The 72,089-nt window shown below is 41.7% G+C and overlaps 1 protein-coding gene across 8 annotated transcripts; it reads right to left on the minus strand.

Moving 5' to 3' along the window:
* Positions 1 to 861: 861 nt before the first annotated feature.
* Positions 862 to 46,606, minus strand: LOC121626231 (multiple PDZ domain protein). 8 transcript variants are annotated; one of them, XM_041964587.1, is made up of 48 exons: positions 46,548 to 46,606; positions 44,044 to 44,127; positions 42,131 to 42,297; positions 38,778 to 38,939; positions 38,231 to 38,370; positions 37,462 to 37,675; positions 37,112 to 37,234; positions 36,633 to 36,833; positions 35,863 to 35,965; positions 34,914 to 35,002; positions 34,005 to 34,239; positions 32,012 to 32,098; positions 31,647 to 31,726; positions 31,326 to 31,472; positions 30,338 to 30,508; positions 29,464 to 29,649; positions 28,869 to 29,078; positions 27,645 to 27,803; positions 27,126 to 27,278; positions 24,990 to 25,334; positions 24,586 to 24,697; positions 23,469 to 23,667; positions 22,565 to 22,606; positions 21,159 to 21,266; positions 20,614 to 20,694; positions 20,263 to 20,440; positions 19,903 to 20,013; positions 15,966 to 16,028; positions 14,760 to 14,928; positions 13,598 to 13,794; positions 13,322 to 13,413; positions 12,368 to 12,446; positions 11,931 to 11,999; positions 10,880 to 10,975; positions 10,723 to 10,797; positions 10,326 to 10,521; positions 9,994 to 10,139; positions 9,206 to 9,289; positions 7,932 to 8,125; positions 7,517 to 7,531; positions 5,514 to 5,661; positions 5,327 to 5,413; positions 5,135 to 5,231; positions 4,866 to 5,029; positions 3,518 to 3,622; positions 3,140 to 3,234; positions 2,495 to 2,618; positions 862 to 2,396 (listed from the first exon to the last, which is right to left on the minus strand). In XM_041964587.1, exons 2-48 carry the CDS (start codon positions 44,057 to 44,059, stop codon positions 2,250 to 2,252), a joined length of 6,261 nt encoding a protein of 2,086 aa, XP_041820521.1. In that variant the 5' UTR covers positions 44,060 to 44,127; positions 46,548 to 46,606; the 3' UTR covers positions 862 to 2,249. The 8 variants fall into 8 exon arrangements, with proteins under 8 accessions (XP_041820521.1, XP_041820522.1, XP_041820525.1 ...); XM_041964588.1 differs by having other exon boundaries at positions 11,937 to 11,999; positions 15,966 to 16,031; XM_041964591.1 differs by having other exon boundaries at positions 10,326 to 10,434; positions 15,966 to 16,031.
* Between the last annotated feature and the right edge of the window lie 25,483 nt (positions 46,607 to 72,089).

Below are 72,089 nucleotides of genomic sequence, written 5' to 3' on the forward strand. Positions count from 1 at the left end.
CAGGTGACTGTGTCGGGTCTCGACCCCGGGGTCAACAGTTGAGGGTTTGTACTTCCACTCTAAAAGTACGACAGAGTTCGTCTCTGTTGGCCCACTGAATCTGAACAATCCCCAGACCTCATTAGGCGAAGGGCTTCAAAGGCCTGCCGTGCCTTGTGTGATTAATTGGGGGCCCCCGTGTTTGGTGTAAACCGACTTAAGAAATGGACTTCATGCGAAGGACTCCACACAAACCATGTGACAGGCTGTGAAGCAGCTGCGCTCATCAGCGGACAGACAGATGGAACGCCACATTTTAATGGAGAGCTCTGCCTCTCTCTATCCAGGCTTTATTAAGTCTCAAGTGACAACAGAGAGTCTATTCAACAGACCACATGGCCGCATTATCCTTTATCTATAAATCTTTGCTCGTGTTCATTTCGTTTCGACTTGTTTTAGCTTCTGATTTAGATCCATTTCCCGCCCGTTTAAATGCGACCTCCAGCGACAATAAATTGCTTTTATCTCCTGGACAGAAAATGTATTTCGGCGATGTATGACAGATGTGATGTACGCCGTACAATAAGCCGAGCGCTCGGGAAGGAGCAGTTAGATTGACGAACAGCTGATGCACTTGGAACGTTGCCCCGCATTTCCCAATGCTCTGCTGCCGTGATTCATTTAAGAACATTTATTCTCATACGTAAGTTTACAGTCAATCTGCCGAGGTTTGACGAGCTTGTTTCCTCCGTGGATTTAATGACGAGCTTTCACTCATATTTTTGACTTATTCTAAGAGACGGGGGACGCTGACATGAGAATGAGGTCTGTGCTAGCCGTGCAAGGAACAGTGAAGTACGATACACACTGACTGAATCCAAAGGTCACTTTTATTTAGTTCAGTGTGAATAAATTCAATACCGTCACAGTGACAGTACTAGAGCCACGTAGTATTTAAGGTGATAAGACAAAGAACATACAGTTTTCTGAAACTAGACCACACAACACATGTCTAATGACTTCAGAAACTACCCAGTAGGAGACTTTGTTTTGGGTAAATAATGAGGTCACAATGAGCTCAGGTCTATTATATAATCATTTGACATGTTAAACACTGAGGACCAAGATAGCACTTCCAACCAAGATAGCAGATCATTTACCTTTCTGTGCACTTTCACGAAGTGAACATTAATTAATACTTTAAAAATTCCAAATACTGTGACATAATACCTTATATATCGGCTTTAGCAGCACTATATTTCAGTGAAGAGGTCACACGCACGCACACACGTACACAATTCTTCATCTAGTCAGACGTGCACTCGCCACACTTCTTACTTTAAGGACCAAGACATAAGGATTTCACATCTCTCCGAGTATTCACAAAGTCAGCCTTCAGCATTTCAAAACGCTCTCTGGGCCACTTCTGCTAAAACAACAGTGACTTCATTATATGTCGATTAACACCAGTTACAGCAGCATCAACCTTCCAGGAAAATCAGTATGGTGACTTGCCAACAGCAGTGCAACATAAAAGACAAATAATGCTATTAGCAGCTAATAAAGCCATTAGCTAAATCCAGCTAATCTGTGAACTGCCTCAAGGGGGTTTTCATGCTGTTTCATGCTCTGAATTTAGAGGGAGGTCACTGATATAAGTCAACCGCAGGCTGTAAAAAACCTTGATAAATAGTCTCCATTCTGTAGAAATAATCAGATATTGCTTTGGGGCGCCATCTGTTGTAAAATACTCCTGAAAAGAATGATCTCACCATCCATTCATTTCAATACTGGGAACAGTGAAATACCGGAGCCATGGAATGTAAATGAGTTGAGATATTGCTTCTAATGCTATTTACAACCTCTGTGAGATTCACATAACAGCTCATTAAAACTGTAAACTGTATGGCAAATTCTGAATTCACACATGTACTTCACATACTGTTTTGGGAGCTATTTGTGACACATACATGAGTCTACTTGAAGTAGGCTGGATCACAGTGTTCAAAGGTACATTGAGCAATAAGCGTCTTCACGATCAGTGTATCGTTGCACATATTTCAATGTGCACATTGTCACAAGTGAACATCCGGTGATTTTAGCACTATCTTCTGCTTGTGAAATGTTGCCGGACACAGCTGTGAGGTGTGCTGCTACTTGAACGTTTCAGTCTTGTAGATGTGGATTAACTGTGGGTGTAAGACAAAGTGTAGGAAAAGTACTGAAGATGGTGTGTGGTTGTGTGTTTGTGGGTGTTTGCATATGTTTGTCTAAGATAGCACAGTGAGTGTGACGGTCCCTTTGGTCCTTTTCAGGATGCCAACGGCTTCTTCGTGCGTGACGCCCTCCAGAGACTGCCCGTTAACGGCCATGATCTGGTCTCCTCTCTTCAGACGGCCGTCCTCTGCTGCTGCCCCCTAAGCGCACACACACACACGTTGTAAGTAACATTTTTGATTAATAACACACGATTTGTCAGTTCTGCAAATATAAAATGAAGCCGTTTATGACGTACCTTTCCAAAAACTGTTTTAACATAGATCGGCAAGTCTCCGTGGGGGCTGCCGAACCCTCCGACTATACTGAAACCGAGTCCGTCTGGTCCTCGTCCGAGAGTGATGGTCTTATACTGAGGAGGGCTGATGGAGGACAGAGACATTTAGGGACTGGATAGAAATTACCGGGGTGGCGAGGGGGCAAGGCATTAAAAGCATTAAAAAATGGTCAATGACCCTCCCCTTGACATAAACACTGGAACCTCTCCCCTAATATCTGAATATTGCTAATACAATCATTTTCATAATGTCCACTAAACTGCACATCAGAAATTCTCATGAACACAGAACAGTGAGTCACGTCTGCCAAATGTTGCAGCCACCACGAGCTGCTGACTGAACAATTATTACCAGCGTCAGTGTGATCTGTGCTCAAGGGAAGGCTGACATAAAATATAAATCTGGAGTGAGACGTTTTTAAAAGACTCTCTCCTGCTCATCCATAAACTTTAAACTACATTCCCTTCAGCAAAAAGAACAAACTTATATCCCCGCCCCTCCTGAGACCCCCGTTAATAATTTCTGTGCAGTCCCTCAGACAGACCGGTAAAACGGATGTTATGACACAGCAAAGATGTTCTTTCTGCGTAGCAACCAGTTCATACCCGAGGTCGTCCTGGAAGATGCAGCTGGGTGGAAGACCTCCAGCTGCCTGCTCCTGAGAGGGGCCCGTCACGGTGGTGTCACCGCCCGCTACCACCTGCAGGTGCGTGAAAACACTTTCATGGTATGCTACACTTGCCAGATAAAGACTGATAGCATGGTGGCAGTGCTGGATGAGGGAAACGAGTTTTACGGTACTTCAAAGTCTGCCACTACCAATGTTCTTTTCAGGTGAAAACTTTGTACATAGATAAAGTGAAGAATACTGTACATGTTTGAATGGAGATTATCAATCTGTGTCTGCAGCTTTATCTAATAAGGCCATAAATAGTGAGAGGACAAGTGTATGTATGTACTGTATGTGTGCGGGGCTTCTCGACCTGCAGCTGTATTGTGCCGGTGGCGTTCTTGAGCAGACTGACAGCCTGCGAGTGGCTCATGCCTTCAGCAGACGTTCCACAGATGCTCACAATGCGGTCCCCAATCTGGAAAAGTGAGAGTTTAGCACAATTTAAAAGGCTACCGGAGAGGAAAACTTCAGCAGTCAAACGTCGGACTCGGGCTTTCTTTGCACAGCTCCCTCTTCAGCTCCGTGTTTGCAACACATCTGTAGCCGGGTTTCCATCCAAATATGTCGCAGATTTTACCCAAATTTAAGAAAATCAGCAAAATAAAAATGCAAATGAATGCTTGTTTCCATCCACAACTGTCATGCGGATATTAAGCGATAGTTCATTGAGGTAAACAGAAGGTGGCGCTAATTCTCCAGTCGGAAAATCATGACGTATGGTGCGACAAGATGACAATTTTTAACACTATTCAGATTCAAAAAACCAATAGTAAGACGGCAATTCTGTTCGTTTCACGTATTAATGTGAGGAAGGTGACATCAGATCTGTGTGGAGCCACGAGGAGACATTTTGATCTGCAGAAACAGCTTCTTCTTCTTCTCTTGGAGCGGAAACGATCGCTACACCAGAACTCTTTTATAGCAAAGGCAAAAGCCACCTCAAGCAAGTGGGGAAAAAAATGCCTTTTTTTTTAGGTGTTTTGGGGGGTTTTGCCATTTCTATCAACCTTTTCAAATGCAATTCTTCAAAATGCACATCAAATTATGGTGATGGAAACGCGGCTAGTTTTTGAATTAGAAAAAACAGTAACAACTGACTTTTTAAACAATGAACTCCCTCAAATGTTTTCGCATTCCTTAAAATCAGTATGAATATGTATCAGCACCACTTCTAAAACCACTTGACAAAGTGTGGAAGAACAGCATGTGAGACGCTGGCGAATACTGTTTGAAAATTTAATTTACAGCGCCGTGCGAATGCAAAACTATGCTCGTTTTCAGCCGAGTAATTTCATTATTTAGAGCTCTCGTCTCTCATTCTGGCTGAAAAGATAAAGCAGCATGAATATACCACTCAAGAGTCCCTCTATTCATTTCAATGAGCCCTTCTGTAGGCCTGATGATCTGAATGCAGGAGTGGGAGATTTATCATCCGTGTTAGCAGTGGCTATTGTCCTCCTCCAGTCTGCGTCACACAGAGCTACATTTGTCGTTTAACTGCGAAGGTCACTGCTAAAGGCTGGCGGCTCTTGACCTTTGGGAGCATTTGAGATGCGCAAACTGAGTAAATGACGTCGCCGTGAATATGTGAGATCCACATTAAATCTCACACAAGAGCTGCCGGTATGCAAATTCTCTGTGTTCCACTAGTCTCGTACCTTGAGCTTCTGGGTCTGAGCAGCCACGCCGACGGGATTCATCATGGCGATGAAGATTGGTATGTCACCCAGAGGACTCCCCACGCCGCCTGCTATACTGATACCCAAAGAATCACTGGGACCTTTAGTGAACTCCACTGTTCTGGTGTCCTGATGCTCTAAAGCTATAGGCAGAAGCAAACAATGTTAGGATGCCTTAATCTCCACCATTTCCATTTTCCCCCCAGCTACTCCTATGCTTCATGAACATCAGTTCTGTGGATACTTACAATCTGGACCCCTGATGAGTTTGTCAGGGTCGTCGGGAAGGTTTCCAGAGTCTGAACAAGACTGAGAGGCCACCCTGGAGCTGCCTGTTTCACTCATCTGAAACAGAAATGTCCAGTGTTACTTTGTTTTCTTGTTTTCAAGGACTAGGTAGCAGCAATTTCCATTCAGTATTCACAATTCCAGTCACTTACCTGACTACTTTGAGACAGGCGTCTTTCAGAGTGGAAGGGCCCTGCCTTAAACCTCCCGACTTCCATTTTTATGGGCCCCACACAGCACTGCAACACAAGGGACATCATTTTTAACGTAGTTATCCGACGCAGTTTAAAGCAGATGTGCCACTCACTTACTTTGCTTCATTCGGAGGGCCAGACTTACCTTGAGCAGTGCGGCCATGGTCTCCTGGGTGGCCGACCTGACATCCTCACCGTTGACTGACAGGATCTGGTCGCCCTGCATCAGTTGCCCGTGAGTGTCCACCAAACCTCCTTTCACAATATCAGACACAAACACTCCGGTGTCATTCCTGGTGGGAAAACAGTGAGATAACATCTATTACTGTGTGCGTCTTCATGTTGGCTAGAGTCATACTGTATTTATATTTACCAGCTGGCCTGAATTGTATCATGCTGCTGACTCCTGTTGTTGAGCATTTCATTGATGGTACACTATTGATCCAGCAATTTCACATTTTTCCAGTGGACCTCTGCACAAATGTGGCTCACGCGCTTTGAGAAGCAGCAGACAAACAGCTGCCAAGATGGAATATTTAATCGCAAAGAGTGTGTTTACCCCCCCCCCGCCCCAACTCCCAATGTGACCTAGATGTGTTTTCCATATTGAATCCTGCAGATGCTCACTTGTGAATGTGTTGCAGGCAGGCACCAAAACTGAGAAGCTATCACAGAAAAACACTGTCTTACTTCACGAGATGAGTGCATTCAAGGGGATTTTAAGGGGCTTGTTGTCTTGATTGACAGGTGTCAACACCTATCAAAGCCAGTTGTTGTATTTGCCACCTGCTTGTCCCTCCTCAGCCCCTCCCCAGGCTTATACCCCTCTAACCAAACCAGTTGGTGTTTGCACAGGAAAATACGGCACCCTCGTTTGTCTGCAGTTAGAGGTCAGCGTACTCAATACGTCTGCGCTTCCTCTGAGCGCCGACCTCTCGGAAATTAAGTCAGCTCCAGACAAGATGATGACCAATCCTCGGCCTGTGTCTCTTTTTCCAAAAGCACATCTCTGCCGTGGACTTTGCATATCTGAAGTGCCAATCTCCACGTGGATAAAACTAACACAAGCAGGAGCTGTGAAGCACGGCAACTTGATCCCGCTCAATCCCCAGTGCCAGAGACACTTGGCTGTCACAACTCCTCGCCACTAACTGCTAGCTTGCACTTTCCGTTTTAGCCGAGGGTTTTAGGTTGTCTCCAGTTGCTGCCTTTTCCATCCTATTGAGCATTTTAGTTGTTTTTTCCACTTGTGTAGCAAAACCGCTGTGACAGAGGCGAAGATTTACAGCTACATTCAAAGTTGATGTGACTGCTGCCGTCAGGACCCCAACTAGGGCTTTTTACTCTGCAGTTGTTTAAAAAAAAGTTCTACACACACATAATCAGCAGTGCATATGCATGTACGGTCTGTATAACACATTCCTGAGGGTGATCCCAGAGGTGAGATCAATCACCACGCTCCACACACACCTGACAGCAACAGCCTGTCAGCATGTAGAGCTGCAGGCCTTTCGCCATAAATGCTACTGCAGGAATAGCAGCCTGTTTTGAGTTGTGTGTCAAGACAGTCTGCAATTTGCCAGCTCACGTCCTACTAAATCTCCCTCAAAGGCTCTAATGGGAAAAAAAGTAGGAACATTCCCCGGTACAGCCCCGTCCCTGGCAACACACCAGAGTCCTGATCACCACAAGTGCCACTGAAAATGATCAGACGGCTCATCGGTATTTCTGTGAGGTGATGAAGACAAATAAAACCTGTTCTGGTGGATGTTTAAAATGTTAGCTGTCCAGCCAGGTATATAAGCAGGTATTCAACCAACAATCATTTAGTCAGGATGTGTAACAGTTAGGTGTTACAATGGAGAGTGTTTCATTTCTGAGAAGGAAAGCAGCCGTGTCGTGTAGGAAAGTAGGCATTTGTCCACACCTTTAGCATCTGACCATTTTAACTAAACCTACTGAGGGGTCGATAAGCAAAAGGCCTAAAGATGGTAAAAAGTAAAAGGCAGCAACTCATGACTACATGTGGTTTATTACATGGTTGTAGAGGTCAAATCTTTGTGTTTTAAGGATGTATTAGATCTCTGTGTCTCTACTCTCTACACACTACAAACTACTGAAATGTACAGATCATTCAGTAATGATTACCTCTGGTCCCGTGATCTGCATTACAAAAGAAAATTCACACAGTTACTGTCAAACTATGCTGATTCCCATCATATTTATTATAATATTATGATGCTCATAACCAAAACCAATACCATTGTATGCCTACATATTATTTTTATTTACAGTTTGGCTCTTCTGTTTTATTTTTAGACTCAAGAAACAAGTTAAATTTCTTCTGTGTTTACTTTTACTCACACTATTAATTGCTATTCTTAACATGCTTATTCTTTTTGTGATCCCAAAAAGCAACTTGCAGAGCTAACTGCAAGCTCTTTCACAAAAAAGCCCCTTTTTTCATACGTAAAGCTCATTCAGCATTGGAATAAATCCTGCTGCACAGTAAGAAGTGCATACGGTGCATTAAGCAGGAGCCCTGATCATAAATATCTCTCACCTCCTCCCCACGATGCTCAGGCCCAGGCCCTGGCCGGGCTTCTTGTGGAGCTCTACGGTGAACGAGTCCCACAGGTCTTCCTCCTTGTACTGGGCCTCGTCCCTGTAGACCGCCAGCCGCACTCTCTGTGGGGTCTGCCGCAGCACATTGATGGCTTCATCGTGACTGGCTTCACGCAGGTCGATACCGTTCACCTGTGGTGAGAAAAAAATGGAGGTTAGCATTAGCAGCCATTGGCCTATTTCATAAGAACAACAGAAAAATGGAAAACCTACTGTCTTTTACAAGAGGGAAACAATTCCAACACTCCATTGTCTTAAAATCAAATCTGTTATCACATTTATGAAAATGTTCTGAACTGTTCTTTATTTAAGGTGCATTTTAAATTCATAAATACATCAAATATTAGTGCAAATTTACATTTTTGGCCCATTCTGCCCTGTTCTTCTATTCCTGACATAAAATGAATGCAGCAGAAGACTGAAAAAAGTGCTAACAGGCTAAATCAGCGCTAAAACAGAATTTTCCTTTGACCACCGAGGTCACATTTCCTCTCTAGGAACCCAAACTGCTGAGATATCTGCACACTGGATCGGAATATGAAAATCACAGGGTGATGTTACAACACTTAGATTTCACTCAAGGGAAGCAGCCTTCCCACAAAAGTCTGTGAGAAGCTCGAGCGGTCAGTTGAAGGATTGACGTCCAGCTATTTTTTTTTTTTACCACATTAAAGAGGGGAAATACCCCATTAGCTTTCGCCATAGATGCGCTGAGGATTTTTCCCAGCTCGCGGCATTGCTGCGGACTGGGAAACCGCTCTCTTCACTTCTCCTCTCTGACCTTATTTTCTAAACACAGCAGCTTGGCTCCTGGACAGAAAGGAATAGTAGAGGGCAATTAAGTCGCAAGGGGTGTGTGTGTGCATGCATGCATGTGGGCCTTTCAATTCAGGTCTGCTGATTGAGCTACCATAACTAAACTCCTGAGCTCCACCCCGGCCCTCCCTCTGTGACAAAGCACGAGGTCGAACGGAGGGCAAATCCAAGTTGAGCTGGGATACTTAACTTGTCTCTCCGCGTAATACAGACAGGGATTCATGCTAATGGTTGTTTCTATGTTTGAGATACACATCAACCAGTTTATCATACACTTTGGAGTATCAAACTGTTTGATCAAACTTGGAAATAAAGATCCTCCGGCAGCCACGTCTCAAGCCAGCCTCTTTTTTTAAAATCTCGGTCATATGTGATGCTCATTATACTGAGCCGCACCTCTAGGATTTGGTCTCCCGCCCAAAGCCGGCCATCTTTCGAGGCTGCCCCTTCTTCATAGACTTCATGGATAATGATGGCCCCCTGAAGTGGAAGAAAAATGGAGAGCAAATAAGTACAGCATAGGAGGAGAGCAGGATCCAGGACAGTAAGTAGTGGGAAAAATGAATTGTACAAATGTTGGAGGAAAAAATGGTTTTATAAATGATGTGCATGTGTGATTTTTTTTTTTTTTTTTGTATTTGCCATTGTTTTGTATTTTCATTCTTTCGTTCCTGCTTCAAGTGTGTTTCTCTGCGTTCCAGTGTGAGTGTCATTTGGGGTTCAGAGGTTACATTCCCGGGCTGGATATTGTCTGCTGTGGCCGAGGCCAGACAAAGAGCGTCCCCCCCTCCTCCCCCCAAGCCTGAGTGAGCAGACAAAATAGATGGGCTGACTGAAGAGAGGACGGCAGGAGGAGGAGGAGAAGGAGGAGGAAGGCTGTGACAACATCATTTCCTACATTCCTGAGCTGCCATGGCTATTACGAACCAGAGTTATACCACCACCAAAGATTCCAAGTGGGTGGCATGGTGGGCTTTACATCAAAAGTACAGTCACAAAACTTTTTTAGTTATTACAGATTTACAGTGTAGCTCAACAAAAGGATTGTAGATTGTAAAATCAGTGAAAGTTGTGTTGTTATATCAGTTATTGCTTTAAAAACTTTTTCTGCAGACTAATCTCTCTCTTTTGCAAGCCGATACAGCCTCATTAGCAGATTCAAATTCATATTTTCTGTTTCCTACCAGCAGGGTGTCACAGCCTCCCACGATGCTGAGGCCCAGGCCTGTGCGGCCCTTGGAGATTTCGATGGTGGTCTCACAGCCGGGGATGATGGGACAGGTCGCCGGGTCGCAGGTCAGAGTGGAAGGAGTGGACGAGCGACTCAGACCTGAAATAGCGGAAGCCAGGGAAGTGAGGTATGATGTTAAAAAGTATGCAATCTATTCATCTTGTCAGCGGGAAATTTAGGGAGTGAACTGTCTAATAAAGCTTTGACTCATCATTTATTTTCCTGAATGAGAAATCAAAAAAATCAATCTTTGTAAATTAAATCTTGTAAAGTAAGCAGGCTCACTTGTGCCTGCTTCCACCTCTGGTTGACTCAGGGCAGACGTGGCAGCACTCGGCATGCTGGGTAGGCTGGCAAGGATGTCGTCTGAGCAAGCAATGTCCGGGCAGGTTGACTGGGGAGAGGAGAATGAGGAGGGGGTCTCATTTGTAGAGAAGGTTAGCTTCACTGGACCTTTGGTTTTTCTCAGTAGAGAACTGACCTAAAACACAGTAGAATTACTAATCAGACTCCAGCTTCACATCGTTACACTGTCATTTTCAAACTAATTCTAATGTAATTTTCAAACACTGCAAATAATGCTATTTGAACTTTATGACATTAGGAAAACTTAAGCAAATCCTTGCTTTAAAAAGGAAATACAATATGATGATTACAGTTTATTTCCACTGACACAGTGTACCTTTTCCACAGTGTAGCCGAGCACTGATTCACCATTCACAGCTAAGAGTTTGTCCCCTGGTTTCATGCAGCCCTCCTGCAAGGAGCAGATGAAGATTTTGATTGCAAATCAGCTGTGCATTGAACGGGAACCATCAGCTGCAGTATGCAATACATACTTTGCCCGTGTGTTCCGTCACTTCAGATATACTCCGAATCTCTACTCCACTCTCAGTGTTCCCCTCCTCAAAGGTGATGCCAAGTCCTCCATCCTCCTATTATGGACATTACAGCGACATTAGCGTAACGCAGTAGAACAGTAGATCCGAACATGGTGGCTGTGTGAAGTGATAGCACGCAGACTGACACATGCATCTTGTTTCCATAACATGGGCTGAATAATAGAGCTGCACCAGCTACTGGTGACAATTATCTCTTTTTTGGACTTTTGCCCAGATGCTGCTGCATTAACAACGTCGTCCCCTGTTGCCTTACACACCATATGGATAGTCCCAGAATAATGCTCCCATCCAGGTGATATCACTTTTCCATTAACGCTGTGTTCCCTGTTTCTCCTTCTCTTTTCCACTGGCTTTTGTCTTGCCTCTGTTTAAAGGGTCAGTTCACCAGGAATCACAAAAAGCATGCTCTCCAAAAGGCCTCTTGTTGTATGTGGTCGTGCAGATGGAGCTGAATGGACTTTCACTGGTGTTGCTCAAAGTATCGAAGAATAACATTTAAAAATCTCTTAGTCATCCAAAGACTTCACTTCACTGTAAGCAGCTTTCAGTGGGAACTATTTTATGCTGCTGGGGTGTCTTTCAGTGTCTGATGCCTGAAAACCTTGATGAGTAAAACTGAAAATAACAGCATGGCTATTAAGAGGACACCACAAGGGGTAAAAAATCAGTTCCTCATTTTATTATTGAAGTGAACTGAGAGTTTATTTCCCTTTGGAACTGCCCTTCTTCTATTCACTTGTTGAGTTTGTTCACCCTTTTATTTGACAATGCTCTGTCTCTTTTCTACTTCCTGGCAGCGTGTCAGACTCGACTGCTCCTGTGTGCTTTCCCTCTCCTTCTCGGTCATACCCCATTGACTTTTTTTGTATGCACCTCCCTCATTATTGCATTGCTTCCAACTTTCTCCCTATTATTGTCTTTATTTTGGCATTTCAAAAGGATTCTTACGTGTGTGTGCTGTCTATATGGGAGGTCCGGTGTGTCTCACCTTCACCTTTATGATGTGATGCACATATTTTGAAGTATCGGCGTCGCCATTAGCAGCAGTTGTTTCGAGCTGTGAGGAAACGGGCAACAGTTGGTACAGTATGAAGTAAATAGCTGAAGCTTGTGTGCCTGTCTGTCGGCCGGTGGGAGTACAGTACTGAGTGCTCGTGCGTCTACACCACTGTTTGTGGTTTCTGGTTGTCTTGGGAGTTACACACAGGCATGGGAGTTTGGGATCTCCGGGACCACACAAAGAGACTTTTAGGAGCCAAACATACATAAAAAACAATTCAGGAAAATGATAGAGGGTAAAAACTAAATATATGAGGGTAGAGTCAAGTACTAATAATGGCTTGTGTGTGTTTCATAGCTTCTTGCGCAGTTGCAGAGCTTGTGCATGTGTGCACGTTATGTGTGTGGCCGTGAGCGTAGTTGTACCTCAGCGTGGGGCTCCACTGTGTCTCCCTCGTGCTCTTTCACTGGTCCCACAGCCATCTGGTTCAGCGCCTCCGTGTTCCTGTTCCAAAGAGTCATAACTCATGTAAGTCGTCGCTCCTCTGCTTCGCGACAGCAGAGCCATGATTTACGCGCACTGATCACAGTGTCTCTCTTTCAGGGGGTCAGGAAAGGGATGTGAGTTAAGTAGAAGGTTAAGTCATGTGATCCTGCCAGAGGCTGTTCAGAGGAGGGCTAAGGGTCATAGAGTCTATGACTTTGTGCTGATATGTCAGCTGCTACTGTATCCCAAATTTCCAGACTACATATTAACAGTAAACAGTTTGTACAATACAAGAAACAAGCAAATGTTTTTCTAAAAATTAACACTTTTTTGGGGGGGTGTTTCTGGAGGATATATATATATATATATATATATATATTTTTTTTTTTTTTTTTCTGTTTCCTTTGTCCATTGCATTGTGGGAGAACAGCCTACATTAACAGCATGTTGGCATATGTTGTTTACCACATCACATACACAAAACCTGCTTAAAACTAGCATGTAGTGTGGATTTGGAACTGTAGTGGTGGGTAAATCACTGTTTCCATCATCAAATGTAACCTTAATTTAAGGTTTTAAAATATTTTAACTAGACAAAAAATTAATGAATTGCTTTGGTGGATTAATCATCTTAAAATATTTTTTTGTTATGTGTATGAGGAAGAATCTATTAGTCACCGCTTAATATGGATTGCAATACTTCACCTGAATGTGCATCCCTCTGCTGAATTACAATAGCTCCCTCTATTGAATTTTGAATAGCATTACAATAGACTTGAATTTCCTCATGACAGCTTTCATTATAAGCACTGGCTGACTATGAACTGTAGTTCCTGTTGCAATGAAAATGTGTTCAAAGAATGTTTAATAGGAAGGAAAAGGTGTTTTGATACCTGACAAAGATGATTTTGACTTTGGATAGAGAGCTCTTGATTATGGAGGATGCATTCTGGTGACTGTGGCCATAAAGGACTTGCCCATTGATCTGAAAGGATACAAAAATATATAATTATACATGTTTTTTCTCCAAGAGTAAATATGTAAAACAAAACAGGGACACCAAAAGCAATGACATAATATTTTTCTAGATTATATGACTGCAAGGAGTCAAATATCCTGCCAACTTTTTTTAAATATAAGATGAGAACCACCGTCAATATACATCTTACCTCCAGCAGCTCGTCCCCGACCACCATACGTCCGTCCCTGCCGGCCGCCCCGTTGGGATCTATTCCCACCACAAACACGCTCATGCGGGAGCGGTCCCTGTTCCCCGCCAGGCTGAGGCCCAGGCCCGTCTTGCCTTTTTCCAGCTCGATCATGTGCAGGACACCTGGGAGGCTGCCATAGCGACGGATTACGTTCTCTGAACGAGGCAGGTGAGAGTCATAGCAGACAGATGTAAGCTGACAATACTGTGGAACAGTGCCAGATTTGTCTTGAGCCTACGCTTCCATATCAGCTCTTGTTGTGTTGCTCAGACAAGGCGGGTATTTGGATTTGGTACAATGTGTGGTCACAGAAAGTAAAGGCTAAAACGGTTTAAGATTGCTGATGTTTTGGTTTTTTTTGCTTCAGTCTCATCTTCTATCTCTTTGTCTTAATCTTGTCTCTATTGTTATCCCTCTTCTCACTCCAGTCCCCCTCTCTTTCCCATCCACCTCTCCTGTCTCTGGTGTGTTAGATAGCCACTATTCAGACCAATGAGCTCCTGTTGTTCTGGGCTCCCTGCCACTGTTGAACCATCAGTCCTGTACTAATCTCCACAACTCACCTTCTCAGGCCCAACCTCATCAATCTTATCCCCGCAGGATGGGCACACTCTCCAACACACACCCATATATATTCACCACAGTCCCAGGTGTTTGGAGGCTGGAAGTCTGTCCTTTATGCTGGCTGCCTGAGTTGAATGTGACTGACTGTGACCCTGTTCTCCTTGCAGCAGTGAGTTCATCCTACAGTTGACATCTGCAGGATGCTAATAGCCTAACTGGGACATTGAGTCCTTCAGATTTTGCTGAGGTACGACCACCCCAAGCATGTGAATCAGTGCTCTTTTATTGCAGCAAGCGAGACAAATGTGCAACTTGGAGGACCTCTAGTGGCAGCTACGTAATAATGCATGCTTCAGCAAGCAGATGAACACTGTCTCTATTAATTGATTGAATTATAGTAAACTTGCAGGAGTACATAATGCCAGGACTTACTTGTATTTGGCCATTGTGAAATTCAATCAACCAATGACAAAAATGTAACAAAATAAATATTTTTTACCATTTTTCCTGACAGAATATATAATTGCACCCTTGGAAACAGAGAGACTGAACTCACTCCAGCTGTATCCAAACTCATCCTCCTCCTCCTCCTCCTCTTCTGCCTCAGCAGGTCTGCCAGGAATCTCTGTCAGCGTGTCTGTATCAGTCTCTCCCACATGGGGCACCACTGGCAGGAGGAGGACAGTGCTGGTGGGAGATGCCTTCGCCACTTCACGCTTCGCCGGCTGTCACGGCACAGATGGAGTTTGAAAATAGTTTATTAGGGAAAGTTAAAGCAAAAGACCAAGACTTCTTCTTCTTCTATCTTTGCATTTAAGTTTGAATCAACTTTTTGTCAAGTGTTTGTAGAGGTGGAAAGGCGCATAAGAGTTGTCGATGTGATCAACAGAAGCCATATGCTGGGTTTACGCTAACTGTCATCTGTTTTAGCAGGATATGTTAGTTAGTGAGAAATAAATATGGTTCCATACTGATGCCAGAGGCCCAAATCAGAACTTGCTTAATCAGTCTACTTTAGCTACAGCCTTAAGTTAAAGTAAAATGATGCCTAATAATTATTGCTGAAAATCACATATTCACCCATTAGACATTCATACATGCACTTACCTGAAAAACCAAGAGCAACAAATCACTTTAATTGTTGTTTTTAAACACAAAAACCGGTCTGCAAACAACAGATCAAGCCAGAAATCTCTCATTTGCTTTTGTCGACCATTAAAGTGATTTTTTTTAAGGAAGTCACATAAAGCAAAACTCAAAAACAAAACGTGTTCTGATTCATGACGGATTTCAGACAGATGGAGGAGATGTTAGGACATGTACAGGTGTGTGCCTGCGCAGCATGTTAGAATATACTGAATACATGAAATGTATCACGGTATATCAACAATATCTGCACAAGCATACATGGAGAGTGGAAAGCGGAAAGCACGACACAGAGACCCACAAACCTTAAACGGGGTAGGAATGAAAGGGTTAGTTGGGGAGAGGCGGAGGAAAAGTCTACTGTGACTGTCACCCTCCTACAGAGAAGAGACAAAGGGCAACAACTTTAGAAGGCAACACATTTCTGACACCTACTGACAGACATATGCCAGTGTTGCGTTTGACAACATATCTTGAGTTCATGGTGAAAAGTTGAATACTTGAATTGTTTGGATATTTCAAACCTGGTGGCTGCTGCAGTGAGTTGACTGGGAAACAACGACAAGTACAAAACACTGATACAAGCTGTCAGCGGAGGGTAATTGGAAACACCAACCTTGTCCTTGTTGTCCCTCGACATGGCTGCAGCTCTCTCCTCGCTGGAGTCTGTTATCGATGACTGCTTCATATAAGACGGACATGAAGGTAAATCACTCATGAATGAAAAAGCAAATTCATAATGTTCACCTCAGTGTCACCAGACAGTGAAGGACACTGTATCATAATCCACTAATCCCATGAATATTAATAAATTCATGCAGTTCTAAATGTTCTGAGTGCCAAAACCAGTCTCGTGCGCCATATGTCGTATCATTAAAAACCATCTGTTTATAAGTATTACAACTGAAGAAAAATCCATTTCTTAAATAGAGAAAAACTTCCACTTGTTTTCTTCAGCTAACTTCAAGCTTGGCGAAACCAGGCACACACACAAACACACACCCACACATGCAACCACGCCAAAACATTGATGTGTTGAGTGAGAAAGTGTATCCAGCACATCCAAGCTTGACCATTTATCCCCAATGATTGAGCCTTAAAGATTTTGCCAGAAAATCATTTTGGAAAAAAAAAGAAAAGATATTGCAGTTTACACTTCTTCACATAACAGTATTCCTGTTAAGTGCCGACTGTTGTATCAAGTCGTCTTGTTTACATTGCCAGAGAGGCACTTGGGACAATGTTTGAGGGATAATTGGGGAAAATTGGGCCTTCAAAGTCAGGGACAGGAGGAAAATAAAATGCACTTAAAGTAAAAGCCTCTGTTATGATTATACTTCTTGTCTGGTGCGACAGAGCAATCAGTAAAGCACAGGAGGGAAGACACAGAAGGTGGCACATGCTAAGAGACGAGGGCAGAAGCACAGATTCAAAATAGTCATAGCCCACACACACACACACACACACACACACACACATAGGAGCAGGAAGAGGACAAATAGCGTCATGTTTGACATTCGAGATTTTCCACAAAGGACAATAAAAGTTTCATATGTGGAACAATAAATGCAAATTTTAATACAACTCATGGCTATCTGGACACTGAATGAAATATGCTGATCAGCACGTTTCTTTCAACGTCTTCTTCACTCATGTCATTATCAACACAATGTGAGCAAGTCAGAGGGTCAGGGAAAAGACGCACCCACACACGAGCAGACAGACAGACATGGGGTAGCTTTTCTAACCTGAGGGAGGGCAGGTGCTAAGCAGGTTTGATTAGTGCAGCAGAGGCTTGACCCGCGGTGGCTATTTAGCTGCAGAAAGGGCAGGGGCGGCTTCTAAAAGCAACACACAGGACCAACAAGCTGACAACATGACGAATATTTAATATGATGGCTGAGCCTTTCTGACAAAATTGAATCGGAGGCCGTCTGGGAGACAAAAAAAAAAAGGCGGGGCGGGGGACAGGAGCACCTCAGGTTCTATTTAAATGAGTAACCATTAAAGCAAGCGGCCTCCTTGAGGACAACCGTCTCCTCTACATCAAAAAAAAAGAAAGAAAGAAAGAAAAGAACAGAGAGGAGCCTGTTTTTTTCTGACATACTTTAACAAAATATGTTTCAAAGATTACTCCAGGCTACCTTGCGATTATTCACCACTTACAAGACAAGGATTGGAAACTTAAAGGGAAGCAGCAAGGATGTGCTATTATACTCTCTCGGTGGCTGCATTTAAAAACAGCATCATTGATTATAGACCTGCCTGCAGCACTTAGAGATCTCGGCCAATCAAAATTATATTTTTCCTCCTATTCGGTACATTGTTATGAATTTCAGTGGAGCTGCAACTCAATATCAATGACTGCATAGTAAATTGAAAAGATGCCTTCTTCCTAAACGTTTACCTGTTCTACTTTGTTGGATAGAAGCAGTCTGGAGTATATTCTGACAGCTGTGTTGCCACGCTGGTAAAAATGATTTCCCTATTTGCTTTCCTATTGCTTCTTTGATGAGTTCCTTTATTAGATATAGCAATGACATTTGAATAACCCCCATGGTTAAATTGCATTAAGAATCTCGTCTGGATGTGTATTAAAAGTCAACATGACACACCTTCAGCAATCGTTTTCTAAAACACTTGCTAGTGTCAGTGACAAAATTGATTGAACCGTTTGCTGACCCTTTTGATTAAAAAACGTTGTTGTGGGTCATGTCATTGTTACAGTTAGATTACTCTGTGATAGAAAGTAGAATAGGATGGCTTGATACAACAATAAACCCCCAGTTCTTCTTCCCCCGGACGGAATCTCCGATTCCAGTTTGTCTTCCGTTCCGTCAATACGCACATTATGTGTATGTCAAAGTCAAAGATGCAGTTAAGAAGAAAGACTCAGCAAACAGTGCGACAGACACAAAGAAAGTGGAGTCAGGAGAGATAAGGCAGCCGAGATTAACTGTGATGGATAGCTGATGCAATAGAAATGAGGGAGACAAAAAGAAAGACAGATTACCTGACATGTGCGATGTGGCATGCATGTGAAATCGGTGGTGTGTTTCTCTACAGCAGGTGACGGAGCTGGGCTATATACTGACTCAGGCTGAGAAATGAGTGCAGAGGACACGAGGTTTGAGGCAACTCATAATGTAGTAATTGTAGTTCAAAATGAAGTATAAACACCTGTGGGGACATAAGGTATTACCCTCTTTCAAGGAAGGGTTTGTATTTGCTTTCTTGCTCGAAATTTGTTTGGTAATATAAAGCTATAGCCAGCAGATGGTTAGCTTAACTTAGCAAAAAAGCTGCAAATGACGTAACGGCTAGTTTGGCTCTCTCCAAAGGTAACAAAACCTGCTGTTTTTTCTTGTAAATGCTTTAGGCAGGTCTGGCCTCCTTCGGACAAAGCCAAGCTAGCTGTTTATCCGTTTCCAGTCTGCCTGCTAAGCGTCTGCTGGCTGTAACGTTAGCTTCATATTTAGCTCGAAGACAGACACGAGAGTGGTATCAATCTTTTCATCCAACTTTCACCAAAAAAGTGCAGAAGCATATTTCCCAAAATGTAGAACTATTGCTTCAAGCAGAGCAAATGAGGTTATTGTCTTGTCCTTTTCGCTCTGTTATTGGTCTTCACCACTTCCTGAGGGCAACAACTGGCTGAAGTTAAGCTAATAGCAGCGAGTTGCTAACTCTGCCTGCTGGTGCTGGGCACTACAGAGCATACAAAGGATTTTTATGGCTTTTCTTGCTGAAAAAAGCAGCCAATAATAATGTTTTGAGAGTAATGAGTGTGAACTGAAACAGCTGCAGGCTGGAGAGCCAAAACAATGAGCTGAAAGATGCTGTAACGTCAAACCTCTGTAGATCTGAGGTAGAGTTGGGTGCTAATTATATGTGTGGCTTCACCATTGCAAGATACCCAGCTGTTGTTACTGGAAAAATATTGAAACATATTTACAGTCTATCCCACAGTTGAGTCTAAATCTCCATCAACATGAATTCTTGGCCCTTTTCGTGTCCTTCCTCTGGGTGTGCTACATTACATGATGAGTTGCTACAAGGCTTAATGAGTAACCAGAATGTTAAGGAAAGCATGTGGGAATATTTCGTAGATAACAATGCATGAAAAGTGATTGACGATGAGAGATCAGACACTGGAGCCAAGCCAGTGGCAGCGCCTGCAGGAAACTACTTAGTCATGCTTTGAAGGCCTGAGGGCACTTTCAAACAACAAACGATGCTGTTGATGCGCTGATTTTCAATGAGTGTCGCACTTAGAGGTTAAAACTTGCTAATACATTTAACATGCCATGCTGGGTTTGCTGTGGCTCTCATGAAAGATTTCAAAATGACTGTCTTTCAAGATTTGAAAGCAAACCAGATACTACAGGGGTTGTTTCTTGTACATTTTAGCTTTTGAAAGTGCCCTAAATGGCCTGTGCAGCAGGTACACTAAATTTTTACTTGAGGTGAAAAAAACTACAAAGTGAGGAAATTGTGACCTTTGGATAATGAGGTAGTTACTAGCAATTGGTTTGACACTAATACCGACTTACCCTGGGCCTGTGGATAATACTCTGGACCAAGAAGGAGACAGGGTTGCCCGCCCTGCGTATGGCCTCAACCGCCTCCTCATGACTAGCATCTCTTAGATCAACTCCATCCACCTGTCAAAGAGATGTCAAGGAAAAGATTCTGTCAGGCACTCAAAATCTCCACTCTGCAGTGTTTTCTGAGGATGTCAAACTCTCTTCAGGGTTTTGTTTTTTCTCTCAAATGACTGCACATTCATATTATAACACTGGATTAAGTTATTATTCCGAAAAAGGAGGCTTAAAATCTTGCACACAAAATCTAAATGATGTCAAAAAACAATTTTAAGTTGATTAGATCTGTGGCCTGAAATGTTCCTTCACCTCTACGATCCTGTCTCCAGTCTTCAGGGTCCCGTTCTGTCCAGCAGGACTGTCCTCCAGGATGTGCTTGATAAAAATGCCCCTCATCACTTCTCCATTGCTCAGCCTGCTGCCCATCCCTCGGCCCCCAACGATACTGATGCCCAGGGACTTGCCTGGTTCTCGGAAGAGCTCCACTCTGAGGGAGGGACCAGTGTCAGCATGCTGGAGTTTGACATCACTTCAAAGCTGCGGCTCTGCTACTGATCTGATACTGTAAGTCTGCTGTAACTTGCAGAAAAATTAAGTTCTTGTCTGTCATGGACATGTTCACAAAATTAGATTTGGAGCGAAGATACAGTGTGTACTCACTTCCTGGGTTGGTTCCAGTTGCTGTAAGAGGCACTCTCCTCTCCCTCTCCATCTTCCCGTTCAGGGAGGTTAAGAATATCTCTAAACAGGCAATAATGGAGAGAAAGAGTTTGATAAAATTCTGAAAACTTTGACTCATGATAGTCAGGGGTTTATTTAAGCTCTCAGGAGAAAAAAAAAAATGTTTGTTAGATAACATGACTTAAAGGTACTGTGTGGAGTTTTTGACCACTAGTAGTGCTATGAAGCAATGTTTTTTTGAGAGTGGCTCCCTCTTTTGTTTGTTTTAATCAGCAGCACTGATCAGCACACAAAGAAGCGCAGCAATGCTGCAACAAAGGCAAGGAATAAAAAGGCTGCTCGCTAGCAAACATGCATGTCAATGTTTAATGATTAAAAAATTGCTTTTGCAGAGTTTTCTGTGAAACAAAATACATGTTTGTTAGACCTCACAGATACATACAATGTGCAAACATCGGCTTAAGTTTACCTGTGCGAGTGTGATCACATGACAAAAGTTACTGTGGTAGAGTGTGAGGACGTACTTTGGAGCTGGAACTGGCACTGGAGATGTTTCAGAGAAGACATCTTCTTTAGCCTGCTCTAAGTTGGCTTTGTACTCCTCCAGATACTCAGCTGGAACATATGTAATGCTGAACACACACACACACGCACACACACATGTAAGCACAGACACACACATGCACACAAATGAGTCAACCATTTCTTATAGCATACAATTTGGCATTTCCCATTTTTAGAAACCCTATTACCCACCTTAGTGGTTATTATGCACCTGTTCACTATGATCTCACATGGTAATTTACCAAAAATAGAGAAGAACTGGCATTCAAGTGCAAACAGGTATGAAAGCGCTACAACCTCCCCCCTCTTCATTAAAAAACAGTTTCTTTTAAATCTGCTAATTTATATTCACAAGCTTGTTTTTTTTTCTCCAGCAAATATATCTGTAAACACAAGACTGCAGTAACACTGAGCTGTCTAATTCTCATATGCGTTCTGCAGCACACAGTAACACGTGACTTCACGTGTGACTGTTCAAAACAGATGTTTGCCTTCATAAATTCCTGAGCAAATCAAGTCCTCCATCACCTACTGTGTGACGAACATGTGACAAATCTGAAGGGCGTATCGATCATTTAATTCATGAGCAGGTTACTAATTCATGTTGAGAAATGAACCAAAAGCTGGCTGGCAAAACCTGACACCCACTTAAAGTCCCATTTCCAAACAATTCAGAGTGAAGTAGTTTCTGAAGGGCACAATTGCACATTGGAATGAAGCTGACAGATCCTCAACAGATGAGTTGATTGGGTTTGCACACGTGACGGCATGCAAACATAGAGGAAAATGAAGAACGCCGAAATAATGAGATGGATGAGTGAGTTCATTTAAGATATGACAACATGCAGGGAGAGACATGGGGGGCTTAAATACCAATGATTAATACAAAAACAGTGAGTTAGAAAAGTGAGATATGAATGGTCCAAAATCTCCAGGTAATAAGTGAACATGTTAGTCACAGAAATAAAAGAAGTTAGGCAGCAAGTAAGTGATGCAGTCAGTCAAGATTTATCCAGATATTATTTGACTGTGTGCTGGGATGCTGACACTATTTTAAGGTTTGTTGCCACAAACAGATTTAAAATATATGTTGGTTAATCGACCGTGGTGCCGTTAAAATGTTAAACAATGTATCTGAATGATATTAAGAACAGCATTCTCGCCAATTAAATTCAAAAACTTTAAAAATTTTGTTGTCATTGTTCTGACACTCGGCTAGGCTGATCTGACTTTCTAATTCTGTCTCTGGATAAAGCTCTTTAACAGACTGCGATGAAGCCTCGGCGGCAGATGGAGGGGCCGAGAGGAAAACGAGATGGCAGCTTCCTGCCGAAACACCAGCGGCGTGGAAGTTAGTCATACTCACACATAAAATGGGCACAGATCGTCCTCAGGTGCACAAGCAGATCTAGAATGTGAAGAGTTGGCTTTTATGCACCGAAGCGAACAAACTGCCAAGTTTAGTTCAGTGAGCAGAATTTGTGAAATCCCACATCCAATTATATTAATTTCCTCAAAAAGGGTGGGAGGATTTTGACTGCTTTAACACAACATATGACAACTGCAGCAATAACAGAATTGACTTTAGTTTATTTTGCTTTTACCATCTGAATTCCTCCTTTGGTTACATTCCCCGCATTGATTTGGGTTTAGAAAAGGTTAAGTTAAGCTGCAACTTAAACATACTTTTACATTACCCAAAAATTATGCGCATAATCGAGTACAAATACTAAATATTCAATGCTTAAAACTAACAATTTGACACAAACATTGAATATGTGTTTGCAAAGCTTGCATTTAAGCAATCCTGATGGAATTAAGGTTGGACCTTGAGGTCCACCCCTTTGTGGTGGCTTACAAAAATACAAGGCAGCTGTGCTAGTTTCTAGATTTATACCAAGAAAACACTATTTCACCATCATTCATTTTTCAATAGCAAAGAACAATTTCACGAAACCTTGCTATCAAAATATGTCTGTGTTACCGAGAATTGAAAACTCAGCTATACAACAAAAAGTCAGCACAGAATGCTTTGTTAGAGTTTTCTCCAATTTGTAAAGGCTAATGCTAACTGATACACAATGTACTGGAAAACAACATTGCGTCCTTGCAATGGTGTTGAACAACTGAACTAAATGGATGTGTGAATGCCAATGTGCCGTGAATCTGAAAAAAGCAACATTAAATACATACATTTTACACAAAAACTTGTTCTGAACAATCTTATGTGATGTCTGTGACTATGCACTTGCTGTCTAATCATCTCTTACCCCAGGTCTGGCCCAATCAGAGAGTGTCTTCTAAGCATGGCGCGAGCCTGAGCATTGGTCAGGTTGGCTGTGGGCTCCCCATTGATGGCCAGGATGAGATCACCGACACCCAGACGTCCATCACGGCTAATGGACCCACCGTGGATGATACTGCGGATCAGCATTCCCAAACCATCTTTCATGGCGCTCACTGTCATCCCTTTGAGGTAGATTATCAGAAACCATGACACACTAGTTGGGATTTTGATCTGAATCAATAACAAACTGTTTTAACGTCACATTTAAGTGTGATCACTGATGATCACTGATGTCTGAATTCCTCAAGTAAAGATCAAAACCTCAATGAAATCAAGAGACATTTTCGGGACTAAGTTCATTATAAATGAAAAAGCTCCATTAATGTGGAACTACATTGTTTCATTGATAAATTCCACCTAAAATAAATCAGTTGGGAAACAAGAAAACTTCTTCATATCCCAGCAAATTATGCTAGAAGCTGTCACAGTATTCACAGATTTGGTTTTTACTTCATTCTCAATGGAGTAGCTTCAGAATGTGCCATAATATATTTATACATAATATATCTAATACTTTCAAACTCCCTCTTAGCACAGTGCACAGGGGTTCTTTTACAAAGATCATAAAAATAACATCAGTATGTTCTGTTTAGGAGTGAAAAGCCCAAATGTATATAGAAGAGATTTTGAATCGCACAGGAAATAGAAATCTTCAAAGAGTACTAAAAAGCGAAATGAGGTACTGTTTTCAATGAGGCACTGAGGGTTATAAACAGTGCCTTCATAACACCTATTTGGTTTAGAAGTTAAAACTTAGTATTCTCTGAGTCAGTTGCAGTCCCGTGGGCAGGTTTTGAAATGCAAATACCCTGTATAGCTGTGAAATTACCCTTTCAAACTGGAAAAAAGCCACAAATCTTTTCTATCATTTTGCTTCAAATCTGGCATTCATGCAAAAAAAAAAAAAAAAAGACACTAAAGTAAAGGCCAACGCGCTTTTCAGTCCCGCAAACTCAATTACACTTGTGTGAAGGCTGAGGCGTAAATACATAATTAAAATAAATAAATAAATAAAAGAATGTGAAGAGATTAGCACAAACCGAGGCTGGAGTTGCCCTTGACAACTGTGATAGTCCTTTCAAAACTGCTCCCTGAGGTCAGTGCCTCCTTGTCACCGTCTTCTGCTGATTCTTTCACGCCAACCTCCTCGTCCTTGAGGGTGACAATTCAACAGTTATTCATGAAAATAAATGAAAATATAAGGCTGGGCTCCAACAAGGCAAAGCCTCACAAGGTTAGATGCCACCTTAAGAAATTCTAATTGGAAGATCAAGGAATTTGTTATAACGCAGCTTGACATCCTTTATCTGTGATGTTCACTGCCAATCACTAACAGTCATTCATCAGTGATATTCATTGCCCGTCTTTTTCTTTCAAGACTGTCACTTTATTGTTTGTTAATATTGCACAAATCTATGGTTTGTAAGTAGGCAGCTTATTTTACCTTCATCAAAATCTTTATGTCTGCAATTTCTCCAAAAGACAAGGGTGGCTCCTTCTGATAGTGAAGAGACTCCACGGGTTCATCTGGGACATTAAATATGGTCCCTATTTCCACAAAAGGGCTGTATGAGTTTGCACACTCCACGGGTTCCTCTTTTGTCGAGTGCTGTGCCAGGAACCGATCAGAACCGCTTAGTATGGCATTAAAATCCGGGACGTGACCTCTCAAACTCGGAGGAGTGAAAGAGGCAGGCCTCTCCGGAGAGAAAGCTTGAGTGTTGTCTGCGAGGCCCGGCAGTGTTGCAAAGCGGGGATGCTCGTCCAACAAGTCCAGGCGAGCTGTCAGCTAGGGTAAAACAAAGCATAGCAGCTGAATGAATGTTCCACTCTGTTAGTTAGACAATTGCCCAACAGGGGGGATTCATCTTGCTCAGTCGCCACCCTGCCCTCCTTGTAATGAGCCATAGAAAAGCCATCAGCGGCCAATAGAGGACAGAAGGAATTACTGGTGATCTTGAGCTTGCCATGCGCAAAATGTAGTTTTATTATAACAGCATTTAAGACTCTATTAGAACCAGGCTGAGTAGTGATGAATCTCAGCGAGCACTTCCCTTTGGGGGCCGCAACAGATGTATAAATCTTTCACAAAAAAAAGTTAAAATATGCAAATATGTGATACAAGTGGGGCTCAAGAAGCACGCATGAGAAGTAGAGTCAAACAGGAAATAGGAGGTTTAATTTTAATAAGGTAGTGCTATAAATAAGGGGTGAACTGGGCTGTGCAATACTGGCAAGTATTCTCAGGTATCTATTTAAAGGTGTTGTTCCCAGTATAGTTTTTTTGATTTTAAGCCAACAAAGTTAGGAATCAGTGTATTACAATATAGGATCTATAAAAGGATTTCAATACAAACAGATGGTATTTTACAAATATCTAAGGGCAGAATCTGAAACTTGAGTGTCACGTTTCATGACATTAAATTATTATTATTATCATAAAAGTAATCCAAATATCAAACTCATCGTGTCACGCTGCAGGTGTAGCCGAATAAAATTCAAGATGCACATGACAGAGATTCTAAAAATGTGTGTTTCAGAATGTTGTTCGTCGGTTTGATCCGTTGATTTTCATTGGTTCCACTATTTTGAAAGGGCACAGTCCTTCTAAGTTCAGAGGTAAGACTGGAGTGCTTTAGAGATTTCCAATATGTTTTTCAATGGTGCTGAACGGTACAACCAGTGCACGTGCACATGAATGACTCTCTTCAAAGCTAGACGCCAGAAAAGTAAGCAGCCCAACTGTAATCTATCAGTGACAATCATGAGAAAAAGAGCTGTCACTGCTTCCCTGACAGTGACTTCGAAGGCTGACTTTGTGAACTTAACACCCAGCTGACCTTTATATTGTTGTTCCGTAAAACAGGTGTGGACCGGAAAGAAAGACACATCCGTATTCCTCAAAAAATATCACCTTAGATACTGTCAGCAAGGCTGAAAAGCCTCACCATTTACTGTCACTAAAGAAAATCTGAGATTTATCAACAGACTTATTCCCTCTCTCTAGAGCTTTGGGGAAAAGTGTTCATCATCAGGAGAAGACTGAGCTGTCTGACCTCATACACACATCTGAAATCTGTTTTTTGGAATCCCTCACTACTATAAAATGCTCTGGCCCATGTCTGTCCCTCTAGGCTGCCCTATTATAGCATAGATTTCGGAGGAAGGCCCTACAAATAAGGTCAGCCGTGACCTTTGGGAAAACTGGAAGCAAACAGATACCCTTAGGAAAACAGTTTGTGTGCCCCTTGCTCTTCTTTGTTTATTTTGCTTATAATTTAATATCCATTTGGGGAGTTGCTGTTCTTGAGGCACCCAGAGCGACAAAAGCAGCCGCAGCTACAATCCTCATATAACAACAAAGTCAGTCATGTTGTTTCTGCCTCAACAAAGAAAAACAAACATTTCTCATGACATTTTGGCTCTCGATAGCAAAAAACAAAGAATAATGACTACATGCTGGGTAGCTCGTTGTGACAAAGGGCAGATAGTGTTGCTGTAACATTTAATGAAATGAGGGAATAATTTGAAGTTGTGCTTTTGGTTTCAGTTGTTGCTGTGTGATGAAACAGTTGCTTACCTTGGGTGTGGATGAGTGCAGGTAATCCAAGTCTGCGCTGCAGCTGCTACCATGAAGAGCAATCATGGACGCCTGGAAAGTGTCATCCTCGATCCCAGAGTAAGTGTGATCTAACACTTTTTCATCAGGGAGGTCTGCATCGCTGGTATCAATCTGTGATAATGATTGGAAGTACTATAGACAACTGCAGCACAAAACTGGCTTATATTTTTGAGCAATTTGGTTCTATCCTATCACAAATACCTGAATTTACCACGCTATTCTAGGACAATAGTGTTGCTAATGCTAAACCAATCTAAACTACAAAATGCTGCTGACACAACACACACATATGCCTTAATTGATTGCATCTATTTATCAGAATACTGCTCATGTCCAACTGCTGCATCATTACAAACAAACAAGACCTCTCTTGGTAAAATTAGGCAGAAGCAAATACCTGCTGTAAAGTAAAAGTAAAGTTGTTTTCCATTTTTCAGGATGTTCTAGTTTGTCACTTTTTCCCAAAAGCTAACTAACCAATGCAGGCTCTGCTCGGTAAACGATGCCCTCAGTCAGTCCTTCTTCCTCTCCTTCTTCAACCAAAATATTGTTGAAGTCAAATGAATGGATGGTGGATGATGGAGTAATTTCCTGCTCACCATATGGGTGTGGAGAGTGGGAATATCCACATATTCCCTAGGAAAGTGGAGAAATTCTTTCAGTGTCTCCAGCTTTATGTAATTTGACTTTTGATTTCTTTTTTTCTTTTGTGACCAAATCAAGTGTAAATAAATTAGTATGGAATAGGAAAAGATGTTAGGAGGTACTGAGAGTTTTTATTATACTAACTATAGAGTTAAATATTAATCTTGGTGCATAAGCGTTTAAGCAAAGAAAAAGCTCAAAAGGGCAGATTCTTCTTTGAATTAACAGAAAAGCTCCTGAACATTTCACACGTATTCTTTAGTAAGAGCTCTTGATATTGATTTTGTGTAGCATGCAGGCGAGGCAGGTATAAGAAAAGCAAGAAGGCATATTGGAGGATTACACTTGTCAGACTCAATTTTGAGAGGCAATACAACAAAATACCCCACAGAAGTACATTCCACGTCCTGCAGGAGAGTTGGATAACTCCACAGAGACTTCCTACAGCTCTGTAATCCAGCTAACCTTGGCAGCCCAGAGGTCTCACTGTGTAATCCAACGGCAGATTCAATACAAGAGAAAGGCAGCTCTAAAGCCGAAAGATTGCAGGCAGTTTTGCAGAGAGAAACATCCTGTACAAAGAGTACAGGTGCCTGGAGCGATGAACATGCCGTTGGAGCGACCCAGTATTTTGACAGGTGCCTCAATGTGTTTAAATGTAGAGGAGGGTCTGTGCTCTTGGAAAACTCAGCCATATAATAATATGAAACAAAGGCACAGTGCATTTTAGGCTGGTCGCCTCCTCTGAAACATCGGGCGGAATGCTAAACCACACAGCCTACCTCCACTGTTATTCCTGCATGAAAAATTCAAGCCCTCGTAAGCTGAACCCTCATGGCTGGATGCTAAGTCGCAAAGTATAAAGACTGCCTGACTCACATATTCACATACATGTAGTGGCAAATCCCCTAACATCCAGAACTAATATTCAAAGCAAAATTTTTCAAACTCTTCATAACCCCAACATGCATACGTTTGTACATTTACCTCTAACACACAAGTTTCAGACAGGTTTAAAGCAAAGAAAAGAGAAAGGGTACTAATTCTAATGCTTACAGGCAGTGGTTTGGCAACTCCTATTTGGACCTTGCCAAGCTTGGCCCCCTTCAGGGCCTGGACAGCATCCTCCAGGCTGGCGTTCTCCAGGTTGGTGGTGTTAACGTACATGAGTCGGTCTCCTGGCAACAGCCTGCCGTCCTGCTCGGCCACACCGTTGGGAACCAGAGAGCGAATCACGATCACCGTCTTGGCGGGGTCCAGCGGGTCCTGCGGTGGAGCCGGTCCAGTGCAATTCAGAGAGAGAGGAGGTCAGCAGGTAAATCACTGCCTCAAACTTACATGGACATTACAGGAAATTTAATGAATTTGGTTCACATCATCACAGTAGAGCCTGTATTTCTGCAGAACACCTTTTCATGGATACTTTTACTATATATTAAATGCTATTAAATGTGGATGGAAAGACAAAACACTCCAAAAAATTTCATCAGATTATGACTATGAACGGTGCATTTTGCTTTCCTGGCAACACAATTTAATGCCCCCAAATGTTATGACGGAAACAACATAACAACATCTGTAAAAGCACAAATACACTGGTGTAAAATAATAACAAAACAGTGTTTTTATGAAACCTTGGAAGGTGTCCCACCTGGTAGTCCAGAATGCTGAATCCCAATCCCCCCTCTCCTTTTTCAAGCTCGATATTCTGGATCTCCAACTCCCACATCGCCAAAGGAGATCCTATTGCCTCCTCTGTCACATTATCCTGTGTCGCTGCCGCTGCGCTCACCTCTGAGTCTTCTGCGACCAATACGCTGCTCAGGTCTATTTGTTTCTGTAGAGGAAAAGCCCAAAATCTCTATGTAACAGCACGCCTTCCTCGCTTGTGCTCCCAACCCATAGGCTGCTACCCTCTAGTTGTGTGTCTGGCTCAGGTTTCTGGCAGGAGATAAATTGGAAATATCTTTGGGATGCTAGGGCCTTATTACATTATCATAGATAAAGCTGGAGAGATGAAAACCCCTTCCCCAAAGGGAAGCTGCTTTTGATGTCTCATATCTCTAGCAAATGTTGTTGGCTACTGCTGCTGAGGTATTACCAGAATTGGTCTTAATAAACTTTCAGACTCACCTGCTTATCGCTAAGTCTTAATCCATCATGGTTGGCAATGTGGAAAGCCAATGGAGCGATTGACAGCTCAGGCTAAGCTAATAATGGTTGATGGGTTATAAAGGAGTAGGAGGACCTAAAGAGCATTGCTCGCCAATCATATCACCTTGCTTATATGCAGGGGGCGGGGAAACGGTTTTCATGATACATTACTGCTTGTCAAGGCGATGCAGGGAGTTTTCGACTGGACTAATGTGCATCATCTGCTGCAAAGCTCTGTAAATCATACAGCCTGCATGTTTTTAACCTTGAGAAGAAAAATATTCATTCACATTTCATTTTTATAACGGTGACCAAGGAAAAACAGTGTATCCCATAGTTGAAAATCCCCAAAAAATCTGCAAATAAAATACCTTTAACTCAGGTGTTGTGGACAAAGCTTCTGGCTCTGGTTGGACAGCATCTATGTCAGTCTGCAGGTGAGGGGCAGGCCTACAGCATGTCATGTATACACAGAGTGGGAGCTCCTTCAAGATTCTGACTACTTCCTTGTGGGTCTCACCAATTAGGGATATACCATTGACCTGCGACAGAAAATGTTACTCTTAGTATAGAACAAAACTAAGAACATTATCTAGAGTTAAGAGCAGCATTCATTGACTTTTTTTTATTATGAAGTTGGTGTGGCAAATGTATTCACAAACAGTTGCCAATTTTGCACATCCAGCAGCCATGGAGCAACACTAGCTCACCCACTAGTTGCTACCTTTGTTTGTCTTCCATTTTTGTGTTTGCCATTAAACACACAGTGGGTTTTCAAGAGCTTTTTCTCTGAAAACAGCTACCTACTGTGGCTAGAAACAGTGTTGGTGAGAGCAGTGAGTGAACAAAAACAGTGAAGTTGTGGGCTGTAACAATTGAAAACGAGCTGAAAAAGACAACTGAGCTAAGGGGGGTGCTGTGTTTTCTGTGTGTTTGTCACTATGTGCGACCCGTTTCACATTCCACATAGCCATTCAACCTTTTGTTAATATAAAATACTGAAAAAATATTGGTGAGTGCAGCTTTAAGTTCGACTTTAATTCTATCAATTCCTGTGGGGAAATGCAACCTCTGCATTTACAGAAACAAATATTACACATACATAGGCAGTAATAACTTGTGACACCTAACATACCTTTTTGTTTCCTGGCTAACCACTGAGGCACTGTGATGGACAATCTGTGTAAGCTTAAGTACGTGAATAAGTAGTATATGCTCATCACTACCCCATAAACAGCCTGCTTTTTAAATATATGTTGAGCCTCTGTTAAGCATTAACAGCAAAAATGGCAAATGCAACTTGAGAAGGTCTACACTGATGTTAATTAAATATTCTCTTTCTTTTTAGGGGCCACGTACCTCAAGCAGTTCATCTCCACTGAACAGCTTGCCACAGCGACCAACAGGTCCCTCTGGTAGAACAGAGCGGATGTAATGATGCCCACTGTTGGCTTCCAGACTGATGCCCAGGCCGCTGTTCTCACTAAACTTCTCCACCTGAGCCACCTGTCATAGGAACAAGAAATCACATCTTAGTGAGCATATGAAATGTTTCACGTCTATTATTATTATCACTATAAATCTAGTGATGACTCAATCCCTTCAAGTCATTCTTCCTTTTGAGAGTAGTATAATTTGATGCATGAGAGAAAGGAATTCACTTTAAAAAAAGAAACTTACGACAACTTCATTACTTGGACCCAGAATTTCTTGCCACTTCTTCATTAGTTCTTCCTCTTCAAAGGGTGTGAGCTTCATCCCTTGGAAAACAATGCAAAGTACTTGTATTAATATACAAAACAACATAAAAGGCAAATTTGTGAAAATTCATTCACAGCCAGCAATGCAACATACATTTGCAACAATTTGCAAGGTACTAATGTTGGTTTCAGAGAAAAAAATAACATGTGCATATATTAAAACTTCTAAAACTCGTGCACTGTGTTTTGCCAGTCTGTGTGGTCCTGACAACAAAAACGTTTATCTGTCAGATGTGTGCCAAGTATCTCTGCTAGTGCACATGAAGAAAAAGCCCAGCCTCCTACCATGTTTGTCCTCTGTTAGCTGATCCATGGCTGGGCTGACATCAGATCCTTCACTCTTTGTCTGGAGCGGCTTTTCATCTGTAGTGACTGTAAACGCACAATGAGACACACAGTGAGACGGAAAGAAGCGGGTTGCAGCATGGACACATGACAGTACAGGCACATTGCCACTGGAAAAAGTCATGCACTCTCAAGTAATAGCACACATACTGTACATGCAAAAAAACATAAACATCCATGCTGTATTCATTTGGAATAGGAAGTGTCTTTTTATTCGCTATACAACTTATTTCATGCATTCCCAACACTCCCACCCTCACTTTAGAAGAGGAACCTATCTCATTTCTTTATTGGTCCAAAAAGGATATACATGCCCCTGCTGATGTTATCCATAATGACAGGCTATAAACATTCCAGGACTTCAAATATCTGTTTAATGATCCCTGTACTTTTTTTTACAACTTCATGCCACTGTTTATGTCTTTGGAGTTCCACAAGGCACCAAACTGGTCGCCCATGAAATTACTACCCATGCGCCCAGGCAAGCTATGGTCTGCGCTGTACATCAGCACCTTTTAAGTGCCAGTATAAAACGAATACTAGCTAGTCTTGTATGCAAAAAGGAACTCAACAACCCTAAAACTGACTTGACAACAATTTAAGTGAGTAGTTAAATGTAAATGAAATTAAGTCATTAAATGACTAATTACAGCTTTGTACACTATCTCATGCCCAGTAAGTTACCTAAAATATATTTTAGTTAGTTACCGTCTATTCTGTTTTTTTTCTCTAAAAGGAGCTTGAGGGATCTAATTTCATATAATATGAGGATATGAGGATGCACTGATATGCATTCTTTGCTCTTTATTCATTATCTGTAATACTAAAAAGTGCAAACTCCTGTAACTGTTTATTTTCTAACAGATTTCACAGCAGCCAAGAAAATACTGGCCTCCTCTATCTGCCAAATGCGAGTTTTATCTGCAGGTTTTTGGGCTATAACTTCCTGTTGCCAAATCAAATCGCTTTCAGTCTCCATCTATCATTATTGACAACTTGTGCAAGTTGCTTTTCTTGCTTCTGCTATAGCCCGGAGGTCCTGTCAGTGCAGCTGGAGACAAGAATCTGTCTGTTCACTCTCCGTCTAGCTTGTTTGATGTTGTATCATTTATGATGTATCATAAAAATGCAAAAAGTTGTTTAAAAACATGAAGTGCATCATGCGGACGAGCATGTGCATGCAGACCTCAGCTGTAACTCAAATGTGGACGCTCTGTCAAATGTTGGGCATCACATGCTGATTTATTACTGAATATAGTTCAGGGTCTAAACAACACGAAAGAAGCTTTGGGTTATTTCTGTAGAAATGTGGTTGCCGTGTCAGTCCAGCCAGTGCATTATTCTAATAATGAATGAGAAGGGCAGTACTTCACAGAAATTGTTTTACAAAGTGGTTGACTTTATTTTACTTTACTTTATGAGAAAAAAAATGTCCCCTAGGCCTTCGTCACTGATTATTCATAATGAGTGCATTCCTTCTCTTATTAGGGATAGATGGCCAGTGAAGTGGACAATCTCATTCAATTGTTAGAATTTGTAGGAACCTTTTAACAGGCAAAAAGGAATTAATTTTTCAATATTAAGATACTAACAAAAAATCCTTCTGTAGCCAAGTAAAGACACCTGTTAAATATTCAATAAAAGGGCCACCTTTCTCATTCTCAGTATATCACAGTGTTGACATTAGCTTGGACTGTAATTCAGTATGACACAAGTCACTGATTTTATATGCAGCTGGTGAAAGTCCTGCTTCCATATTTCTATACATTGATAAGAGTGACTGAAATTTTCATTTGGAGTCACTGCATCATGAAAACTCGTGCCTGAGCCACATTTGCACATCAAATGACACCTTTTTTGACAGGATGAGGAGTAACAAGGAAACGTGTTTTTGTCTGTCCTCATTAAATTTCTCTCCCTTTATCCCTCCTACCTTTAGCAGCCTCCTCAGCCTCCTTCCTCTCCAGCTCCAGCTCCCTCATGACAGTGGTGGTGGTGGGGATGGTGGTGGATGCGGGCAGGACGGTGACGCCGGGGGCCACAGCGGGGGGGATCTCGTCAGGCCTGAAGCCCCGCCGGATCAGCTTAAGGTGGACTGTCTGGCCTGTGTGTCTGAGCACTTCAACTGCTTGTTGATTGGTGTATCCCTGGATGTTTACACCATCAACCTGCAGAGGGCGATCATTTGTGAGACCATGGATTAAACAAGGGCCAGAACAGCTTGCATGGACATTGTGTGCTGAATTGCCATCTATATTCTTGTTTGACAGAGATGGCAATCTTAATAAGTATTCCAGCATAATTCTGCTATTCAGTTTATTTCTTCAGAGCATTTATGAAAAGTAAGAATTGCATTTTGTTAATGAATTTCACAGTCAATTAAGTGTTTTATTCGGCTCTTAAGTTGGATTCTAAAGCACCTTATCACTTACACTTAAGAACAAAAGTCAATAAAGCACACACAAGCAAACACACATACACATACACCAGAACAAAAAGACAAATAAAGCCAGGGCAACATTAACTCATCTTTCAAATGATGCAAAAAATTACACAGGGTTTAACTTCATTGTTAATGTCCTGCAGTAATGAACCTAAGAGCTTAATTGCTATGTGCGCAGATTCTCTTTTATATTCAATGTCACAAGAAAAAAAACACTTCATGAACTATCAGTTAATTGTGAATTATTCATTATGCACATGATAATTTCCCTCATTGACTCAATGAGTAAATGTGATCACTATAATAGATAAGATAAAACATTCACTGCATATTTTACCTTATGCCACTGAAGACAGAGAAAATAGAGTTAGCTACAAAGAGCATAACTGAAGTACTTACAGCTATTATCTGGTCTCCAACATGAATACGGCCATCTTGATCTACAGCACTGTCTTTTGTTATGCTCTTAACAAAAATACCAGAGGGCTCTGAGGAGTCAGAACAAGTGAAAAAAAATATTTAGGAGATGAGGAGCATAGCCATTAATCATGACATGGAATAAAACCCCTAAAGAGAAAAGCAAACAGATGTTAAAAGTCAGTGTTAGTCAGGATGTTACATCATAAACAATGATGTGATGAGCACAGTGTGCTTAATGAAGAATGTCCTACACTATTTCTGCAAGGAAATTCAATGCATACAACATGTTACAATAAAAGGCCCTCTGTGGCCCCATTATATTATCGCTAATTGCCACATTTTATAGACAAATACAAGTAAAAACATAATTTTTTTAGCAGTTTCGGGGCAGGGGAAAAAACCCAAACACATTCATATCACCTTATAAAGCTGTAGTGGCTAACATGTTGGCAAACAATTTTCACATCCAGCGGACGTGGAGCAACAATAGCATCCGTTTCAAGTCGTGTTTCTGTCCACCTGATGAATGCAAGTCTAAGATTCACCCTTTTGTAAGCTCTGTTTTGGACCTCTGAGGAAATTTTCTCTGTCTTTAGCTGCTAAATGCTCTAGGCTAAGTTTGTCTCTCCACCATTTGGTGGTGAAAGATAGCATACAGTGGTTTAATCAGGGTTTTTTTTTTTGCAGCTATGGCTTAAAATGTGGTGGAGCAAAGCCAAGTTTGCAGGCCCAAAAACTGAAGCAATAAGCTAACAGATGCTAAAACACTTTGTAGAGTTTTGTGATAAAACTGGGTTCATCCCTTTCATATTACACATTTGATCCACTATTTATAGGCTTGATAAAAATGAATCCTTGCAGCTTAAGTGTTTATTTAGTCAAACATCGATATGACACTTAAATGGTCTTTTATTCTGGCTTTTCTCACCTGAATTTTTATCTCCAACATAGCCGGCAATAGTGATCCCCAGTCCCTGAGTGTTCTTGGTAAGGCTCACATCAAATGCTTCAGCCTCCTCTTCCTCATAATCCTGTGAAAAGATTAATGGGGATGACAGGTAAACATCCACTAACCAAAGAGAAGTAAGGGATGATTCATTTGACAACACTAGAACAGCAAGTAATGGCACTTCAGTCATCCAATTGCACCACATGGTCACCAAAATAGATTTTTCATCTTTGATAATGAGCGCTCTGAACCTGGCAGCCATAAAAAACACATCTAATGTGCTTGATCAAAAGGATATGTTCGTCATTCATGTAGTGAGTCAGTGAAATTCATTCATGTTTAAATAGGGCTGAGTGTTGAGAATTGCCATGAAATCACTGTTTGTAAGTGCTGTTTCTGGGAAAGTAAAGCAATATCTGCTCTCCAAAGTGTGAGTCACAGGTGATTTAACCTGCTATTTTCTTTAATTCCATTTATCCGGGCCCGTCAAGAATATGAGGGGATGAAACTGGAGATGAAAGACCTGAACTTCAGGTCTGAAGTGTGTCTTGACAAAAGTGTGCGCTCTGAGTGTGTGTCGCATGTGGTAATACATTTTCATTTTGATGATTTGCTATGGAGAAATTGCTTTACTATAGTGATACTCCAAATCATGAAATCAATTTGAATGTGACACATTTCCTTATTGCAAGAATCTGTATCAAATTTCTGCCATATTTGTGGTTTAGATTGAAACAGCCCCTTTTCACCTGTTGTTCACTGACAGTGGGGAGCACCACAGGCATGATAGCAGAGACGGAGGGATTCTCGTCCACAGGACCCCTGGTAACCACCAGCTTTACCCTGTTGCCACACTGCCTGAGGACCTGAGCCACCTGTTCGCTGCCCATGCCGTACAGGTCAGTGCCTCCGATTCTCAGGATGTGGTCCCCGCTGCGCAGGCGGCCGTCCTGAGGTAGAAAAAGCATGTTTAGCTTCAGTAGAAATCAAACCCGTAATGACACTGTCAGTACCAAACAAAGGACAGAGTGACAGTTAATTCTGTGCTTGCTTGCAATGAACTCATTCTCATTATAACTAACTGACAAGAATCATCTCTCGATGTGTCATACAATACAAAAACAACCTTCTTCTTTTTATGATAATAACTGTATTATCATCTACGAACAATGCTCAACCCTCCGGAAGCCAATTCCCAAAGAAAATCCACATGCATTAGTGCAATCACCTGATCAGCTATGCCTCCGGGAAGGATGGTTTTGACAATAACCCCGGTGGTCTTTCCTCCCACAATGCCGAAGCCAAGGCCAGTGCCGTCGTTGACCAGCTCAATTGTCTCCACGTGCTGCCACTAGCCGTAGTGCAAGAGAAGAAATGGCAAAGCTCATAAATTAACTTTCAACAAGAGTTTTATTTATCTGGCTAATAAATTTGAGATTAAGCTTGATAATACAGGTGCTGTTTTAACTGACAACATAGTGTTGTCCTCTGTACTATAAGGATAACTTTAATCAGTAGTTTTAGCCAATCTTATCATTTTTTTTCATTCATGACACCAGTGAGAGAATGTATCTGTACCGCGCTGGAGTTGGCTGACAGTGTACTGGCAGCAGAAGGCGTGCGGGATACCATCGGACTGGCCAGCTGAGGAATCGGCCCTCTTGCCACCGTGAGACACACCCTCTCTGAAGCACTCTGCAGGATGCCTATAGCCTGCTGGTGGGTCACCGTCTGGTCCAGGGGCTGGCCATTGATGGCTAAGATCTGGTCAGCTTCTTTGAGCTTCCCGTCACTGTAGATGGAAAGAAACATGGACTGTCATAGTGGTGTCTAATTGTGTCAATGGCATTTTAACTAAATCTGCCTCTGTTTAAGTAATTATCCTCATCTGTCTCACCTCATTTCACATAGAGTGCATGCTCGTACAATCCTCATTGTCTTCTCATTGACAGTGTAACTTTGTCATTTGCTCTTACAATAGCTGCCAGAGTTTGTCAAATCTGTTTTGAATGCTTTGAAGGCATGAAACATAGTTTTTATTTGAAAAAAAAAATCTAAAAGCCAGTGTACTATATGCAAAAAGTGTTTTTGAAACAAGCTGTAAAATCTTCATGCATTTCCAGTAAAATGGCCAAGTCCCTAAATTTCTCTAATGTCCCCAGAGAATCTGTAATAGTCCCTGAGTGTCTGAAAAAGATTTCTCTAATTCCTTAATTCTAATTCAGCAATTGGCCAAATGCTGAAAAATTTTCTGGAACGCAGGTTCTGTGATTAGACTTTAATCAGTCTTGAAGTCTCACAATGTTCTCATGGCTCTTTGAATGATGCCATGTTGATTCTTACATACCAGTGAGCCACGCTCCCCGGCTGAATTTCCTGGATAAAGATGCCGAGCTCCCCGCGGTTCTCGCTCTTTAGGCCCACCACGCTGAAGCCGAGACCTCCTGACTCCGGCTTCTCCAGCTCCGCGTGCGTCACGTAGCGCCCCTGGATCACACACACACACATATATATATGTACGTAGAATTTGGGCCCGCGCTGATTCACCATAGCATCAAAGCTACAGGCAGCCTTTAGAAGTCTATTTGAAGTGTCTCAAGAGAAAAGAAGGCAGTGTGCTGCCTGTGGTTCTTGTCTTCAACTATCTTTGGATAATTGGTTTGAACTAAGAAAGACCGATTCAAGGTGATCTACCTGTTTATAGATGAGGTGCTGATTTTTGTGAGTGAAATGACTAAAACATAAAAAAAATATGGTAATAAATCTACTGGGGACTCAACAACAGACTTCAGAAGCAGCATGACGTCACTATGTTAATGTTATTACATTGACATCAAACTCAAAAGCAGATACAAATACCACAATGATGGCTTTGGTGTTACAGTCCCTTATACCTGTGCCATGGAGTGAATAATGTGGTCGAATTCTTCAGACGACATCTTGCCATTGATATGTGTAGCAGCCGAAGTGTCTGCGCAGAAAATATGGCCACCATTGGGCTTGACTGTGGCAACTTGATCGCCATGGTCACTCCCACGTGACACTGGGACACTCCCCTAGGAAAAATGAAGAAATAAGCCAGTTGTTTTTTATTGACCGATTATTGTGGTGCGCATTTTCTCCTAAATGCACGTGCAAAATAACACCATGGAGGAAAATCAGATCAAATTGAAAATGACTTCTATTCGAAAAGTTGTGATGTCTGTTAGATTTCCAGTTTGCAGCTCCACAACATCTTTGAATTTCCACAAAATACTCCAACAGAGAGCAGCGATTTCTGGCATTAGTCCAACCAAAGACGATTAAAAGTTGGAACAAAAAACATCATAATTCATTCCTACTGTGAGCGTAAAAACATTTAGCAAATTTAATTTTAGACACCAAAACCCTGAAGTCTGGGTGTCTGAAACCACTGGGATGCCAAATAGTTTGTTATCCCACCACGATTAGCTGGATCTATGGCAGCCTAATCCTTCAGGAGATAATGGCTCTTAGCTGATGTTCCAACAATGACTAGGCTCCAAATACAATATTTCTATCATGGCGGGTGGAAAAAAAGCATCAGTGGCCATCTGGATGCCTTAATATGCTTGGGTTTTAATTACTGCAATGACTTTACTTGTGTGACAGTTGAATTACATGAAAGCGACAACTACATAAAACAGTGAATTTCCGATTTCATTAGCCAAAGGGCATAATGTTTACGACCATCTGAATTGGATTCAAAAGGACGGACATAACACAGCAATAATTTCATAAACACTCCATTTGGCATATGGCATTGCCAAGCAAAAGCTGTCCTTGTGAACTTGTGCATTTGCGAAGGAAATCAACTGCACAACTTTCCAAGCTTCGGAAGCATGTACTGTAAATTATGCCTCCTTTAAACACAGTCCCAGATTAGTCTTGGGAAACAAAACTCCATTGGACAGGACACATTAGTGTTGCACACTGCAAACAAGACCCTTTGGGCCGGCCTAAGTTAGCGTAGCATGCTGCTAAGTTGCTGTCCTCATGCCTGAGCTTTGTTAGCTGGGGCCCGGCTAAGAGGATTAAAGTTCCAGTTTGGTTCTTGCACATTTAAGAAATTGTTTCTGCCCCACTTCACACGGCGGCGTCTTTCTCATTGGAGAGCAGGGCCTTGTCGCCATAGCGACATGGGCCCATGCAAGGCCTAACTAGCAGAGCCAGAGGACAGACAGTGTGTGTGTGTGTGTCTGGCTCTTGTCTCACAACAAAACACAAAAACGCACCCACTGTCCAAACTGGTTCTGCTTAGGGGGGACAAACAAGAGCAGTTGGGTCTGGAAGCTCTATGAAAACATAACACAGACTTGATGCACTTCATGAGATGCGTCTATTTACTATTGTTAGAACGAGGAATGGGTCCATTTTGAGGGACTTAAAACGATGAATGGCTGCCTGATAAATTTTGCTTAGTAAAACAAACACACATGCATCAGCAAACACACACGCAGAGGAATGTACCTCTTTTGAAATAAGCTAAATCGCAAGCACACAAAAATGCCAGCAGGGCTTTTATAATCTAAATTCCACAAGGGGTAAAAAGCTCTAGCATCCCTGCCTCCCACTGCATAGCTCACATATTTTCATCTCTATTTCTCAAACGCTTACCCTGGCCCCTCTCCACTGTGACTTAAGAGCTCTTTCCTTTCCACTCAAATGTTCAATTCTCAGTGGAGAGAATCAGCTTGAAAAAGAGTTCCCGACTTAGGCCAACTATCTCTGCTCATGTACCCATATTATATCTGGCTTGTGTGAACCCTGACAGCAATTTGGCCATAGCAGCAACACTATTGGGGATGGGGATTGAAAGGGGAGGGGGCGTGTGTCCTGACATGAGCCAAAAACAGAATCTCTGAGGTCACCCAGGAAAGAGGAGAGATAAAGGCAGGAGCCATCGTGGAGGAAATGGACATGGAAAATATTCTAACCTGACTGACAGTGTTTTCCCGTGGTTTGTGGAGGACTTAGGTGCACGTTGCTGGTGGGGGTGTTTGGAGGTTTGCCCTCAAGAAAATTTCGCATTTTCCAATAAAAAATATGCAATTTTACATCATTTTGGACCACTATTATTACCATATCTGTGAACAGAAAGTTGGAAAAACTAGAACAGATAATAAATTATACACCCGAATAGCTATTAGATCTGGGAAAAGTTATTCGGTTAGTTTTGATGCTCTCTACGTTGATTTTTACGTTAGTTTAGGTGGTGCTGTCCAAAAATGGCTTGGATGCTGCTCCTTAGCTAAGTTTAACTGTAACCTACTTCTGCATGATGTTACAGTTATCATGCAAGCTTTGACAAAAGACCCTTCAAACAATTCTCACATGCCTGTATGTTCATCAAAAGCACTATTGCTGGCTGCAGTTGTTTCACTTGCCCGTACCAGCTGTTAAGACCTCCCGTCCTAATGTGATTCCACAGTCTTCCCGTGCAAATATGCATTCTAACATTCAGCCAAAGCAAATACGAGGCTTCAACAGTCTGAGCTAGTCTAATTAAGTGGCTATCTTCGCAAGGTCACAGTCTTTTTAGTGCAAAATTTCCCCAGCATGAACAGAAGGAATGATAAAAAGCCAATACCTTTTTCAGAGTACATATGGGCACGCTGGCATCATTTTAAGATAAACCTGAAAAATGTGAACCTATACTTTAACATTACAATCCATTGTGGCGGTTGGGCTATTGCTTTCAGTTTTACACTTGGTCTAGGCGAGTCTTAAAGGCTAGTTAATGTCTCGACATCAAAATGTCACCGTAGCTACGGCATGGGTGTTGGTGTTTGGCGCCTACATTTTCTGCAGGGTGACACTGCCACAGTAACCACGGCCGTCACTTTATATCCCCCGCCCTGATCCAACATGAAGGTCATAAAAGGGCTAAATTGGGCTTTTTATTTCTGATGCCGCCATCTGGCATTTCGGCAGTTTATACTCATATACCAATAATGCATGGCTATAACCTTGTGGCCTCTTTGTGACGTTCCATGGTGCCTGGGAGCCCAGCGTTACTAATTTGTATTCAACATTGTTATTCTAATTTAACATGTTCATAGACTCGCCGGCCCAGTTACACTCACAATAATGAATACTGCAGTGCTAACATGTAAATTAAAGCTAATTTTAATGTGCTAAACAGTCCTGTTGTTATTACAGACATCTGCACCCGCAAGGTCTTTAGCAATGATAAAAAGTGGATGCCGTGAAATACTTTTCAGTTTACCTGGTCTCTGAGATGCTGGACGGACTTCTGCAAGGCCAGGATCTGGTGGAAGAGGGGGCTCTGGAGCACCGATTTGAGCAGGCTGAGCTTCTCCTCAGTGGGCACCTCCCCCCGCTCCTTCAGTTTGGCCTGGAGACGCTCCACCGCCTGCAAGGCACGCTGTGTATCTGCAAGCCGTCGCATATTTCAGTGACAGCGCCGGCCGGAGTGAAGGAGTGGACGCGGGGGAGGAGGAGAGGCGCGTGGGAGAGATAGAGGTGGAGAGAGGTGATGAGGACAGAGGCTTTATCAGTACAGGGGGAGAAATAGTGAGACAGGGAAGGGCGTTTGGGCATAGGGCATTTATACTTTGAAATGTGCTTACTTAATAATATTTAAAGAAATATATAATATTCTATAATTATTTGGCATATGCCTTTAACTTCTGTTATGTTCAACAGTGACATGTAAATGATGTATGCAGGAAGGATGGAGAGAGCCACACATCTTAACCTGTAGGCTTAGCTAAGGCCGAATGGTGCTCACCAGACCTTACGGTATCGAAATCACGCAGCATCGGGTTTTGCACCCGAAGAAAAAAACACAATTTTCAACATGCTGTTTGTCTGCAGAATAGCAATGTTTCCTTTTCTGCCTTTAGGGTTAATGGTGGGTTGCACAGGACCATAGAATGGGTATCGGGAGGGGAAGATAAAAGAATCCGGCCCTCTGCAGTTTGCTTGCTGGACCCTGCATAAGCCCCACAATCGAGCAACTCCAGAGTGGCTTGTTAGTGAGGATGGGCAAGCCCAACGTCATCTGGACAAAAATGAAGCAATTTCCGAAGCTCACCAACTGTGACTAACACCTAATAGGGCGTGCACAAGGTCCACAGCACTTTTTGCACTTAGAAGCTTTGTTGTCTGAACAAAGGTTGTAAACAAGCCAATAACACCAGAGCCTAAGTTGATTTCTTTTTTCCTGTTCGCCACTGTTCCTATCCAGGTAAGTGCATCATTTTCATTGCCCTTGCCTCAGAGTGCATAATGAGGAGTCCCATAAGAGTGTGGCATGTATGTGTGTGTCGGTCTGTTTGCATTTGTGTCTCGTCCAAAAGACAAGGTGGTCCTGGAGCAGAGAATAAGGATGACACTATCAAAATAGTAAAAACTGCAGCACTAGTTTGATTCCATTGAAACAATATCACATTTGATACTGAATTCTGTACTTAATAAACACAATAAGAAATGAAATGTAAATTTAAATTATTTAAGGCTCAATTCTCATTGGCCCAACCAGCATGTTACGGCTGATAGCACATAAGTACATGGTCAACATGCCAGTCCTGAGAGTGACCACAGATTGCGGCTTTAAAGAAAGAAGCTGGCAGCACCGATTTGGCTCCATGCTTGACAGTTGGACAAATAAATCTCTATGGGGACAAACAAACAATCAAGTATATGGCAACATTATCAGATATGGCAACATTGGCTGTCCACAAGCCTTGAACTAAATCCAGGGCCTCTTTTACTGGTTGAGAAAAACTCACAGCGGGAGCCAAATACGGATGCAGAGCCAGCAAAGACGGGCACCCAACTGCCTAGACCAAACCCTTGCGCAAAAAAATGCTCATTTTAGAAATGATGATTAAAAATGAAAAAAGGCAAGGGGAGTGTGCACAGGCAATATTTCATGTTTTGTCTTGTTTATTATGGTGGTGTTGAACCTTGATTAAACTGACTATTTGATATCAGAGACACTAAAGCTCAGCCTGCTAAATTGGGGAGGGAGGAAGGAGAGAAAAGACATTTGATAGATACAGTGGACACTCCTTGTTATCATTTCCTTAACACGTATTTTCAACATAATGAATAACACACTGGCTCAATCAGTTGTCTCTGGCTGCCATAAAACAACAAAAAATGATTACTTACCCATTGTTTCTATCATTTTTTGAACTGCAGATGAATGTCACTCCTCTCCATTAACAGCAATTTTATCCCTTCCTTTTTCAAGGCCTGCAAAGAACAAAACAGGGTATTACGTGTTTTTCTCAACAAACAAAGGACTGAATATCAACTTAACGTCAACACTCGATGCAAACAGAAAATAAGAGCTGGAAAGGCTCACTCTCCTCGAAAGCCATCTTCTTAAACACTGTCTTTTTCGAAAGGTCAACATGAAAGGGAAAATGGATTTATTTCCTGTCAGTCGGGGCCATATTTATCTCTTAAGAATGCTTCACCATAACATCACACAGTAACCATTGTGCTGAAGAACTGAGGGCTATTTATTCAGTCCCCAATGCAATGGTGCAGTGTGCTTGCTGGAGCACACATCTACTGTAGGTCGTTAGTTGCCTTATATTTGACTAATGCTCTTATTGATGGATTAACACCTGGTAATTTACATTCCTGGGACTTCATTCACTGCACTTTGGCAGCATGATATGTCTGCAGTCAGCATTAAATATGACTATCCACTTCACTCCCAGATAAATACAGCCTTATTTCGTCATGAAACAACATTCTAAAGATTAACAATCCTTTTCAGGCAAACAGTCTTATCAGTTATTTTAAAACTAGCCTAACAACCTGCTTACATCATCACAGGTCATTCTTCATATACTAATCAGCCAATTACTTGATTTATCAACTGTTTTGTTGTTTTGTGTTCTGTTTTGACTACCATTTGTACCAAAATGTAAGAAAATAGTTCAAATGCCTGTTAAGATTTCCCACGGCCAAATATTGCAGTTCCTCATCCTTGCATGACCCACCGTAACTCAAAATACATATGTTTGTACAATTTTACCATCAAACTATGTGATACATGTGTTTGTCACAGACTGACTGAATCTAAATTTTAAAAAAAATTGCTATGTAAACAAGGCCAGTGAAAGCCTTGACACACAACGCCTTCAAAAACCTAATGGTAACAAATGAGGGTGGCTACGTCTTTAATGTCTGATTCGTTCTTTTACTGATGGTGTGACGGCTGTCAACTCCCGTCTCAGGAACGTCATACTTGACTTTAGGAGTGGCTTTGTTGCAGGCATGACACGACTCAGGGAGACATTACACGATTAAAGGAGATTGGTGGGATAATTAAAAGCCCTGTATAGAGTCTTAGAATAGCTACAGAACATGTGGCACCAGGATCACCACAGCACTGGTTTGTTTATGTTCATTTCATTTGCTTCATCCACTTTGTGTGTTTATAGCTTCCAAGCCGACTAATGAGCTTCCTAAATATACAGTATGTGGCCGCTGCGAATTGTATTTGTCTTCGACTTGTCTCTTATTGGGTTTATTTTTAATTAAAGTTAGTTTTCAGTCGTGTTGACTTTCTGTGGCCTACTAATAAGTTGCTGCGGGAAAAGAGATGAGTTCTGCATGAATCTACTTGTCTTTACTACTTTATGGCTGCTGCTGAAATCCCTTTAAACGTATGTCCACCTAAAAGATGATTCAAATGAATCCTGGCATCCAGCTCCACACAAATTTAGTTTTCAGATTTAATAAACACACACTGGCAAAATATTCCAACATGGTTTTGGGCTTTCACAGTTAGGTTGTCTGTATAGGCTGCCAAGCAGTGGGTTAACACATATTTTCTGATGCTATTACAATAATATAGCTGTAACAATATAAGTATTATATGTGTTGCATTCAGGGACGCTTACATGTATTGGAGATATGCCACTCCGACGCTTAAGCAGGAGCAGAGGTGACTCCTCTTAGAGTTGCAGTGGCTTGTAATCATTGAAGGCCTAAAGAACTCACTAGCTACCGGTATACAGTGGACTTCAACCCTTTTACACGGGAGCTTTAAGGTGCCATTTGCCTCTGAAAATAATCGTAGGTGCAGTCGTCACCACAAACAGCTAATAATAACAGACTGGCGTTTTATCGTGCAGCTCTTCTTTAAAATAACAGAAAATGTCGGCCGACTGTATTACATTCATGCATTCTTATTCAATAAATCGTTTGCGACAACATACGTATGTGTATTGTGGTTAAAAACAGTCAAGCTTTGCTAGTGTTTTGAATAAAGGCACTCGGGACAATCCGCTTTTCTCAACTCCTCCTCCTCCTCCTCCTCATCTCATCCATGGAGCTAAAGAGCAACAGGCTTCCGAGAAGGAGACGTTGGAGAAGTTAGCTAGCACCGCTGCTCCGGAGCCCAAACCGTCCTCGGTGGCTGCGTACAGTACACATAAAACAGTTTGTAGTTAAAAAAGAGACACTAAAACCTATTTAAATCCCGTCTTTCTTGCTGAGTGACCCGCCGCGACAACGGGCGTCTCAGAGTATTTCCCTCACATTAGCGAAAATGTGGCGAACAAAGGCGACTCTCGCGAAAGCTGAAGTTAATGTTAAATCCGGGTTCAGTAACGTTTCCTCCGGCGTTAACTTGTCAGAAAATAGCCACTTACATGAGTGTGGAGGCTTTACTTTCCCGGCGGCCGGTATCCTATCCTATCCTGTGTTGTCCTGCGGCTAACGGCGCACTGACTGGGGCTTAAAGATGGGGCGTAGTGTAACCCGATCCTCTCTGGACATTTTCGGCGATAGCGGCGCTGAGAGTTGAGCTGGGACTGAAGCGCCGCTTGCTGGTTGCCCTGACACCCAGGCCCTGAGACGTCAGACCCGGCTCCAAGCCGCAGGGCCAAACTGTGAAATCCTGCAACTCAGCTCACTTTTTTCAGCCCCGAGAGCAGGGCTTCACTTGTACATTAGAGGAGGACATGCATTGGTAAACAGAAATATGGAGGAAGTGGATTGCACCCTATGTAAACCCTCTAAAATTAGGGGCCATCTTTGCCTGTGTGCCACATCAGTTGCAAAAATAAAAGATATAAAATGAGTAAGCACCAAGCACTAAACTAAGATATAAAGATCTAATGTTTATACCAATCACCAAGGCTGATGGTTTACTTATCGGGAAACTACCCCATGGCCCCCAGAGCCCATGCATGCATGCAGTGGAGCTCTAAGAGAAAGTCACAATGCACCTTTCTCGAGCTTGTGGGGTAGCCTATTTGGCACTGCATCACTTTTCCTCCGTTTTAAGGATACACATTAGTGCGCTGCATCGTATTCGTCACTGGAAGGGCATCCTAGAAGGAACGTCGTCACGTGTTTCTCCACTGAAAGGGCACTTTAGAGGGCATTTCATCACGTTTTTTTGCACATTGGGCCACCATAGAGGGGACTTTATCATCTTCTATCTACCATGGAGGCATCCATGATTGTCATATTCACTGTGTGCCAACTGATGTGTAGAAAATTAAAATAGAACAAATTTTGGAATATGCACCAAAAACAGACACACAGAAAACTCCCTGCAGTTATTGCTGGTTTAGTGGGTCTCTAGATGAAATATTGCAGTCAGCAGTCTGCACTCAAGGGGTATTTGGAGGTGACACTGTACAAACAAAATGTACAAACAGCAAGAGAAACAGGGGCCTAACAGCTCATTTTTTTTCCTCTGGAGCCCCATATTGTGGTGCCTATCGCACAATATTTTAGCGTAGACAGTACAAACCCCGTCAGACAGTTTTCAAAGGGCAAACAATGATGGATTACATTGAAGGATAACTTCTTAGCATGTAGGTCTGTGAGACAAAACTGTCAAAATCATTTTTCTCATGCAGCCAAATTAAGTCCTTCAATGACAAAATCTGAGGACGTCCTGACCTGAAGGACCCACAAGTGTCACAGGTGCAGTGGTGCATTGTTTATATGTCTTTCAGCAAAATGCTGAGCTGAGTATCTTAAGATACACTATGAAAGATAAATAGGACCGCTGACATTCTTTTTAGACATACTGGAGACACTGTAGAGCAAATAAATAAGAAACCAGACCTGAATTCTTCATGCAGGCCTATTACAAACATTGCTGCAGGAGATCCATTCTTGGCAGAACTGACACACACTTGTGTTGTGATTCAGTTTTCATCAGTGTCTGATTATGTCTCCTGTGTTTTTCCAACTATAAACAATTTGCGCAGAATCAGGCACATTGGTCGGGCAAGAAATGTATGGCTCATTCTGTTAATAAAACATGAATGAGCCCATACACACATAGTTTATCTGTCAACCGCATGCACGCAAACTGAAGCCCTTAGAGGCAAGTGACGGGGAAAAAAAGATGGTGATCCATTTTCAAAGTCTCATACAAATTGTTTTCTCTCCTGTGTTTTTTTTCTTCTGTGAAACAGGTAGAAAAAAGTTTTGTCAGGTGAAATTTTTTTTTCCAAGTTTCCAGAATTTTTTTTAAGTTACTTTTATCATTCGTAACAAGTTTAAAAAAAAAAAGTTTTGGCAGGTGATTTCTTTTGACAGGATCATTTTTCTAATTCTAGTCACAATAATAGCAATAATTATATAACATATTCCTGATATGCATACATTAAAGAAATATATAAGAAAAAATGCAAGACAAACACAGACAAAACACTGTGGATTTTGCAGCATCTTCATCACCAAACAACCCTAAAATTACTGGAAAAAGAGAGCCACTAACGTTATTCCATTTCTTTGAATATGAAATTGAATGCTTGGTCACCATCCACCATCAGTGTTGTCATCAATGCCGCATTGCATTGTGGGATACTTGTGCCAGCATACTCCAGTGTTTGCAGACTGAAATTTTGACCAGAAATAGTATGCACCACATGAGCTAATTAGGTCATACAACGTTTTCAGACATACTGAAAAATCCTGCATGCCATGTTAGCATACCCAGTAGTGTGAGGCAAACTTCCCTCATGTGCTGTGCACTTCAACCTCTTGTGGCTAAAATGAGTATTACAACAACAAACAGATGCTGCCAAAAAAATCAATCAATAAAAATTCACCTGCCAAAACTTTAAGGAACTTAGAAAGAGAAAGCAAGTTAGAGCAGACTTAAATTTTTCACTCGTCTCTCGGGACTTACATACTGTGTGTACTTAACAAGATATTATTAATACACCCACATGCACAATGTGTTAGACTAATTAGCATTCATTAAGAAATGTATGGTGTGATTTTGATTCCAAGTGGAAAGTAAAGTGGGGTTTTTTTTGTAGGCTCAGGAAGCACCTTGAAAAAGGACACCGCATGCTGATAAAACCAGAATTCTCTGTCTGTGTCCTGTTTATAGGATTATGCACTCCATCTCAGGCAGCAATGCGCCATGCTTATCAAATTTGATATGAGCTGTTACTCGAAATGAAATGTATCAAATGCCCACTGGGTTGAAGCTGTTGCCTGTTAACTCATGATTCAGATCCAACAGCGCCAAAATAGCCATGCTCTGATTATATTTGCATTGTTTTCCCTTCATTGAAAGGGGGAGAGAAGGACTACATCTAAGGTGTTTGCTGGCCATGGAGACGCCACCAAGCTTTTGATTTGTCCTTTGACACCATTAAAACTAAAAGTTCCCCACTGTAGAACTTTTAGTTTTAATGGATCAAGTCTCAACGGGGAGAGCATGAAGCAGCAGGGTCACTCTGTAAGAAGTCATTTCAACAGGGGAGGGGGAAAGGGATACAAGCCGCTTTCAGAGAGCTGATACTGACTAAATCCCTTCACCATTTATATCTTTACTTCTACCTCCCTCTTATCCACCCAATAACTCCCATCTTACTTTGACAATAAGCCACTTTTATGTGGGAGGTCTGACTCAGCCATACGCTGAAAAAGACAAGAGATTGAAACAAGAAAGAAGGGAAGAAAAAAAGATCCCAGCTCAATGCGAGGCAGCTTCAGCATTTTGTATTTTTATACCTGCCTATCACGGGCCCTCAGCAGCGGTTGTTGTTTGAGACCTGGAAGTTGGGAGGGAGGGCGCTGGGGTTTCACTTTGTTTGTTTATTTCATTTTGCCCCTTTAAATGGACCAATTCAGCATAGTTAAAGCTGAAGCTGAATAGGTTCGTGGGTGTATTTTGTGACCCAAAAATAAAGAATAAAAAATCACCTATTAACCTATTATGTAGTGGCCAGTGTGAGATGTTCTCCATGACTACGGGTGGAACTAATAACGTGACCGAAGGCACTGCCCCATTTAGAAAAGTATAACACACCAAAATGGCATGCTGACTTCATTAATACTGCTAGAAACACCTGTGTCTGGCAGGTCAAAATGTCTGCTGTGTGAGTGCTCCATAGATAGCTGATGTACGATACTCTGTGCCGGTCACGTCCGCATAGCTGACACTGCTTGATTGCAATTTGGAGTGGAGATTTATAGTGCAAGTGGTTGTTCAAGGTCACGATGATTTAGCAGTAAAATGGCAACCTAAAAACCTGCCATAAAAAGGATATCACTGAGTGAAAGCCATACATTTTCTTTAAAGGAGCTTTTCAGATATCGTCCTTTATTGGATACCAGCGAGGTATTCGAAGTGATGTGGTGTAATGGAGATATGCCCTGAAGGAATCACAAATTCGGTGACTGAGCCATATTGGATGAGCGAACGCTTGCGTTATCTGCCTGTCTTGATTTATTGCCAATAACTCCATTAATAGTCCAATAGCCGTTGGATCTGTAACATCCCAAATCATGTAAAAGGCTTCACGGAAAGAGTGAGACATGATAGTATTTTTCCCACCGTAGGGACAGCTCAAGACTGATGAAATAATAAGTCACAAAGTTATAGTCGTTGTCTGGTTTTCTTAAAAAAAAATCTCATTGCATCTTGCGGCGATTTAAAGGTCTGCTTTTATTGTGTTGGGTCAACAGGACTAATAGAATACAACGAGACAGAACAAGGAAAGGTTCAGCAGAGTTAAGTTCAAGAGCTTGGAAACTACAAGGATCTCCTGATGCCGGTCCTGTAGGGAATTCTGGCTGTGTGTCAGTAGGTCTTCAGGGTCAGAGGGTCTAAAATTGAAAGTTTGACCTGATGGCGTCATGGAGCAAATGTCAGACGGGTCACAGCTAGTCAATAGGTCTGTTCCTGTTGGGAATGTGAATGTGCGGATGAATTTGACTGCCAATTTAGCGGCGACTTTTGGATATTTTTGCAGACTTTCAGAGGCTATTTTGGCCACGAAAGGTGTGACGGGGGCCATGTCAGAAGAAGGGTCATCAGGTCATCAAAAATAAATCAGCTTCTGCCTCTTTGGAGCATGAACGTGCTCACACAGTGTCATGCGAAACCAGGCATAAAAACAGCAAAGGTACAGTCTAGAATCTATTTTCCTCGTTTTTAATAATTCATATAGTTAATAAATATTGTAAAGGAAAAGCCCTATATACAATGAAAGACCTATCCTCAAGTCTAGGACTGGGTCTCTCCTCTGAGTCATGCATTCATTCAGTGGCGTGGTAACAATTTAATGAAACACTGATCAGTGAAAACAAGTGAGAAAACAAACATTTCTTACTTTCACGGTGCGAGGGAATGAATGATGAATCTTGCTCGTTAAATGCAACGGTCACTGCTGAGGAGGAAAAGGTCAACTCACATAATGTAGCACCAGTTATTGCCTCTCACCGAATTGTTGTCTGTGAATCAAACGTAAGCATCAATGCTTACGTTTGATTCACAGAGCCACGGCTGTTTTTCTCAAAGATGAATTGCAAGCTAGACTTTCAATGCATTTCCCGATACTTATTTTAGTTAACATTATTTTATATGTTCAGACTATGCTGAATTACTTCCTGTTATTTCTTTGGTTTCAGGAATAACACAAAAAACACAACACATGAAATAGAAAATAGTTTTAAAGGTGAGTACACAGCCATGCTAGCAGCTCTGTATCTACTGTATAGGGCTACAGCAGCACATTCAGCTAATTGCTAACATAAACATGTTATGTAAGCAAGCTAATATGCTTTTGTGGGGTATTTGGTGAAACATGAAAAGTATGGGATAAATTAAAAGGATGACCGAATGATGGCATTAAGTGATGAGATATCGTAATTCACCCTGAGGGGAACATGACAGTTTGTGACAGTGCTACTTTAGCCATCCATGCTAAGATGCTACAGTGGCACTTTGCTTTGTGTTTTACATGGCAAATAGTCTGCATGCATTTGTGCAGTCACATATTTGTCTTGAGAGAAGATGATAAATGTGAGTTCAGCTGATCATGTCTTGTTTTAATGCTCTTTAAACTGCAGGGTAATTACGCTTTCTTAGGATGCCATTAGTGCTTTTGCACAGTGGTCGCAATAGATGTTTTTTTGTGTTTAATTACATAATTGTATGTTTCTGTTGGCCTAACTCTAAACTGACGAGATGACAACACTTGGGAGCCTATCTTGTACCCAGAAATAGCAAGCTGTTTTTCTGGTAATTATTCCGAATGCTTGTGGCTACAGGCATTTGTACACTTTCCAGACTTTGTTAGGCAAAGTTACAGTAATGTAATGAGACTTGTGTACAGTCCACATCTGGTTCATTTTAACTTTTTTTGGCAACATTTTCCCAGCAAACTCATCGTGGAGTTGTGGATGCCTGTCATGATGATAAATAATGTAGTGTTGTTTGTGGGAATGCCTTTAATTGCTGAGGAAGTGACTGCCGCGCTGTATGTGTGACAGGGTGGAAAGAAGTGCTGCCAAGAATCTCTGTGAAAACGGTTTGCTCGTTGACTGATCTTCCATGTAGCGATGCACATGACCCGCTGCATACTGTTAGGCAACCAGCATTTCTAGACTGTAGAATTTAGAGTTGATAAAGTCAGAATAAATTAATGTGGTTTATTCATTGTATTTAAACATAAAATGCAACATAAATACATTTATGAAGATGCAAACATGTTAAGAGTCATTTTTATTGCATCTCTTATATAATTCTCAAATTTCCAGGCTGAGGATGAATAAAGTTTTATCTTATCTTATCTTATCTTATCTTATCTTATCTTATCTTATCTTAACTCATTCATGTGCAACCTTTTTTATATCAGCAGATAACATTTTGAGGTAATTATAAGGCTCTAATGTTTCTGCACCATATGAAACAGAATGTTTGTACTGAATTTACAGCACAATGTTAATTCAATTGCCTATTATTTTTATCTCAGTGTGTCAGGACTAGGTTAGGCTAGCTAGCTAAAACCAGTTTGTTAGCATTCAAGATAGGCTGCTGGTTAATGCACTAATGTGTTGTGACCACTTGGGGCAGTGGCACATGTTATCAACACAACATTGGCATATTGTCAGCTTTTAAAGTCGCAATGGTAAATCTGTTAGCAAACATTAGGGTTTATCTGGGGTTTATGTTTCTGGTCACCTAAATATGTACAATATTCACTCTTCTTTTAGGTCTTCAACTCCTGAGGGGACCATCTGGCTGTTCAACTGCTGAATGCTCCAGTATGTTCACAAGCTCGTTGCTAACCTTGTCTGTTGTTCATGCTAGTCTTGGCCAGGTACCTTGAACTAAATTTTTAGACTTTTAAAGAGCTAGCTTCTGTGGCTGGCCCTTTAAATTCAAACAGCTGGTACAGAATACTTATTATGACCGTATAGGAGGTGTTTAGCTTTGTACAGTAGCTAGCAAAATGAAAGCTAGTGCTAAGTTACAGTTGAAAAAGTAGTTCAGAATTTTGAAAATACACTAATGTGTTTTCTTTCCAAGTGTTTACACTGATGAAAAGATTGATATCATTGTTCATGTCTGGGTGTTAAGTATGTTATGTTAGGAGCTGAGAGACAACAAGTCTAACTTATGGAGGCAGAGGAAACAGCTAGCCTGGTTCGAGCTAGGCTAGCTGTTTCCACCAGCTTCTGGTCCATATGCTAAATTAAGCTAGCTGTCAAATGCTTTCCACTTTCACCTCAATAAGGAACATGAGAGAACATGAGAGAAATATTGGTCTTCTCATTTTATAACTGCTGGAAAGAAAGCAAATATGAAGATATACAAAATGTTTAACAGTTCCTTTTAAAATTATAGTCAAAGCAATTAGCGAAAACATAAGTCTAGTTTACTGAATAGACTAATTTCAAGCTAGAGCTCATGAAGGGAATTACTGTGTTTCTGCTCTTTTCTCTTTAGACTGTTCCTGATTCCATCCCCATACTTGACAGGAGTCCTTTTTCTCGACACTTCAGTCTCTCTAAAGGTAATGATTGTGTCATACAATTTACTGATTATCAGAAATATACAACGTGTTCCAGACTTTGCGTTGGCGTGAATGTCAGAATCACAGGAACAATTGTGGCACCACTCCTTTTGCGTTCCAGTGATCTCATTTCAAAGCAGAATTTGGCAAAAATCCATCCAACCAACGTGTGTATAGGATGTAGGATTCTATGTGTCTGTCTGAATTTCTGCAGATGACAGCTCCTCTCTCCCAAACATACCTGCAATTTTAAATAACATGAAGAGCAATTGTAGCGCCGTTGAAATAAACTTTTCAGTATAAACTTTTTAACAAGTGTGCAAATTTTGCACGTTGTGCAAAAAAAAAAAAAAAACCCAACAACAACAACAACAAAAAAAACTGAGTGCAAGTAGCAGAAACTGTTCTGCAACACTGCAATGTGGGTTGAGGAAGACTCTTTAAAGCACAAAGCTCCAGTCTTCTCCTTTTGTGGTGCCTCTGTGTATGTGCTGCTGTGTTTTTCGCTGCAGTTATTTTTCAGTCATGTGGGGGTTTAAACACAGCAAAGGTCAAATCCAAATATCCAGGAATACACAGATACACTGTAGGTGTATATGTGGTTATTATTAGAACTCATACTGTTACGGCATTTAGATATATGTGGCACATTTACACACATGCAAACACAGACAAATCAAATCTTGTTGACATGACATCAGTATTATTAACAGTGAGTGTGCAACTAAACCCAAAGCTTAAGAAGCTATGCTAACCTTAACCTAAGTCTTTTGAAAACATAAACACAGCAAAAACTTTGAAACACACCCAGTGACAGCGAACGCCGAGCTCTTATAATATCTTTTCTTTCCTGTTTTCCACACACAACCTTTGCCTACATGACAGTAGGTGTGTGGATCTAGCCTCGCTCCCACTCCCACTCACTGCAGACACACAGACGCGCTCCCGCTCCTCCAATTGAGGAGAGAGTCATCGATCCATCTCTTAATTTCAGTACATTGAATTATACACCCATTTTTTTGAGTTTGTGTCGAAATCATTATACCACTATTCATTAGGACACAAATTAATCTGAAGTGGATAGCGGCCGATATTCTGATGGCGGAATTGTTGTCGTCAATTGAATTATTCCAAAAATTCTATTAGGCCTGACTCCAATATGTCTTAGTCATCATATGAATGAGATTTAAAAGAGAAAGTTTCACCTTGATCCAAAGGGAGGCTAATGCTTACATGGACACCTACACACCCGCACACACAAATCCAATCAATCACGACCAGCCAGTTGGACTGCACGATGCTAACTGACTCGTGACAGTATGGGCTGCTAGACCAGCTTAAACCATTCTTGTTTTGTGCCATTTTATTCAGTTGGAAGTCAACAGATTCTACATTCTGCCGTATTAGTGAATGATAATGCTTTCCTGTGTTTCTTTCTGAACTTTGGGGGGGGGGTTGACTGTTGCTGGAGCATTTTACTAAAAATTGGACCATTCCCTTGGTGAAGAATTAAGGCTGCAGTGGGTGAAAGATACGTAGGTGTTGCTTGGTGAAGTTTATTGCAGCTGATGTAATGTTGGATGTAGGCAGGCGCGTTGTGCCCACTGACTGTGGGTAGTCATGTGCCTGCATGCACTGACGTTGAATACAAACTCTTCAATGCGTTCAGAAACATCTACACAAAAGCTTTCATAATGCAAGATAAGTTGTCTAGTTTGTGTATAATTTTCATTCTGGCAGTCTGAATTAGCCACAGCGAGTTTGTATCTTTGTCCTGGAAGTTGCATTTAGATTGATTTCCACTGATTTGTCTTGGCAATGCTGCCAACTAAATGTAGCCTTTTGCCACAGCTCAGCAAGGAAACAGGTGCCCAGGAATCACAAAGAATTCATTTCATACTAAAAAGACTGCAGATTTTAAAGTTAAATTTGTATGTTTGTATAAATCATATCAGCGTTTCTTGAACAGGTATCAAAGAGACTTTGTTCAGACTACCTGTACATGAATATGAGCTGAGGTTCTCATTAGGAGGAGGCGATGGTGGTGTTGTGCCAGCTCAGCAAGACTGCCAAGAATCAGACCACTGTTTAAGTTTCCTGTGACAAACCTGGACACTTTTAACGAGATGTCAGGACATTTTCTATTTGTGGCAGTGAACCCAGGTCTTTTAAGCCAAAACGTGATCTTTTCCTAACCCTGACCAGACGTTGTTTCGTGTCTAAACCTAACCAGACCTTAACCACAGCATTGTCACAACATAAAACTGAAAAAAGTACTGTTTGAACATAAAGAAACAGAAAGTTTCAACAGATCTGTGGTTTGCAGAAAATGTTTACATTTTTAGCATTTATTCTGGCAATTGGGTTGGAAAAAACAAAGAGATAACATTTCAGGGATGAAGTTCAGGGGTCTTCATCAGACCTTCACTGGTATCTGTGGAAGGCTGCAAGACAAAAATGTAAGACCATCTTTTCTGTTTTTGCTTCCCTTTTTCACACAAGTCATTTCAATTGTTTGTACTGTTTTGAACAGCATTCATGATTTGTTCAAAAGCCTAAAACCGCATATGTTTAGGTATACATGACAAGGACTTCTAGTTGTGGTGTGAAATATGACTCTTGTCTGTCAGATGCAAAGGCAGAAGTGTGATTTTGTTATTAGTGTCATAAAACCTCTTACACAGGGCTTCAAAGTGGATAGATGGGCCGAGAACAGCTGTGACTTGAATGGGAAGGCCCTTGTTCATTTCCATCCATCCATTATCTATACACCACTGAATCCTTTGCAGGGTCACGGGGGGGCTGGAGCCTATCCCAGCCGTCTCTCGGGCGAAGGCAGGGGACACCCTGGGCAGGTCGCCAGCCTACCACAGGGCTACATATACAGACATACAGACAAACAACCACGCACACCGCTCATTCACACCTACGGACAATTTATAGTTATCAATTAACCTCAGCATGTTTTTGGACTGTGGGAGGAAGCCGGAGAACCCGGGGGGGGACCTTCTAGCTGTGAGGCGACGCTGCTAACCACCGAGCCACCGTGCAGCCCCCTTGTTCATTTCCTTCTATTTAAACTTCTGTGGAACTGCTGCTGAACAGCAGCCAGTGTGGCCACAAGTGGCAACTACAGGTTAATGGTACAGTAAATGCTAAAAACACTAAAAGCTGGATCAGGTTATCTACTTAATACAGCTTTTAGTTTAAAAGGAAGAATGTGTCATTTCTTTTTTTGAAAGTGACTTGGCCTCAATTTAAATAAATACTTTCCATGCCGAAATCTAATCAAACCATAAGAATAGCAGTGGCAGAACAGAAAACATCATAAAGAGTAGTCATATGAAAAGGTTTTGGATATCACTGAAAAAATTATGTCATAGGGACGTCAGATCAGAAAACACTCTTGTTCCGTATTCTCATAAAGATTTATGTCACCTATATGATCAACCTGTACCTACCCCTTTGCTATTTTTTGCACTTTTAGTCTTAATATCACGAGCACTTGTTTTCTGTAGCCCACTTCCCTAAACTGAGTGCACATCCCACACAGCTCCCCACAAACAACTGAAGAAGAGTGTCTAGTTGGCTAAGCACTTTAAGCACTGCTGCATATGTAAGTGTCAGCACTGTGGAGATGATAATTCCTAAGCTTGCTAGCTTGGATAAACAGGGAAAATGGCTTCTTCATTATTGGATTCACTTTGCACAACAACTGTCCCCATAAGCCTTAATTTTCCTGAACAGCTTTATATTTGGCAGGAGTTTCTTTCAACAGCATGGTGAGTAGCTGTACAGTGGTTTTATGGCGCCGTGCATCACTTTATGGTGTTCAATTATGACTATGTCTCAGGTGCTTAACTCTCTGTATTTAGTAAATCCATTGTTGGCAGCTGGAAATTTAGCATTAGCATGTTCCACACGCAATTATACATATTGCCATAGAAGTGAAATGCGGGTGTTTACAAGGAAATAGACATTGAAATGAGTTTGTCGTTATACAAATGACTTGGCTCAGAAGCTATGTTTGTTACATCCCCCCTCCCTTCTGCATATCTTTATTCATTAACATTTCATAGTGGGTAGCTGGTGGCATGCAAAAATACAATTACAAAAAATAAACAAAAATGAACCGACTATTTTCAGCCTGATGTATGAAGATTTTTCATTTCTTTTTTCTGTTTTTGCTCGAAGGAAACACTAAGTTTGTGAAACCAAATACACTGTGCTTCAACGTGACACACTTAACTTTGTGAATACTACAAACAGTATTCAGCGCCCTAATATGCACATTGTGTCTTCCACAGCACCCAATAAGACACGAGTGCTCACAAATCCCCCCATTCTGGCATCAGTGAATTAGCTTTGATTCTGAATGTGTGCCAGAGAATCAACACTCTTCTCACAACTGATGCAACATGCTGACTGTTTTTATTAAGATAAGCATAGTAATCAAATATTTAACGAGCAGCAATTAAAATGCATTATCGAATGGATTTCATCTTGAGCGTTGATGTGGCCCAGGAGGCAGGAGGAGGTTGTCGACAGACCACAGGGCTGGAGTTCGTTCCCCACCCTCGAAGTGTCCATGGGCGACACACTGGACTGATACACGAGCCAATGCTTTAAGGTGCATTAACTGCCCTTTTTCTTTTGGTCTTATAAGTTGACATTGACCACACATCCTGCAGATATGCATCAACATTAGCATTCATGTGGAGTCATGTTTCTGGCCAACTGCCGAATGCAAATCCGATAGATACTCTCCTTTTAGATTCATTTTTGGTTTAGCTAATTCCTGAGGGACATACCTGGCTCTGAAGCTGCTAAGTGCTTCACAATATGTTCACTAGCTAGTTGCTAATTTTGCCTCTGTGCTGATTGGTGCTGGGCAGGTAGAGTCCAGTTGTTTTTTGACAGCTTTTTCCATAAAAACAGCTGCTTGTCGCTGTCAGATCTGATGAGAGTGTACCAAAACAGTGAAATTGTTTGCCTGAAAATCATAAAACAATGAGCAGAAAGTTGCTCTAAAGCTTGATAGACCTGAGGGTAACACCTGTGGGTTCATCTCTATGAGGAACCCCTTTCACACAGGAATAGTCGTTTGATCGGCTAAATGTAAAAATATTGATGTGAACGGCTAAAAAGTTGGAAATCGGCCCAGGGTTCAACTTATGGAAAACATTTAATTGCTCTGTTCCCTTAATTTAGGTTATTGTGATGAACTAGGTCCCAAAGCCTCTGTTATACTGTTTATACTATGAATTTTAATGATGATGTTGAGATCATAATGAGCTTGCGTGTTGAATTTCGTGAAAACACTTCACCTCAAAAACTGAGCCCGTTCTAATTTTGCAATTTAGAAGAGGCCTCTGAAAATAAATATAATTTTTGGAATTCCTGAAAGAATCCTTCATTTGAATTGAAAGGTTTTTATCTGACAGCGGTAACATTATCACTATCAAGAGGACACTTACTTTAAAATTAACATGAAGAAATGTCCTCCAGCATGAAGTAAGGAACAAATCCTTGTGCTGATCTACTTACTGTAAATGGCAGACTGGCAATAATAGAATAAAAGGTATTTTTAATGCTGCTGTTGGGGATATTTGAGAAGCATAAAATCTGACATGTCTGATGAGCTATTGGCTGTTATTAAACTGCTATCAGATCAGAGCTTTTTCTTGGTTTTACCGCTTTGAATAAGAGTTCCTAATAACAAGTACTGAATAGAAATTCCATTAATTCTTGGTTCATTTTTGATTTGGAGTTCGAGCTCACCTCCCTTTCCCGTTTTTAAAAAGGAAGCTGCTATGTATTCATGCAGTTCAGGGACGTTTCCCATCACTTTCATGATTTTCTGTCTTTTTCTGCAATAAAACTAGATATAGTAGGGTCTCACTTGCCTTCATTTCCATGTTTTTGAAACGCTTTTCCATTTCAGTGGAGGACGTGCAAAGCTGTTTATACTTTAATCACGAAGAGTGTGTTATTCAGAAGATAAAAAGGAACTGATCCGGATCTGACTCGTGTTCTATTAGTCTGTAGGCATCTGCATCTCTAATATTGGTGTAGCATTCATGTTACTGCTAATGTGGAGACTGTTATTTTGTGGTCCTTGTATATTTTATGTAGTTTGAGATGGCAGCAGTATATTGCATGGCACTTAAGGTAGCGCTTTGAAGCCACCTGGTTTATGCAAGCGTAATGGCGGGCAGCTTTGGTCAGCGCTCTACCTGGAGAAATCCATTTGCATCGGGGTTGCATGGAAAGCAGTGCCGGGAAGAGATAACGCTGCATCTTTTCAAATGCAAGCAGCCGGTTATTTTTCATCGGGCCGTTCAGGAGTTCAAGGTGTTCCTCAGACAGGAAACAAGTGCAAAAATGTGCTTTTCCAGGTCTGCGTTCGCATGGGCTCATTAGTGTAGCACTGGGTGAGTGATTGGATGATTACTTGTTATTGTTTGATTGTAATTAAGATTATTAAGGTGATTAATTGGCTGTAGGATGATTGAGAGGTTGGATGCTGGCAGGCTCCAGCTGGAGATGTGCAGCCGGTGCAGCGTTCAAAGATCATCTTTTTTTTTTTTAGATTTGCGGTCATTAAATTCCCATCAAACGCTGCGGTATCTGAATATTTATGTCATATTTGGGTGCAATTATGTGAAGCCATTTTTTACTTGTGTTTTCTGACATGAACAGCTGGAATTGTATTTTTTTTAAAATATATATATATATATATATGTGTGTGTGTGTGTGTGTGTGTGTGTGTGTGTGTGTGTGTGTGGTCGGATAAAAACATGGCGCTCCAACAGCCTCCAGCAAATTGATCTGTATGAATAACAATTTGCCCTGGAGAAACAGTGGTCGGCATCTTTGGTCATTAACTAAAAATCTTCAGTCTGCATCTCCTTGATTGACCTGCCCACGGTCAGTTCTTATAGTCGTAGCATTTTCCAGAAATCTTTTGAGAGGGAGGCAGTGGGTTTCGCATAAATATTGCAGTCCCTGGCGCACAGACAGAATGTAATATAACATAGGTATCCTTGCCAGCCTGAGGCAAGATATACTCTTGGTAAAGAGGCTCTGGTCTGAAGCATGTTATCTCGTGTTTGCTGCTAGGTGGAGCCCGAGTATACAGCGAGAGCGGCAATCCACATCCGAGTTTTTCCTCTCACCTTTCAGTGGCTCTCCAAACCCTCGGTCTCCATACAGAATTACTCCCAGCCAGTGCGCACAATTGGTTTGTCATAGTCGCAGAGAGCTCAGTCTTTGGACCCGAACAACTTAGACTCCCTGCTTCCCCCTGCGGAGCTTTTCTCCCAAAATCCCCCCCTCCTCCACCTCCTTGTCAAATTCTTCTGGATACTCTTTTTGTGCGCGTTTGTGTGCGTGAGCGGCGAGGTTCTGCTGGCGTTTCGCCTTTTCAGCTTCATGGGACGTGATGTAGCCCCCGCACAGAAGGACGCCTCGTGCCGTAAAGGGATGTAAGGGGACAGTACCGCGGATACACAAGGCGAGGGAAGCCGCTGTTTCTCCCGCGGCATCACCAGGACTCTGGATTCTGGACGCACGGCAGACCAAACCGAGGCGGTTTTTTTACCAGGATATTGAACGGAGCGACAGGAGGCAACTGTTTGGATCCGTTGTTCTCCCTCCTCGACCCCTTTCATCAAGTCCATTCCTCACACACAGAGTGCGCAAGGACGGCACCCGACGCCCGAAAGACAGTTTAGAGAGAAATTATCGCGAAATACTTTGAATGGAAGGACGTGGGCTATACCTCCCGTTCACCAGTCATTTCTGAACCCGCGGTAAGTGAGACTTTCCTCTACAGAACGCATACGACCCTCCGCTTGTGCGCATTTTCCCAATTATCTGCAGATTCAGCTCAAGGCGATCATCATGCCCACGAATTAATCCCTGCAGTAGCGTTGATGTGCTCTGTAATGTCAGTCTTGGCATGCACTCCACTCTTAATTACTTTAACTGGGCTGTGGATGCGTTCAGGTGCAACCAGCGCCGATCAACGCGCAACACATTGATAGCCAATATGAAAATTTCAATTTCCTGTTGGACTAATTAATCCGTTCTGTTCGAGGTTTGGATTATGATCTAGTGTATCCAGGGAATCGTAAATTAGTGAAAGGTCCCCCCTTTTTTTACCGTTCACATTGTGCTTGAAACAACGTGCTGTGATCTGAAAATGGCTTTGCAAAGAAGTTGCATATTGGATGCACACCTATGAATGAAGTTTGTGCATCATAAAGTCGTGGATTTAATTATATCTCTTTTTTTTGCAATATAAATTGAAGCCCTTATGTCTGCAGGCTAAAGACCGTAGCTGACTGCACAACATAAAATGCATCTTTCAAAGGTGCTTGAATGAAGAAATGTACCAATGCAGGCCTATGTTTTCTGTTGCAGTTTGTTCATAATGTACTGGAGTGTGAGGATGGATGCAGTGGTGTGAGCGTCTGCATTTTTCATGAAAGGCTGACTTTATGTTAGCAATTAAACATCCAAGTTATCGGTATTGGCTATGTTAGAAAAATCCTATGTATTTTACTGAGTACCCCCCCTCAGTCATTTGACTCATTTTCGTTTTTTTGCAGATTAGTCATTGCAGGCAAAAAGCATAAACAGTGCACAGCACATATTATTTATGCACACAGAGGAAAAGAGGAAATGATTGCACATGCTGAGGAAGACATGCTGTCCTGTGTCTGAGAGAGGCGCAGGGTTGAGGGGCCGCTGTACCGAGTGCTTTGATGTGAGGACAGCACACTGTCTTTCAACATCAAAATCAAAGTGGAAAAGGTAACTAAGCCCATCACTTTGAATCGCATCTGGAGTTTTCTCATCACTGCGCGATGATGCCCTTCATTTCCAATTCAGGGTTCGATCTTTGTTGAACTTTATCCTGAACAGAGCATGAGCTGTGCACTTGGAGATCTTTCACGAGCAGTTTTTCATCCAGCGTTCGGCTTCTTGAGATCCAGAGAGATGAACCTCTGTGATGTGTTTTTCCCCACCATTTCAAAGCGTCTTTACCGTCATTGCCGGTTGTGTCTTTATTTGACAATTGCATTCATTATGGCCGGGACTGCAGTACCATCTGTCATATAATCTGCATTGGTAAAAGTGCCCTCAAGCACATGACACACACAACACTCACACATATGCACGCACACAGTTTCCTCTACCAACCAGCAGTAAAAACCTTGACTCTCTCCTCCAGGGGAAACTGAAGGGGACATTTGATGCTTTCTGACTAAACGGTTATGCCAACCTGCACTTTGTTTTCAGCGTGCCTCATCCATTTTGATTCAGCTAAGTGCTCCTTGTGGAATATAATCTAGGTTGTATTTAATATAACAGCAGTTGAACCTAGCATCTGGTGTGATACCTGATGGGACGGCGCTGTATGAAAATATTAATTGTTCTCCTTGCTTTACTTGAAGCTGTTATGTTGCAGTCCATTGTAGGAAGACAGTGTGCTGAGGCACTGTGCTACATATTGATTGAATTGGTTACCTTGGGTAAAGAATCACACTGAGACAGTGAAAGGTGGTTGAAATAAACGGAAACGGCACACTGGCAGGGATGCACACTGATCCACTGGATTTGAGTGTTTTTACCATAACATCTGATGACAGTTAATGCTGTTAAATATTTCAGAAATGTCTATTTTTCCCTCAGCACTTGAAACATTGAATTAGAACCCTTAATTAAAAAAAAAAACCCTTTAGCTTTAGGATTCATTCGAGCCCTTTTAAGAGATTTATGTGCTCTTTCTTTGGTCTGCGGAGTTACTCATTCTGTCATGTTGTTGTTTTTTTTGAACACTTTACACTGGCACATATTTCTTCCTGTTGCACGCTAATATGGGTTAATTTGCTGCCCTCGTTAGGAGTCATGCTTTTTCTTCATTTGGCCATTTGTATTGTCCCTCTGAAGTAACCCCACTCTCTTCCCTTCTTCATCCCGTTGATGTAGTGTAGTTTTTCAGCCAGTCAGTTTCTTTCCATTGGCAGTTCCATCTATTTTACTTGGTTTTTTGCCTTTTTGGACTCGATTGCAAGCCAGGAGGAATCCAATTTGTCGTAGCGGTATGAATGGAGACATGGGCTCTCCAATTTTCTTCATTAGGTTAGCTTTTGTGGGGTACAGCTTCATGGCTCATATTATGTACAGTGAGGGCTTTTACTGGTGTATCAATTTGGATAACCACTCTTCAAGGAGCTGCATTTGAAAAAAGATTCTGTCAGTCACACACACACACACACACGTTTCCTGTCTACTGTCAACATCTGTTGTGAGAAAAAATTAAAAGTAGATGCGATGAATTGGATGTTTGTTTTTAGATGAACAGCACTGATTGTAGCTATAAGCTTTTCACCTAAACGGAAGACACTGGATTCCCTTTCAGTGAGACTTGCACTGTCCTAATGCCGTCCACGCCACCCCTCTTGTAGCCTAAGCAATTTAAAACCGGTGTGAACAACTACGCCCAAATCCGACACTGGTCTGCAGAGCAGTACAGCAGAATCACTGAGGGAATGAATACCTTTTCATATCTTTAAACTGCTTTGTGTGAAGTGATCCGGCATGCAGCTGTACAACTAAATATAATGCTCGAGGTCGTGTACTGCACACACACTGCACTTTTTCAGATGTTAGATTCATAGCGTCTCACACTGAATGAACAGTCATCTCACTGGGGATCACAGGCTCTGTTGTGATTTAAATTTCATATTCTTTCTGCTCGCGCTAATGAGGGAAGGTTTTTATTAGTGTGTTTATTTATCGAACAAAGAAAAAATAGTTCAGTAGAGGTACGGACGACAAAAGCTGTTCTTGTCATCTATGTTATTTCGAGCAGTTATGGATTACAGTTTGCTTGGAGCAAATCGATGACAGTTCCTTCAAAGTTGATGGTCTCCATGTCTACCAAACACTGGCTTACAGGTTTACAGTCATATAAGGTCAGTCCTTTCCCATTCACCTCAACTTACACGAGTACAATGGCATGCGTTTGCTGTCGAGCTCAAACGATTACTTGATAAAATTAACTGCTCCCAGCCTCTCAAATGTAAACTGAATATCTTTGGGTTCAAAGACGTTTGAAGATGTCACCATTGGATTTGCCATTTTTTCATGATTTTCTAATGCTTTCAAGACCAAGCTGATGATTTGAATGTTAAGAAAACAATCAGCAGGAAAGAACTGAAAGTAATCCGGAGTTACAGCCCTCGTTTCCTGTGCTGGTGTGATGTCGTGGCTGGATTTGGTGCACTCGCAGGTCAGATTTCACCCTTGTGCAACTTAAACTGGCTAATTCATACTGTGGGCCAATAGAAACGTTGTCTAGCATTAATCTTACAAAGTGCCATCACCTTATTTTTGTGAAATATTACACGACCAGACTACAGACTGCAATGGCACGCTCATAAACTGCGAGCAGTCTACTTCGTAGTTATTTATTACCCAAAGTGGAAGATTTTTTGGGCCCGAGCGTGGAGCAGTTTTGGTAACTTAAGACCATGGTTTCCAGCATTCATGGATCCCTTACACAGAAACCTTTATGTTAAAACTCCCTCCACATGACATGACTGCTCTCCACAGATTAGACGTTTCTTTTTTCCTTATCATAGGCAGCGCTGCGTGAGATCCTTGACGAGTTGGAAAATAAGGACACTACAGAAGGAGAGCTTTCTGAATCCTCACACAGGCTGTCTAAATGATGGATTTTAAAACTTATTTTGCAGTTGAATGATTGTTTATCCCCGCGGCTGGATGCTGACATGTTAAGCATTACAGAAACATCTTCAGAGACAGGAGATGATGCTTTATATTTTTTTTAGCTGATTTTTTTTTCCCCCTGTGATTTTTAAATAAAGGTGACTGTATCTCCAGACAGGGTAGCCTTACTGGCTACATTTACAAATTTATAGGCTCTGCACACAATTTATATATCTTTAATTTCTGTCTTTTTAAACAATATTTAAAAACCTATGGTGAAAAACATACAGTAGGCCACCTACTTTACTGTGTTCACATTCCTGTGGGCTAAATCTCACCCACTGCCACAGTGAGACCCTCGTTTTTGTAAGGTCCCAAAGTCCGGAGTTATCATGCTGTTAGGAGTGAGACAGGTTGGTCTGCTGGGGCCCTTTCTCTGGCAGGAAAGTCACAAAAGAAGAAAAGCAAAAGCTGAAAATAAAAAAAAAGAAAGCACGCGGCCGAAGGTCTGCGCCTCTCAACACTTTAGCTGTCCTGTCTCATAAAGTGCTTGGACACAAAGGTTTTGACACAAGCTTTCACAACCCCCTGCAGGAAATGGGGGTTACAGTTGAGATGGAGACTTCAGCTGGTGCTTGATGGAAAGAACAGACAGTCCGTTTCCTGATTCTCTATGGCTCTGTGAAGAGTGACCCCGATGTTTTGGAGCATTTGAAGTGGATAAGTCAAAGAAGATTGTAGATAACGCTACTTTTTAAAATAGCATGTTTTGCTGCAGCTACAGCATGTATTGAAACATACAACTGAATATATATGACAAGGTTAACGTTTTTTTTAGCCCTGCTTTTTTGTGAAGGAATTGGAGCGTTTGGCATCAATGTTTTGCACCTTTACTGCACCACTGCAAGAAAGTACAAAGACACCCTGATATTTGTGATGAAGGATAATCTATGAATGCACCAATATCATGTAAAGAGTTTGAAAAACATGGTGCGAGGTAGCTACATCAAAAACAGAGAAATCAACACTGTCTGTTCATCTCCATTATTTGGTAACCCAGCCGTTGTTTCCACCACTACACCTGCTATTTACCAGCATGATGATGGGGATTATCAAATTAATTTAAGGCCCTTTCTCTACGGCTGGTTTACAACCAAAAAACAGGCAGTTAGGATAAGAGGGAAAGGGTGTGCGGTGTATTGATGAGCCTCTTTAAATCACTGACGGATTGCAGGGGATTTTATACTACTCCACTGAGTCTGTGGTGCATTCAGGGTGAGATCATGGAAACATTTCACTGGCTATTCCGCTTTGACTTGTAGTCATGACAATGAGTAGGAAAACAAGTGTGGATATAAGCGGGGACATCACATTGTGTAGAAGTTAGGGGTGGGATACATGACCTAAAGTTTATATCACAGTATTTTTTGCATTGAGCTGAGCTTGTGTTGCAGTATGAAGTGTAGAGATACCGTTAGCTCTATGTGAGTCTATACAACAAGCTAACTCTGGTTATTTAACTGGCTTCAAAGGAGGCTGAACGTTCACATGGCTACTCTTGACTGTCTGTCTACATTGAATATGCAGACGTTACTCTGGCGTGTGGGTCTACAATAGGTGCTACTAGCCACATTAGCAGCAGAATGTGCTAATGCCAAATAAACCGTAAAGCAACATAAAAATGTCAAAATTGACAGGTTCTGAGTTTTAAATTGGTATTGATTTGTCCTTGAGCTTCACTTTTAAAGCAAATCTTGCTTTGTATTGGCTCTCAAAGCAGTCCAAAGTAAAAAGATTAGCACACACATATAGCCGAAGAGTTTTCCAGTTGTTACTGTCAGTGGAGTCAGCGTTAGAGCGAGAAAATGTTAGTTACTGGATGCAACTCCAGTTACATGAGTTAAATGAGTCCTGTACCTGCATGTTATTGCAGCCACAGTAAAGCAGATTATTTTTGATATGCTGAAAGTTTTATCATGGTAATGATAGAAGAATAGTAGTCTGGGACTGCAAAATCCCTGTCTTAAGAGAAAAATCCCTGTCATAAGAGAACCTGACACCGGTGATGGTGACAGAACTGATATGCCACCCTGCCCCAGTAGAAGTAGGAGATAAGATCATTTGGCCATGAAATCAATTGAGGCTAAAATGCCAGTTTACATTTACAGCTCAGCACAAGTGTCGATGTTAGCATGACCAGTGACTGTGCGCTTTAAAAATGCTTCATCTTTTTGATTGCACTTTTTATTATGTGCGAGCTACCCCTCCATATTTAACTTGGTAAGTAGTTAAGTTGTCCCTAGGGGGTCAAAACACTTAGCAGTTGCAGCTTAACACACAACTTCTGCAGAGACTGCATGCCAAGAGGATGTGAGTGCAAAGCATTAACCAGCTTGCACACATGCAGACATGCATTCATTTTATGAGTGGAGATTGAGATGCCATCTTTGCATTGCCACAATGATTCTTATAAGAAGGTTGCTTGCAGATAAGGGCCACTGCAGTATATCAGACCAGTGAACAGTACAGTGATCAGATCATATCATTTGCCCATTTTTAGCAATTATATCTGTATTCCAAAAAGCAGCTGGTTGTATAACATTGTTAACCCTGGCCCCGCTGAGAAAGAACTGGCCCAAAGAAAATGAATTCCTACAAATGAAAAAGATGCATTCTGGGCGAGAGTGCAGATATGGATCCAAAAATGTCAACTTAGCATTTAAAGCAATCCAAGCCACTCTTACGACCCTGTTGGTGGTGTTAAAAGGTACCCAAAAGCTATCAAACTGACAAAGCCTGACGGAGCCGCAGTACATCAACCTCTTTACTACTCTGTAAAATCTGATACATTTGTCTATGTGCATCTTACAGTATGACACCAAGTTTTTTGCAACAATACTGATGGCTTGCCTTTCTTCCGAGGATTTTTTTTTCCCTCCTGAACTTTGGACCAGTGAAGAGGATTCAAACAAAGATGCAATGCTTCTCTGAGACCGAAGCTCTAAAAGAAGTTAATTTATGGCCTGTTTGGGAGGCAGGTTTGGGCTTGAATGCATAATAAGGTAGTGCACCTGCAGCCGCATACAAATGAATGGAAATGACGGTTAGTATTTACGCCTCCCTAAACCACTGGGACCTCCTGATCTGACCACTAATTGGCCAGAAAAGAGAAATGAAGATAGCTTCCTTGTTCACAGGCCGCTGTATCTGCAAGTATTGGATGCATATTTGCACCCCCAGCCAGTTATCAAAAAGTGCACCTTCGACTTACAGTTAACTCTTGTATGATGTAATGCCAAATGTTCACTTCATTTCATGTTTTGCTGTTGAAGTCCTTAAATTAGCTAGATTAGAGCAAAGGTTGATAAAAATATATACCTTTCTGGATGCCTTTGAATCTGTTCTGTCGAAACAATTTGCTGTGTGACTTGGGTGTTACAAAGTACTGTAGCTCCGTAGCATGGACATATGATAAGACGATGGGCCTCCGGGCACAGACATGTAAATGGCCCCCCACCCCTCCCACTGGTTGTCACTGTATTGACTTTCCGACAAGGAATATTAACAGTCACTTCACAAAGGCTCTGGCACAGGGGCCCCGTGACCCCTTGAGCCCTCATACCTGTGCCCGGTATGCCCGTTCAATAATCCGTCCCTGCTTCTCAGTACTTTGACATCTTCAAAATATGCTGGCATGCTGAAGAACATGAGGTTTAATAGTGTTACTATTATGTTTGGATAAAAATTCCATTACATTTTTTTCATTCTGGCAAACTTACCGCCTTCCACTTCAAAAGATCTTGTAATGGAACACAAAGCATGAATGCCTTGCAGAAATGTTGATTACAATATCCTGCTGAATCTTTTTAAATTAAAATACTGTTTTCCCATTCATACTTGATAAGATTTACAGAGGGTAGACGCAGTTTTGCAGACGGATAATTAAAGTATTTTGCACACAGGTGGATGGCTCCACAATGAAGGATTTATGCTTCAAACGTGTGAGGTCGTTTCCTCTTTTTCTTAATTAAGGGAAGGGATTTTTATGATGCATGAAACCACAGTGTCTTCGTTGAGTTGATCAGAATCTGATTCCACTTGTGACGAATGTATTGCAGCATTTCAGCATCTCCCTCTGTGCTTAATTGATTTTCCTGATCGATAGCATGGGATTGGATTTAGGAGTGCGGGAGTCGGGGTGGGATGTGGCAGGACCAGCTGCCTCAGCCATCAGGCTCCTTGAGAGCACTTCCTTGTTTGTTCCCAGCTTTATGAGCTTCTGTTCATGGGGAACGGTGCATTTGAAATCTTGCTGCTTTGTACTACTGCTATCCCGCTTCATCTCAGGTTGGTGTACTGACAGCAGAACTGTGTATCCACTGGCAAATATAAACTTCCCTGCCAGCCCTTTGTCACCTCTGGAATGGAGATGACTGAATTGATGCACCGCCCCAGTGGAGCAAAACGGTTTAAATGACAACACATTTTTGTCTCACCTTGAACTTAATTGACTGCCTGAAAGCTGGCGTTTGAAAAGTGCTGACAGAATGACTTCTCTTGTTGTTTGGAAACGGTTGCTATTGACAGAGCCTGTTCTGTGTTGTTTCCAGACTGTTGTCACACCTGCATGCGTCTGTGTACCACATTCATGGGTGAGGATGGATGATGTCTTCATGAGGCTGTGCATTATGGATGGTTCATGTGACACATATTACTCCTAATGGGCTTAATGTCTGCATGCATTAGTATTTATTGCATTTCTGCAGGGTGGAGAAGTGGCAAATGTGCTCCTTACTCAAGGCTGAATTAAACTACATGGATCATTATTTAGTCACATTTGTTGCAATTTGGCTTTGGATATAGAAATATCTAAGTTATTCCCATTTCAGGCTTTTAGTTAGAAGAGGTGTCGTTAACAAGGTGCCTGATGACAAGTAGGTTGATGACCCAGGTGTCCACCAGTGTCTCTGTCAGTCATGACAGCTTGAGGACTGGGTAGCAGTTACGCTGTCACTGGAAAGACCAGCTACCCCCCTCCCGCCTCGCCATCCGCTTGTACATTGGTCTTGCCTGTGATGCTGAGCCGCCACGGCACAATGGTGGCAACTGTGGGATTTCTTAGAGGGGAGCCACAAGACTGTAATCAGTCATTATGTCAGAAGCGAGCCCCGTGAGCCCTGCTCCAGCTCATTCAGCCAAATAATAAGCAGCAGATAACGGCGCTGGCGTGCAGGCAAGAACAGAGCCCCCGCAGGCGAGCGAGAAAACGGGGGGCCTATTCCTCTCGTACGCCGACGCAGGGACGTCACCTTGGTTCAAGGGCTGGATCGAGCTTTTCATATGGCTGACTGAAAATTTCGGATTGTTGTTCAGAGCCCTCCTTCCAGTTAATGGAAAACACACCTTGAGGTGCTAAAAGGGAGTGTGTGGAATCAGTTGAGGAAATTATTCTTTGTGTTCATTTCACTTTTTCAAAGATTTTTTTTGTCAAATTATTGCCAGCAGTAGTATGATAGAGTTAAAAGGCCTGTTAATAAAATAAACTCAGCCCAGGTAGCACTACAATGACAAAGGCTAGACAGACTGCTGGATGGTATTCCCAATATAATGTAGATATATTGATGGGTTTATTTTTTATCTTCTTCTCTTAAATTAATGTTTTTTTTTGGATGCCTAGAATACTTTACATTGTGTGCATCCTGAAAAAAATGTCTTTAAATTTCCTATTTTTTCGTCCCTAGTTTCTAATTTGTATTAATGTTAGGCACTGAAAGCCTCCCTCTGTCTTCATAAAGATTGGTGGACTGTGTAAATACCAGAGATAATGATGGAAACAAATCCGGTACTTTATCGTTCTGTTCCTGACAAAGTCTGTTGTGGAATGTTGTCAATGATAACTCCAGAATTTTTAGCCACAGATGGAGCTTTTTTCAGCATTTGTAAAGATATTCTTGCAATGTTTAATCATTCATGTACCACCACAGGACTGCTGATCCTGTGCTATTGAATAAAACAGACACCCTCCCCCTTTTAAGCCCCATTCCATTCTCCCCCTCCCTCATGGAGTTTTGTCATTCCATAACAAGGGTCACAGTCTCCCATTGTCTTGCTATAGCATTCCTCGGCATGGTAATATTGACCGGTTCTGCTGGGTGAGTGGTG

The sequence above is a fragment of the Chelmon rostratus genome, chromosome 23, assembly GCF_017976325.1.
Source record: "Chelmon rostratus isolate fCheRos1 chromosome 23, fCheRos1.pri, whole genome shotgun sequence".
NCBI classification, from domain to species: domain Eukaryota; kingdom Metazoa; phylum Chordata; class Actinopteri; order Chaetodontiformes; family Chaetodontidae; genus Chelmon; species Chelmon rostratus.

What these genes read in the sequence shown, in the direction of transcription:
- LOC121626231 (XM_041964586.1), bottom strand. An exon ending in GCTAACAGAGGACAAACATG is followed by an intron (nt 31,727 to 32,011) that starts GTAGGAGGCTGG and finishes TTGTTTTCCAAG; the next exon opens with GGATGAAGCTCACACCCTTT. An exon ending in CCATGGCCGCACTGCTCAAG is followed by an intron (nt 5,414 to 5,513) that starts GTAAGTCTGGCC and finishes CTTGTGTTGCAG; the next exon opens with TGCTGTGTGGGGCCCATAAA.